The following is a 70468-nucleotide window of genomic DNA, read 5'->3' as shown; positions in this document are numbered from 1 at the left end:
CTTCCTGGCCTGGATGAGCAGGCTCCTGTGCTCCAGATGGGTGGCAATGTTAGGTTAATGAGGCACAAACTAATAATTTTCATTCTTTTGGAGCCGTTCCAGCCACCTATCAACCCAAACAGCTCTCAGTGGAAGAGGAGTTGTAGTTCACTGAGCTGGCTGAAAGCTTTTGGGAAAGGACCCTGTAAAAACCCCAGCTCGCAGTCACCCAGAAGAGCCCAAATATGCCTGAGCACTGCACACGGGATGGTGGCAGTAGTGTCCACAGAGGCACAGGCCCTGCCTGTGTTTTGAGGCTGGTACAGGGATGCTCTCAGCAACAAGCTACAGCCTTCCCTTCACACGGGCTGACGCCGTGGACTTTCCGGTTGAACTTCTTGCCACCTAGAGAAGGTAAATACTTAATAACGGTGATAATAAAGTTGAGTGGTAAATTACTTCATTAAGCCTGGAGTAATAATTAGTTTAATCAGCTGAAGCGCAGCTCAATGAAGCATACTTCAGAGCTGAGTAAGCTCCAGCATGCCGTGCTGGGGGCAAGGGAGGATGCTGGCAGCAGGAGAGCTCTGCAGACCTGTGCTGTGGTGCTTCCCAGGTGTGGAGGGACCTGGTATTGGTGGGGGCAGTGTCAAAAGGATGCCCTCGGGGCGAGTTTCCTGACCCTGCAGCTTGCCCAGGTGCAGCTCGGGGACAGAACTAAGTGCAAGGCAGCTCTTGAAGTAGGGGAACTAAACCTACTAGCCTTGAGGCATGCCTGTGGCTTCGCCCTGGGCATCCATACGTCAGCTCCACCAGACGGCAGCGGTAACTTGGCCTTTCCCCTGTGGGCTTTTCCCAGAGCCTCCCCAGGCATTTCTCTGTTCTTCTTTAGCTGTTCAAGCTAATGGTTTGGTCTCCAAAACCGTAGCTGATGACTGCTTTTTTTTTTTTCTCTCTTCAGTTTTTGAAATATCTGGCAATTCCCTCTTTTTTCTGAGCTGCTGGGAAAGTCACAGCAGACCTGCAGTTCAACCTCCTGGAAAATGTTCTATTCCCCCACCGAGTGCAAGTGGTTTTTGTACACGATTGTTTTAATGTCACACAGTGTCTTCAAGCATGATACCACTTGCAGAGGTTGGATCTTCTGCACTGCCAAGTTTTGTTAGCTTCCTCTGCCACCTTCATCTTTCTAGTTTCATGATGTCAGTTGATTGCTGGCATAGCCCGGCCCTTAGATACAAGAAATGAGCTTGCCTGTGTTGAGACTAAAGACTGCATTTTTTTGTTTTCAACACAGGACTTCCGCAGTGTGAAATCCTGCTTACCACCAAGGACTTGTATCATAGTACCAGCCAGTGGGGACCACAACTCCTCCCTTAACGAGCCGCTCTGTGAATAGTGGAATTGAGACGTGCTGCAACATGCAGGACCAACCAATGCCTCAGTGCCACAGGCTCAAAACAGAGGAAAGGATGCTGAAGCTCTTTACCTTGCCTGGGTATTGGGAACCGACCTCTTCCTCCCTGCTCTCCCAGCAGTGCCTTGGCGTCAGAAATGCAAAAGCCCACCAGAGAGGGTTTGGGGAAGAAGAGGACGGCTGTGTAGGAGGACTCCTGTGTAGCACCACAGCTTCAGTGGTCCTCATGCTGAGCCCTGAAGAGCCCTTGGCAATGATAATTACTCAAGATTGCGGAGGCTACAGCAATCAGAGTGATGCTAAGCTTGGAGGAGCCTACTTCAGTTTGAAGTACATTAGCATGCCCAGTACTGGAGCACAGAAACCAGCGTGATAAACCCTAATGTTGTGAAGTGAGAAAAAAATCCTGCTGTTTGAGATGGCTACCGGGATGAGGTGGCCTTCCATCTACTTCCTCAGCCTGAATTCATTTCCTTTTCCTCTGGAGAGAGTAGGATGTGATGGTCCTTGCCCATGGGGCTCAGAAAGAAGGAAACAAAAGGGATTTGCTTGCAAGACAGAATGCACATTGCCAAGGCAGGACCAACCCATCATCTCTCTGCTGGCAAACAAAACATCAAGCAGAGAAAAACCCTCCTGGAGCTCCAACATCCACTGTGTCCACCCTCTACCCATTGCTCCAAAGCTGAGTTAATGTTTTTAAATTGTTTCCCTGTGCAGGAATGCCTGCCCTGCAACCTGCTGGTGGAGAAGCTCAAGGGGCCAGAGCTTCACACTGCCTTTGCTTCTCGAAGCAACATCCTGCCATGACATGACTTTTTTGAGACTTCCTCTAGATGTGCCAGTGGGCTGGTTAATGGAGTCGGGGGAGAGAGAAACTGGGCCAAAAGAAGTGGCCAGGAGATCCAAGTAATGAAGTGCAATGTCAGCAATGTCCCTGCCTCCTAGCAGAGGTCCTTCAACCAGACATACTCGTGGGTGAGAAAGGAGGTGTGGATGTGACAGTTGCTGAAACCTTCAACAGATGTTGCATATGAACAGATTACTTGTGCTGAAAGGTGAGCACCTGAACAATCAGATCAGCCATTTACAGTTCCCTCAGCAAGTTTAGTCTTCCATCCCTGTAAAGCCACGCCATGAACCAAATGAGGCAGAGATCCCAGGAGGAAAAAAAGGTGTCAGGTACCATACACACTAGAGGAGGCTGCGCTGCATTGCAGCACCAACTGCGATGCTGTGTCCTCCCTTCCAGCTCCAACACAAACAGTATTCTTCTCATGTATAGAAAAAAAAAATAATCCCAGCAGCTTTTCAAAAAGAAAAGCCAAATTTATTAAATTGCACATTCCTTCACCCTGGCTTTCCAAGGTGAGTTTTGATCCAGATGCCCCCGGGGCACTAGAGCTCTCCAAGCACACAGCCCCACAGGCAGATGCAGGGCCAGCGGGTCTCCCCACAGGTGCCCATCTCCCATTACCCATTTTCTACATAAGCCTCACGGTGGAGGTGGCCAAGGCGAGGGGATCCTCAGGTGGAGCGGGAACGTCCCGGTTGCACCTCCCCGCTGCTCCTGCCATTTGAGCTGCCATGCTGGTCTGTGAGACCACAGGTTGGTAGACTCCATTCCCCTCCCCTCCAGAGGATCATGAATGTCAAAGAAGAAGGTTTTCCAGAACTCAGTCCAACATGCACAAAAATAATCGCATCGCCAATGGCAAGAGTTTTCTGTGCTGCACCTCATGGCTCACTGGGACACTGGGAAGGCTGCTGCTTCTCCAGTAAGTGAATCAGACACCTGAGACCTGCACTCCTCTGCCCTACAGGCACGGGTAATTCTTTAAACAGTTCAAGCACAAACTGGGCACTGATTATCTAGACTTGAAAGTGGGACAAGAATGAAAAGAAACTCCTCAAAAAATATATTTTTTTTAGGAAGACAGAGGAGTGTAAGGAGGGATTTGTATGCCGTGCTTGACAACCTGACTGGTATGGGGGAGAGCGAAAGTGATGAAGTGGGAAAGAGGCAGCCGTGCCAGGGGGGAGATTTCTCCCCACAAAGCAAGCAAGGCAAGCTCTCTGTCTCCCCAACATCAGGTCACCTCCCTGTGTTTCCACTGAGCTTCGGGTAGCAGCAGGCACTGAAGGCTTTTCTCTTTGCCTAATCCGTAACTACTGCTCTGAGAGGTATTTCAGCACCATCGTACTTTTGCATTCCCAAAGCAGGTCTAAGCACCACCCGTGGGTCAGAAACCTAATACGAGACAACAGAAAGCTTGACATTAATTCAGGGGGTTTTAGGTACTGTCTAAATAATGTGACTTCAATGGGATGTGTGCATGCAAGAAAAGCACAGCGTGCACTTCTCTTCCCCTTCTTCCTCATCACTTCTTCTTTAGACTTACAGGCTTAAAGAAACTTTTTCCTTGATATCTACTGTAGGTTAAATGTACCCTTGCCTGCATGTGTCCAAAGCAAAGAAAAACCACCCAAAGCAGGACATTGGTATCAGCAGGGCCGAGCCATTGCCACACCCCAGCTTGCACTTCTCCAGGTAGCAGGGCAGGAACACAAAGCAGAGGTCTGGCTTTCAGTGGGGAGGGATGCCAAAGTTTGCAAGCAACTTCTGCAATGCCGAGACATTGCATGGCAAAACCCATCAAGGTTGTGTGAAGACGTGACTTGTCAGCAGGGGCTGCTGGGTTTCCTGCAGCAGGCAGGACGTGTTTTGGTACCCCTCTGCCTGTGCCAGAAGCCCATTTGCAGTTTCAGCAGTTGCTGTATCAGCTTTACAGCCACAGCCCAGATTTCTGCTGCCAGAAATACTAGGCTGTGAGCAGCTGGGTGCCGTCTTTATGGCCGTGGGCATTAATGTGCCTGTAACTCACTCATCCTTTTTCGAAGGAAGGGTTTGCACCAGAGATCCTGGAGAGATCATTGGTGGCCTCATTGCATTTTTTTAGCTGATAAAATTCTCTCGCCAGGGAAAGCCAGCACCCTGTGACCCTGCAATTTAAATTACGTATTCAGGCTGGTTTTTTTAGGGAGCAGTCACAAGCACAGGCCTCTTGCAGCACCTTTTATTCAAAGGTAGATAGTCAGAAGACTCTTCCCACTTTGCAGATGTGCTGTTGCATTTAGTGATAGGAAGCATCATTATAATCACCTTAGTGATACTTCTGTTGAGGCTTAGAAAATTTATGGTCTCTTGCTGTCTTCCCCTTCACCTGAATCTGCTTCCCCCTGCTCTCACCAACACAAACACCTTCTGCCTCTTTGCTGAACAAATGCAACGTGAAAGAGAGGATAAACTCTTCAGGAGTGTTTTTTCCTGCACCAAGCAGAAAAACCTGGGTGTGGTTTTCCATGGGTCTGCAAACAGTGGTCAGAACAAACTGGAAAATTGGGTGTGTCTCCCATCGCAAGGGCCAAGGCACTGGTGGCTGCTGTTCAGCCTGCCTGGCCTCCCAGAGCAGGGAGGGGAAACCACAGGGATGCAGGGGGTGGCATATGCAGCTGGGAATTAGGAAATATAGTACTAGTTCCTGTAATATGACAAAGGAAGTGTATCTCGTTCATGGATGCTGCTGCCACCCCAGCTACATGCTGGGCTCTTGTTGGATTGAAAATTACCCTTTTTGTTATCTAGGAGGAGACAACAGGATGCTGGTGGATGTATCGGTGATATGTTTATGTGCCTGTGCTGGTTTTAAGATGTTTAAAGCTCACCAGGGCTATGTTATTTGATGTGGTTGAATCAGGGTAGCTCCCAAAGTCCCCAGGCCTTCCCAGAGCGAGTCACTGCTCAGATCCACTGCTTGCAAGGATTGGACCCGTTTAGCATTAGTGGCAGTGGCGGGGCGGGGAGGCTTTCCATGGTTGTTTTGACTCAGCAAATTAGAACGAGAAAGCTTTGAGAGGAGTTTTCAGCAGGCATTACATCAAATGCTGCAGTGGATGGATTTAGCTCCACTCATCTGCTGCAGTGTGCTCCTGCTATTTGGCCAGGTGACCTGAGCGTTAGAGCTGTGACAGTGAGGTGTACGAGAGAGATACAACATTTCCATGCTCAGGAGCCAAGACGAACATGGAAGAAATATCTGAAAAGAAATTTTGTACAACCTGAGCTACCCATTTTTAAGGTAGCGATGGGCTGATATTGCTGGGTAGCTGAGCACTTGCCAACTTCCAGGCAAGCCATTTCTGTAAGTGAATATGAGGACAGCAAAGGCAGGCACTATCGTTATGAATGGGCAAGAAACCCAAGGATCTGCGGGATCTTTGTACTCGTGTCTGAGTGACAGCTTGGCACTACTCCAGGAAATTTTGCATGGAAACACATCACAGAGGCTCCATATTTACTCAATCAACAGGAATCTGCTCTTCAGTTTGAATTTTACTATCTATTAAAAGAGGCTTATGGAGTACTGGACTGCATGCCTGACAGTTTGTGAACATGGGTTTTGTCCACAAAACTTGCTCCCCTCATGCAGCCAGGTGTAAAGGCCGTCAGGAAAGGACCAGCTGTGCTGACTCTGCTGGCTGTGCAGGTCCTCGGTGGCCATGGAGCCTGTCCTCCACCCCTCTGCACTTTCACTAGGCCAAGCACTCATCCTTTGGGTGATGGGAATACATTTTATTCAGCTTTTTCTAAATGCTGGAGCAGCCACAAGAGGCTTTTCATTCTACAGTTTTTCAGTCATTATATATAGAAAAAAAAAAATCCTAAATCATATCTTGCAAATGGTTTCAGGACTACTTACTGGTGTGGTTTCCACCTCACATAAGAAGGAAAATGTGTGCATCTGGGGTTTTCTCCCCGTCTCTGAAAAAGTGAGTTATATTACAGTTGTCACTGCTGTTTTGTGAACAAGTTTTGGGCAAACAGCCTGGGAACTGCTGAACGTGCCAGAGACCCAAGGCCCCGACTCAGTTGTTCATCTTGCTTTATAAAATAATTTAATATAAAATAATTTAAGCATGGACTTAAACGCATTGCTGAATTGGGACGTTGGGGCAAAACCTGCTGGATTCTGTCAATCTTAAGCAGATATTTATCAGGGCTTGGGCAAAGCCACTGATGCTCTGCTTACAGTATTTCATAAAAATCCTGTTGGTAATAACTTGGACACCAGCACACAGGCATTTTGGGAAACAAATGAGGATCAACCAGCTTTGTGCTGGATAAGTCATATGGAAGAGGGGGAAAATTGGCTGATTTTGCTGTTTTTAAGGCAGCTGGCCATGCCAATGTGAGCAGCAAATGGAGGAGAGCCAGGCGAGAGCCAGCCATGGAGACGACCATGATGGTCAGCTATTCATTTTGGAGGAAAATTGGCAGTAAAAGGGATCTGGTCAGCATTAAGCTCTGGCAGCATTTATTCTAATTTTGTTGAGCTGACTCCTTAATTAAATGGTCGCTTTAAGGGGAGTAGAAGTGTCGGCTGTGCGGTAGCAAAAGGTGGAGGCTGCCACCCAATTCACCTCTTTTTTCTGAATGCCAAGAAAACATTTTCACCTCTGAGAGGCTCTTCTCCCAAAATCTACCTATCCTTCCCTGGCTGTTCACGGCAGGAAGAGGGAGGGTCTCCCTCCTCCTGCTGTGGCTGCCCACCACTGTACCCTAGCCATGGAGGATAATTTTGCCTCTAGTTTTCAAACAGCACCCAAGCATTTGCCTTTTCCTAGGGGACAACTTAATAGCTTTCCTGGACTTATTTTGGGCTATAACATGGCTATATTTCAATGCCTTTTGTTAACCCTTTATCAAAAGCAAGCATAGTAAAGATGTGGAAAAAGACCTACAGTTTGCTTTTTTTCCTAGCTGAAGGTCTTGTTTCCTTCTCCTCCTGCCCAGGGCTTGCTTTGTGTCTCAACTCAGCAGCCCCTCCAACTCACAGCGCTCTTCCAAAAAGACTGATATAAACTTCAGACATATGAGAAATACAGTAGTTTTTATCTTTGCACCACTAAGATGCGACGCTGAGGCAACATAACTTAAAAGCAACATTTTGGAAAGTTGGCAGTAAAAATATGACTGACAGGGCAGGACTGGGGTTGCCTCTATGGATGGGGCTACCAGGGAAAAAGGTCAGCTGGAATACCTTGAAGCTGACCTCCTTAATGTCATACAGGAAACTCAGAGTCACCGCTGGCAGTGCAGAGGGCAGGGATGGTTTCCCAGACAGTTTGGAATTTGTGGGTCCATCGTGCTCTGTTTTCTTCAGCTCATGTGGGGCAGTGATGGTAACCTGAGGTTTCTAATGCAAGTGGCTCCTCACTGGGGAAAAGCATCTGTGTCCAGGTGAAACTTCAGGCAATAGCTGTGTGCATTTGCCTGCACGCATGTGATGCATGTGCAGGCAGCGAATTCAGCAGTTTGCCCCCTTGCCATCAATGATGCAATCGCTGATGTGCGTGACCAGCGCCTCTCGCTAACATCTGGATGACAGGCAGTGAAGGAAAACCAGATTTGCAAGAAGGTCTGTAGCAGATCCAGTGAGTGCTGGAGCCGGCAGCAATGTGTCAGTATGCAGGCAGCACTTGGAGCTATTCTGGATCTCACATTTGGCTTCTGTCTTAAGATAAATTAAATATCTTTTCATCACAAATGGCACTCTGCCAGTTTCCTGGGACGAGCTCTGCGCCTTGTACATGGCTTGTTTTGTTCAACAAACCCTAGGCAGGGAAAGAAAAATTGCCCAAGCCTGGAAGAACGGGACCTGTTCTTTCTAAGGTTCCTGAGCTAAAGCATCATCTGCCCTCGGCAGAGTTATTCAGGCTCAGCAGAAGAGATTAATTGCTTTAAAACAGGATTTCCTCAGCCCTAGGCTCCATGTTGCCGCGTTACTCTCTGCCAAAACAGCCGATGTATTATGTGATGGATACCACATCCAGGAAGACAAATAAAATATCATCTCTTCATTTGCTATTGACCCCTGCGCTGCTGGCTTGGATTTTTTGTGAGTTTGGAGAGACTTCTGTCCAGCCAGTACCTACGGCCAATCTGCAATGGGGTGACTGGCTTCAAGCAACCCAAATGCCGTCAGTTTCTTCCCTGCAAGCCACCGCCTTGCTGTTTAAGACTAGCGCTACCAGACCGTTACCCCATACATGGCACTGTCTGGCTTAATGGGATTATAACACCATCTGCTGAGGATGGACTTTTATTTTGTCTTGCAGGTTTATAAAGGGCCGTGGACTCTGGTCTCGAGCTGTTGGGGCAAGTCAAGGAAAACAAAACCTCCTCACATCCCTCCCTGGGCTAGCCATAGCTGTGGCACCACCGCTTTAGCGTGTTGTATTTTGTGTTGCTTTTAGGTGGCGTGGTTGGTAATAACTGCTATAGCGACTTTGTTTCAGGGGGTGACTTTATTGAGATGCTTAATCCTCAGCAGGTACCGCGCAATATGACACACAGTTATATATTGGAGGTAATAATGCTGCATTGATGTTTTACTATGCTGTTAACCCTCGGCGCAATGAGGTATTACGAACCTGATTTATCTTCAGCTCTCTTACTGATAACTTGCTCTCTTGCTTGGAGCCGTCTTGCCAAAGCAATGGCTGATATGATGCAGGAAGCAGCTCGCTTCTCATGGCCGACATGTTTTATGCCACTCTTATTTTCCACACTTGTGCTTCTGCCTATGTTCCAACTCCATGGGGTCTCACACCATAAATGGAGGCTCTGGCTGCAGAACACAGCCTGGCCTTGCTTTACAGTCATGCCTTGCTGCTGCATAGATTTCGTAGAGTTTCTTATTTTCATAGCTGCTCCTGCCTCTTTTCTTTATTAGGCTTAAGGCAGAAAAATGATAACAAGGATTAAGGCTTTCTGTAAGGGTTTACATTTATATTCCACGAAATACTGACATAGTTCCTGAAAAGCAGGATAGAGACACATTTGGATCAATCTGTGAGACATTCCCCATGTTGCAGGTTACGATGCATGTTGCATCTCATTGGTTCTTCCCTGGCCAGCGAAATCAGTGGAGCTTTGACTATATTTCAGCGGAGGACCAGGAACAGGATCATGTGCATTTGGGTAATGACTCGTATGTGCATGGAATATTTTCCTGATTATGGCTTTGGATAATTGGGAAAATTTTCACAGGAATTAGAAGCCACTACAGGGACGTGATTCTGTTCTATGTAGTAAATTCTGATTGACTGAAGTATGGAAAATAAACACTGATGAAAACAGCCAAAAATTTAGGGTACCACCTTTATACTGATTATGTCATTACAACACCCAAAGCTTTGTAGCTTATAAATCTAGAGATCCTCCGGTTCCCTCCTGCCCGTCCCACTTTCCTGGCAGCCTCGAGGCTGGATCACCATCTCTGAGGAGGAACGTATGGATATTTGGATGGCAACCAATTGCAAAATAGGCACTAGCATCACCTATTCTTAAGGGGCTGCTGACTTTACAAACTGCTGCGCTGTTCATCATTGTGTTTCTTCTAAGCTGTGGCTATCCCTAAGATTTCCTGGCTGTAGCTGTCTGTCTTCCCTGGCACCGCCGCAGCACATGCCCAAAGGGAGCCCCAGAAATCTCCCATAGAGGGTCTGGACCCATGCCTTCCCAAAAGCAATGGGGATTTCCTAAAAAACCTCCTGAAAAATCTGGCTTTCAAACATTTTCCTGTGCTGCTGCACTTCTTCCCAAGGCTATCTCCCCCCCTCCCAGCCCCGGCCACAGGATGTGCACTGGGGGAACTCGGCAGGGCAGAGAGGGGTGAATTGGGGGGTTCACAGCTGCAAAACGGCTTCCTTCACCCCCTCCCAGAATGGAGAGAGCAGGTCATACCCGATTAGTATTAGTGACCTGTTGCACGTAGGTGTTTTCCAGCCTGTTTGTGTGGCATGTGGTGGGTTTTTATCTGATCCCCCTGCCTAATCATGAGCAAACTAGAAAACAGATGGCAATTATCTGCAGTGCTAAGGGAGGCTTGGGTGGGAAGGCACTGTGCCTTTCCTTCCCGACACCTCAAGTGTGGAAAAAAAAGTAGTGAATCCTTGGTTAGTGGGCAAGGTAAAGCTCACAGCTGGCAAGGGCACCCTGATCCCTGGCTTGTGGCTGAGGGAAGCAGCTGCCCAGAAATAAGTCTGAAAAGGTGGTGCCAGGTTCCAAGCTTCAAGCTTCAATCTTGATGATGTTGCCTTTCAGTAAGTCCCAGTTAAGATACGTAGCACTGGAAGGTGTTTATTCTGCCTGTAAGGCTGGGCTTGTGTTGCAGGGATGCGATGCTGCACCAGGGCTAACACTGTGCTGCTGGCCCTTGTGAGCCACGGCATCCCTTGCACCACGGCACCTTGTGGGAGGCCACGAGGGCTGATACCCACTTATACCACCCCATCCAGCCTTTGGATAACCTTCAGTAGTTTCAGGGCTTTGCCACTTTCACCATTAAAAATGGGTTTGTGAATGGAAAGGACTGTTCCGGCAGTATCCACTGTGTGGCAGAGACAGTGTTTGCAAAAGGCCCTCAGTCCTGCTGGGAGCAGCTGCCAGAAAGCACCATGCGCAGAACACTGACCAAGCAGAAATGCAATGAGCGTCGTGCATCTGTCTTGCATTAAGAAATTATTAATGCACTAAAGATACAATATTATGGTATTTGTCCCTTTTTAATCTATGAGGGGAAGTGATGTGGGTTATTTTATGCTGTAATGTCCAAGAGCTGAATTACAGAGCTGTCAGCTGCGGGACAATGAAATGACAGCCCTTTAAAGTGCTGTCAGGCTCTTGTTTGACCTTGTATCAAAATGCTCATTTTAGCCTCAGGAAGACAAATCCACTGCGTCTTCCCTTTCTGGGGAGATCCTTAATTTAAAGTACTGCTTTTCAGTAGGGGGATACAGAACAAAATAGCTTTTTTGAAGTTGTCTGCGCTGTAGGTAAAATCTCTTCCCCTCCCAGTGGCCAGAGTCACACCAACGCCACACCCAGGGGCTTTAAGCAGGGTTCCCAAGACACAGAGGCCTTTTGCAGGCCCTGTGCCCTCCACAAAAAGCTGATCTTGGGGGATCTGTGTGTGATGCTCTGCGATTTCCTGGCGCTTGTGAGACCTGCTTGGGTCTGCATCTCCCTCCTGTCAGCTAAAGTCCACTGCTTCCCACGCCATGCCCGCTCCGGCGCCAAACAGCCTTAGGCAGCAGTGAGATCTTCTGGGGTCTGGCAATGTGCTGGCCTGGAACACTCACTAATTACTCCCTGGAGTGGTAAGGAAAGAGGGGTTACCATCCCCGGTACCACCAGCGCTGAGCTGGACTGGGAAGAGCCTCGCTAGCTCCTCTCCAGACATGGACACCAATGCTTAGCCTCTTCTTGTGCCCACTCCTCCTTCACGTGGCTGCAACCGGAGGTTGAGCCATGCTCCCATCATGGCACCGGTGAAGAACCGGCGGTGTTTTGCGGGGCAGGAAAATGGGACAGGGAGGTGGCCGGGGTGTCCTGTGCACTTAAGACATCTGATGGGTGCAACAAGTGCAAATGAGCTGCCTAATCTTGCCAGCTCCTCTCCACTGGAAAAGCCCAGCTGCTTGCCAGATGGAGGAGGTTTGGCGCAGTGTGGCAGTGCTGAGGCAGAGCTTCCCCTGCACCTGCCCATGACTATTAAGTCTCCATTACAGGAACACTGAATTCACTCTGCAAATGAAAGATAATGTCTCCTGAGAAAAATAAATTAAAAGGGGGGAGAGGGGGAGGGAAAGCAGCAAATGAAAAGAACCCTTCGCACGGCAATAGCACTTGCAATTAAGAACAAAACAGGGCAGAAAGCTCTGAAGCCTGACTTTGGGTAGGAAGGCCCTCTCCGAGAGCCCTGGGTTTCTATAGGCACAGCGTGGCGGCTGCTGTCTTCGCTTTACGTCAGAGCATTAATGCTGTTGTTTCGCCCCTGGTATCAACAGAGCTCGCCTGGTGGGTGGGTGGGGTATTGGGATTTATATTGTAGAGAAATTCAGGAAGGCTTCAGTCTTTTTTTTTTTTTCTTCCTATAAGGCTTTTGAAAGTCCACTGGGGACCCCTAATGTTCAGCTGCTGCTGAAGCACACACTTCAAAGCCAGAGCTGCACAGCTTCTTTAGCCATCTAAGGGTTTGATCGTTTTGATGGGCTTTTATTACAGGCAATAATGCTTCCTTCCCCCTGCCAAAAGTCATCTTTCTGGGAAGCTCTGAGACATCCTCAAAATGTTTGGTAAAACGTTTCTACAATCAGAAAACATGCCAGCCACATCAAACAGGGATGCCCCTGGAGATGCTTTGGGAGGCAGAAACCTTCATGCTTCCCATGTAGCATATAGGACCCCTTCCTCTCCGAGCCATGGTAGCAGAGATGTTTAACACACCCAAGAGAAAAGTTTGCGGAAGAAAAGCAGTCTGAAGTCATTGTTGTGAAAGGCATTGGGAGGAACAACCCTGTGAGGTTTTTTTAAGGATGTTGGTGGCAGATTGGCAGGTGCTCAGCCCTCTACAAAATCTTACTGCCTAGTCCGTATTCCCACACACCTCCCCGTGGCTGTCTCACTTTCCCCTGACAAAAAGTCTCCATTGCCCATCTTATAAGGCCCACACCAAGCTGGATGGTCCCCACAACCAAAACCTACAGTCCTCCCATTGTGCTCAGCCAAGGCAGACAGGAATTGTTGTTTTCATGGAGTTTTTGCCCCAGTTTCCCAGTACTTCCACTGGTATGGCACACAGACCTCTTCGCCAGAGCTTGTTTTAGGAGATTTCTATTCCAGACCCCCAGGGTTAGCTTTCTTCTCTCTTATCCCTGAAGTGTACCATCTTTTCCAGACCAGCTTCGTTATCATTATAATTTTCCCCCTGCAGCCAAAGGCAACAGCATGTCAAGTTACTTGGAGGAGGCAGCCACACCAAACACACCCAAAGGTTTGGGCAGAAAAATGTTAGAAACACAGTTGGAGTAAGTTGCCCTCCTCTCTTTCATGCCTCTGTCCCCATACCCAAGTAAATCAGAAAAATCTGTGCTTTCTAAGTGGTTTCTAACATAATGAAAGTCAATTAGAGTGATGAAAATGGAGCTGATAACTGCAGGTTTTCATCACTGACTCCGTGCTAAATGTCTGTTATGTGTGGTTTGCGAGGAAGTAAGGGTGCGTGGAGAGGAAAGGATGGGTGTTTTTTAAAGCAGTTAAATTGCCTCTAATTAGCAACACCACTGTAGTCAAAACATAATGTGAGGATAATAAATTGATATTTGCATAATGGAAATGCTACCAAAATGTACTTCAAATAAGCTGAATTAGATTATAATTAGAGCTGTGTTTTGGGAAAGAAAATCCTTCTAATTGCCTGTATACAGGCAGTGCCAAGGAGGAGAGGGCTGTCAGCTGCTGGGGAGGTCCAGCCAGCAACATGCAGGACAAGCGCCCCTTGACCGGGAGATATTCCCCAGTGGGAACAAGGTGCCCGCACCCACTGGGAGCCAGCGCAGCCTCGGCGCGGCAGGCTGCTGGAGAAAGAAAGGAAAAAGGTAGGAGGAATGTGAATGTGCGCACCCTCGGCCATCAACTGCCAAACCATATTTCGTGGGAATGGACTGAAAGAAAATCCAGGGGGAAACTGTACAAGCAGCAATTAGGGTGGGAGACACTTTTGTCTCAGGGGAGGTGGTGCAAGGGTAGAAATGCAAGTGCTAATTTTGCAAATTGCATTAAACCATTGAACATCTTTTCCTGGTGAAGTCTTGATGCCGCAATGAGTTGCAACAGCCTTCTACAGCTGCTGTTTCATAACTGGCTTTGTTAAACCTGCAGGTTTTTTTTTCTTTTGAAATGTATACAACGTTGCTTGTGATTTATTTTCCAGTTCTTACTACTCCTTATTTAAAAAGAGGCCACCTGAAAAGCATTGGATGATAAGCCACTTGCCTATTGTAGGAGACCATGTGTACCAGTAAGGAAACTACAGCTGCAATAAAGGAAAAATGTCATATTCCAAAACAGCTTTTTTGAGAAAGCAAACAAAATAACTGGCAAATTAGTAATGTGCTGATATTACACCTTGCCACTTAAGCAAAGGCAGCATGAACCTCAAGGCTGACTTGTTGCCCAGTAGCTGCAGAGTCTCACGGTTGGTGTTAATGCCCATTTTGGTGCTGGACAATGACACGGTTCAAGTGGGAAAATTGATCGGTGCACAAAAACCTGCTTGCTTGGTTTCACTGGGGGGCAGAAAAAGGTGATTTCTTAAGTCCTGTGAAACACAATGACCCAGCCTGCCAGGCCTTTGGCATATTTGCTATTCAACTACCCAAGTTAGTATGCCTGGTGCTCACCAAGGTGGTGCCATACGCTGAACCTGGGCAGCTAACAGCATCATCCCAGGCCCAGTGGCAATAGGAAAGGGGTGTGAATTCAGCCATCACCAGTTGGCAGAGGCATACAGCAGGGCATGGCTCTCCCTGACCATGCTTGGATGTCCCTCTGACATTGGTTGCTGTGGTTAGGGAGGATGTAGAAAACAAGGAGGATGACCTCAGGGCTTCTCAGAGTCAGCTCTGCATCTTACTCTGGGTTTCAGAGAGCTTTTGACACAGCCTTTCATGCCATTTGCCTGGTGGATGTTGGTTTGTGGGGACAAATATGAGCTTTCTTGCTCACAGACACAAAAAGGAGGGTGCCACAGGCCTGAAAAAGGATGCCCACTGCACTTAACTGGTGCATCTCTATATATACAAGACATATAGCATAGGTCTAGTTTCTAAATCAGGAGCTACAGTTCATGCGGGTTTACTGTATGAGGAAAAAGAAGTGGGTGTGGGATGATGCAGCACTAGCCTCCTGTCAAGGGAAATATTCCCCTGCCTTCAAAGGGTCCTGGTTTGGGGCCCTGGTCCACAGCCACTGCAGAGGCCATGGAAATAAGCTCCTTTTTGAGCTGGGAAATGCTGTCTTGCTTTTCTGCTTAAGGGGGAGGGAAGAGAGGAACTCGCCTGATGCTATGCTCTGCTGCAGGTTTTGTGGTACCAGATTTAATAAAGGGATGTGTGGGAGGGAGCACAGAAGGGAAAGAGAAAGGAGAAAAGCGGGTGGGGGAAGTAGGCAACTGCACTGCAAACAGAGAGCATTGGTCTGCAGCAGGTGCTGCCAGGGATGAGCTGGGGGAGGCAGAAGGATAGCCAGGTCCCAGTTCTCCTCTGCTCTGTCCTTTCCTCCTGTGAGCAAGATGCAGTGCTGACCCCAAGGAGCCCAGCCTGGGGACTGCCAGGCAGAGCAGAGGCAAAGCCCAGCTGTTCCTCGCTTAACGTGTGGCCACTGGCCCCTGTCGGCCCCTGCTGTGCTGGATGCTAGCATGTTGTGCCTGCGGGATGTCCCCCAGGTGCTGCCAGCATGGCTCTAGAAAGATACTGAGGCTCACACCCAGGAGGGGACAGGGAAACACGAACCTAGGCAAAATCCTTCACGCCTTTGCCTGTGAGTCATGGTGCAAATGCAATTCTTGGAAACCAAAGCCTGGCCTCCACTACGGGCTAGCTGTCCCATTTGCTCCCTCAGCGGCAGCCCCTGGGTCTCAGGCTCACCAGCGTGGCCTCAGGCTCCTGGGGAGTGGGGTGGGTGCAGGACTTCATGTAATGCAACAAGTGAGCTGGATAATCACTGTAGGAAAAAAGGAAGGATGCACACCAACAAAGGCAGCCCTGGGACACAATTTTATTGCTAGCAAAATGCTGTGGAACTTTGTTTAGTGAGTGCACTTCCCGTGAAATGCAATTGCTCCCACTGTGGTTTTTAAACCAATGCCACCCTGAAAATGAAGGCAGTTTCCATTAAATTGAATTACTTTCCCTGGAACTGGCATGGCAACGGTAAGGCTGATAAGGAATTGTAGCTATTAAGTGAAGGCATTATTTATATTTTCTATTAAATCACTGTCATTTCTATTACAAATGACATCATGCATGCATGTCATGCTGATTTACAGTGATAAAGCCACAGTCATGATCATTTATTGTAATGCATAAACAGAGCATGAAATACATATGGCACAAATGCACAAGAAACACCACATCAAGCCCAGATCAATATTTGGATCTAACTTAGTGATAGTAGATCAGTTGGTGCAACACTAATGATGCTTTTTCAACAACGTTCATATGCCCATCGTCAGTGTAACCCTGAAGGCTATTTGTCTCCTCCACCCCACCTTTACAGTGCTGTTCAGAAGTGATGAGCCAGGAAGCAAAAGGAGGAGCAGCAGCACATCACTGCCATAGATCTGACTGTGGAGATACAGTGCAAAGCAAATATAATGTCCGATGAATGATTCAAATGCCTGAAGACTAGACACCCGGCAAGCAGAAAGCAGGGTTCCTAAGTGCAGAAGAAGGCACAGTTGGGCAAGCATCAGTGTTGCAGTGGTCATTCAGGGAAGGTTTCTGCTCTTGAGGACATTTTCCAGAAGTTGCTCAGCTTCTTGGAGTCCATGGGCTGCTGCCACATTGAGGAGTTTCTCCAATTCCCTGAAGGACATGAAACATTCATCGAGAAAATCCAGGAGGAGGTTTGATTCATTCTTAGCTAAATTTTATTTACCCAGGCTTTTATGAAAGGACCACAGCTACTGGATCTGAAAGCATCTATAAAGTTAACTCTCCACCACTGAGAAAATTATCTGCTTTTCTCTGTGGTCTGAGCATGAATGTTTTGGGTTTGGTGATTTTCTTGTCTTAGTTGAATTGAAGCAGAGATGGATTTGGAGCTCTTGAAATACATATTCCTTTTACCACTCAATACGTGAGTCTGTGTGATCATGCAACCTGCAGTGGAGGATGAAATGAAACATGCTAGCTTCAACTCACAGGGTTTGCCCAAAGATTGCTTTTTTAATTTCAGTTACCTTAAGGCTGCTCTCTCCAATCTCAAGTTTAATTTTCAGACTTGGAGTACAACAAACAACTTGGGAGTAAAACAAAACAACACAAAAGAAAAAGTAAAAAGGAGTGGGTTTAACTGTGATGGGATCTCATCAGTTGTTTTAGCTTCACTTAGCCCAGACAAGCCACCACAGCGAATGTACAAAGCGCAAGGCAAGTTTTCTTTGGCTGTGGGCCTTGCTGGGAATGCTGGTGTGCAGTGCACGCAGGCACGTCGGGGAGAGAAACGTGTCCCGGATGGTTTCAACCCAACCTCTGGGCGGTCAACAGGAAACTTCTCACTGACCTCACTGGAGAGGAAGGGGAGTGAAAAGGGGGCTCCCCCTGAAAGACAGACAGCTCTTTCTTGCAGAAAACTTGCATCTCACTTCAGTAGCTCTTTCTATACCAGTATGGGTCTTGTCCCTTGCCTTGACTGGGAAATCACAAATGGAAATGCATATGCAATCGGACCACAGGCATTTTAGGTACTGTGTCACTTAATTTTTAAAACCTTGTTGGGCTAACAGGGTTCTTAAGTTTTCTTGCCACAGGTAGGGCTGCATTACTGACAATACAAGGAGAGGGCACTAGAAATGCTGGAGTAGCTGCATGCATGGCGTATCTACAGCACTGGGCTCCCTCCCTCTGAAGGAGGAGCTGGGAATGCAGCTGTAAGGGAAAGGAAGAGGAATAGCTCAGGTTACCCTTCTTTGAGTGCCACAGTCATGTTTCTGAGTGCCCCCACTGCCAGGTTGAAGGAGGAGCGGGGATGACCCTGCCCTGCAGCCTGCCTACAGGGGGGAAAAGAGAAGCAAAGAAAGTGGTAAGAGAAAGTACAAAGAAGAAAACCTGAGTTTGAATGTTTTAAAGTGAGGTAAAAGCAAAGAAGGAAAAAGATATGTATAAATCAGTGTCCTGAAACATGACCCCTTTAAAATTTTCAGGCCCTGATTTGGGAACCATCTTTATTCAGAAAGGTGCTAAGGCTTCAGCATTTCTCTAAGTATGGATGTCCTTACAGATACCTTCTTGGTTCACAACCACTGCTGTCACAGGCACAGTTATTTCAGCTCTAAAAATCCTGCAGCTTGATGCTGTTCTATGCCTTGAGCAAACACACCCAATGTGTCCCTGCCCTCCACCCACTTTTTGGGTGGCACAGTAACTTTCCTTGTCCCTCATCCTTCCCATTTCTCAGCAGGAGCGGGAGGGTTTCAGGGGATACAACCCCAGCTCCCACCGTGGGTGTAACCATGGCGGGTACCACAGCAAATGTGCATGCCAGGCACAGCTGCCTCACTTACGTGGCAGAAACGTCTTGCGAGCATGTGCCAAGAGCAATAAATTAATACACTGACATAACTTGATTTTCCATTGCCTCAGCAGCTCCTGACCCTCTCCCCTCCTGTACCTGTGCATTCTTCCCGCTGCCCACCTGCAGCTTGAACGTCTCCAAAAGGCTGTACAGCAGCACTGGCATCCCTCTGCACTCTCACTGTTGAGATACTTGCCTCCCACTGATTTAAAAAATAGCAATAGCAGGTGGGGAAAGCGGAGCAAAGCATCTGACCAACAGCAAGAAGTTGGGAGCTTCTGGTCTCCCTGCTGCTGCCCTGTGCACCTCCCTCCCACTGGTGCAGGATGGCTCAGCACAGCTCTCCCCGCAAAGCACTGCTGGCTGTTTTTCTTCCTCCCATGCCACAGTAGCCCTTCCCCAGGAGACGGGAAGTTGCCATGGCAAGAGTTTGGGGTTTTTTGCACCTCACCTGAACCAGTGCATGGCCATGTCTTCATTTTTTTCCACTCCAGCTCCTGGGCGTGAGACAAGGTAGCAAAATAGAAGTTAGGACATAAAATATGGTGTCCAAAATCCATCAGTGTGGTGGTTCACCACATAGTGTAGGGCCACGTTTTTGTGTTTCTGGCTTATACCTGTACACACTCTGGCAGCAAGTTAACCACAGCTTGGAGAAATATTACCTTGCAAATACCTTTGTCCCACGATGTGCTGGGCATCTGCATACCCCAGGTGAGCATATACGTGAGCCACATGGAAATGGAAGTCCTCGTAGCACAGTGGGATGTACAGCAGGAGGAGGCCAGCGGTGATTGCAGCTGCTGCCTGTAAAGGAGAGGAGCAGTCATGATTCAAGAAGAAAAACAAGCTGAGGACCAGCTACAGGAAATATTTCATCTGAGCTCTGAAGCCTCCCAAAGCTATTCCCAAAAGTGAAACAGGAGGAAGAAAAATAAAAATCATAAGGCAGCATCAGGCTTTTATGAGCAGTTCCTCAAGGGGGTTTGCCAGAACAAGCCTCATTCCCCAGGCAGCCTGGTCTTCGGCCCACCGCTGCCCACTGCCATATAGCCATGAACGCTCCCTTTGTGAGTGTCCCCAGTTCATACATCCTTTCACCCAATGTTACAGTGAGGACACATCGCCAATGTCCACACCTGACAGGAGAATAACCATGGGTCTGAAATCCTTCTTGCATTCAAGGTATAAATCAGTGAAAAGCCTCATGTACTGCACCAGCAGGAAAAAAGATGAGCGACTAGAATTGGGCTGTTTACTTTTTGATGCCAAATTGGATTTTCTTTGTTCAGCGTGCTAGCTATTAGCTTCCAGTGAGAGGAGCTGGCAACTTAAGCAATCACATCTTGGCAGGGTCAGAGATCCCTGGCTGGTGAAAGAGCAGCAGGGTTAGGAAAGGCTGTAGGAGCCCCACACGGAGCCTCCCGCCCGCACAATTTACCAGAAGCCCTTTGCTTCCCCGCAGGGGAAAGCAACGTGTCTTGCCAATGGCACCAGCACTGCAGAAGGTAAAAACCCTTCCCTACTACATGGGGAGATGGAGGCCAGGTACGGTCCTGGATAGAAGATGTGGGTCTTTGAAAAAAACAATGGAAGCAAGCGCTGGTCAGGTTTCTCAGTGCAACCCTGTGCTGAGAGAAACCATGCTGATGGTGCATGATCCAGAGGAGACTAATACCTTGTCCTTCAGCTCTGCAGCTTCAGTGCAAGAAATGCTGGACTCTTGGGTCTGGTTTTCCTGGGGCCATGACAAAGCACCTGCAGGCTCCCTGCATGCCACTGTCCCTCTTGCGAACACAGGAATAAAGCAGATACGAACAGTCCCATTTCAATGGCCAAGTCAGAAACAGGTCCTAGGGCTCGTCTGGGTGACCCCAGCTGCCACAGAACAAGCACGCTTCTTTACCTGTGCATAATTTATTGCTACAGGTACTTGTGAATAGTGACTGCAGTGTGTATGTGAGTTTGTCACCATGCTGTGCTCAGAATGAGCCAAGGGGACAAGAAGCAGCTGGAAAGGATGACAAGATGCAAGAGCTTTAACACCTATGGGCTCCTCTAGCCACCACAGATGGTTTGATGTGACTGATACAGATGGGTACAAAAACCAACTCCCCCTCATTTTGGGGGGTATGGCACACGAGGTACATGCAGACCATTGCAAAACAAATGACACATTTAGGTCCTGATCTGCTTCTCAGCTGTCTGGAGAGCTTGAGGGCAGATGTGGTATGGGGTCCAGCATTTCCTTGCCATTTTGAAGGGGCTCCTGTGCTCCCACATACCATGATCAGTTGCTGAGACTGCTAGAGGAAGTAGGCTGCCAAGAGCTTGTTATCTCCTAATTGGAACCCAAGTCCCGGTTCAGACCCATCCCTAATTGGGATTAGTGAATGCTGAGGATTAAATGAGCCTAGTTAGCTAATTAGGCTAAGCAGATAAAATAGGTAAGCAATAATGACATGCAAATGCCTCAACATTTGATTTTCTGGTTGATGATTTTAGGGATGGAGGAAATTTTGCTGTCCTATTTGAGACACACCCCACACACACCCACACACACACACCCACACACACCCACACACACACCCCACCACCCCAGTCAGCCCACACAACGCCTTTGCTTGGACAGGGATGATTCCCAGCTGTTTTGACAAAGAAGTTCTCCTTTAATCCACTGGGGAACAGCAGGGCCTGAAAGCACTGATGGGTATGTAAATCCCTGTAAGCCACTACAAAGTCCAAGGGGAACTGCAAGTCATAGATTGATCCAGTTACTGCTGAACACTTTTGTCTTATTTAAGAGGAGGAAATGATACTCCAGAAAAAAATTATGATGGCTAGAAACATGGTAAGAAGTGGTGGAGACACAGCTGATGTTAAGGGTCCAGCTCAGGCAAAGCGGAGCACAGATCTCTAGTGAAGGGAAGGGCAGCATTTCTGAAGAGCACAGGTTGCTGAGCTGGTTTCACACAGTTACCATCTGCCGCCTACCACTGTCACTGTGCTATTTTGTCACTGTTGCAGAGGCTGGAATATGCCAGGGTATGGACTGCAGGAGATAGGGCGTGCAACGCCGCAAGAGGCAGTGGCAGTGCTTTTACAGGTGCAGATCTGGGGGCTGCAGTATGCTAATGACTTGGCTTCTCCTTTAAGCTCCACATGAGGCTGTCTGAAGTCTCGGGAAGGGAGTGGGAAACACAGTGTTTGGGAGGAGCTGTTCCTGTTGCGGTTTTGGTACATCCACCATCCATAAGGGAAAACCAATGACTGACTATTTCTAAGTGAAAGGGGAAAGGACATGGTGGGAAAGGTGCTGCACGTAACAGGGGAAAACCTCTACAGCCAGGCTGTGACCATACACCAGCACCACAGGGGTACATCCCAGCACAAATTCTCTCTGTGGGACACCACCTCTCCGTGGCGATGCCTGTGATGATCAGCCATCCACTGCTGGCAGCTCCCACCCTCACTGCCATGGTGACACTGTGACTGGTGCCTGCCAGGTAGGTGGCCTGGGAACTGCTGGATGTCCACTTTTTGTCCCAGGCTGGTGGTCCACTGGGCACCCCTAATCTGATTTTGGGGTTTGTGGTTTATTTTTTTTCTATTTTCTTTTCCTAAGCCTTCCCAAAGGGCAAGGAAAACCAAGACCTATGCATGGCAAAAGGCAGGCACAGAAAGCGATGGGGTGTACTGATCCCAGCTCTGCGAGACGGCACCACAAACAGTCCTCACTTGGCTGCCCACCAACATCTGAACAGGCATCTAAAAGCAAGGAGCTAGTCCCCCAGCAAGCAGAGACATTAGCACACATTTTCATCATTTGTTAGCAGAAACACTCCTTTGCCTTCTGCTGTGGCTATAGCTATGTCTGTGTTCAGGTAAACATCATGCTGTTTTAAATGTCTCCAAGACCAAAAGAGAGGGGAAACGTAATGATGTTTCTCAAGAAGCAGGTGCTTATGGATGGGGGACCCTGAAGTGAGATCTCCCCACAGGAGGGATAGAGGAGGGAGGCATGAGTCCCCTGGGCTTCCTCCAAGCTGGTTGTCCGCAGCCCCTTGCCCTCATGGCTGGCACCAAGGACTGAAGGTGCTATGTTACTGGTGATCCCTGAAACCAAGAGCTCCTCGGAGACCCCAGCCCCCACAAATGCAGGAATGTGGGAAGCTTGTTGCATTGCACCATGCAGAGGTAAGAAACAGACCATTGGCCTGAAACCACCTTCATAGTCTTGGGGGAGGTCTCAGTTTCTCACCCCCATGCTTTTCTTCCATGGTGACTCATTTGGAAACTACTTTGCATGTTTCAGACCTTGCATCATTGGGGCTGCTCTAAAGCAAGAGGAAGCCCAGTGGTATCAGTGGGGCTATGCTGGAGAACTGGGCGGTGAGGGACACAAACCAGGCTGTGCATGCATATTTAAGCAACCCTGTTGCTTCTGCAGCCTTGGCCATCTCACCTGCACCATCACCCATGTGCCAAAGCCAGGTAAGCAGGATCAAAAAGGTGATCAAGCAGAACACCTAAAAATCCCACCCATAATGACTGTGCTGGAAGATGCCACGTTACTGTGCCCCATCAAACTCTGTGTTGCAACAACTATCAGCGAGTCCTGCATTACATTCCCTGTGCCGGCGAGCAGGAAGCTCCAGGGACTCTGCAAAGGCTTCGGTGACATTGCAGTCAGGTCTGGGAAAGGCCATGGCACCGAGAAAGGCATTGCAAGACCCACATTTAAGAGGCTGTTGCGTGCAAGCGGCTCCCTGTGGATTCAACCTACCCTGGCACCAGTGGCTTTCAGGAGCTGGCATCACTTCCCAGCATGCCCAGCCAGCTGTGGGGTCCAGGGCGTCACATAATGCCCCAAGGCCAGTGCTCCCATCCCGACCCCAGCCCCACACTTACCTCCCACCTGCTCCATGCTGAGCCGGGGGGTTTCCCACATGCAGGAGAAAGCTTTGCCTGGCAGATATCAGTACTGTTCCTTCCCACCAGTCGCTGCCATGCTATGGGGCTCACGTCCCCCATCTCTCCCTCCTGTGGGAGGTCTGAGCGCTTCTTTTTAACCTGGTCTGCTCCCTGTCTCGCCAGGCACCACCACCACCCTACCATAACTCTCCCCTATCATCATCCCTTAGTTTTGCTCCTGATTTATAGTACCAGTAGCCCAGCTGCTTCACTAAGATAAGAGGGACGGATACACTCTGTGTGCTGAATGCTTCTCTTCCTTCAGACTGCTCCCAGGTGTTGCAGGCCCCCACCAGTAAATCGTTGTATTTGACAAACTTGAAGTTTTTTCTCTTTCTGCTTTTCACGTGAGAAGGAAAATGCTTCATAAGCAGTGATAAGGCTACCCACCGCTGCAAATGTTCAGTATCTTGTTATTTCATTGCATGGCCTCCACGGGCACGTGGGGTCTGACGTGTTAGATTTTGGACAAACGCAAGAACATGCAGGCCCAGCCCCAAGTGAGAAAATTAGAAAAAGTGCAATGATGTATAATCAGGAGATTGTCAGAACATACAAAAACCTCACAAAATTTGGCAGGATGGGATTTTTTTTTTTAAGCTAGAAAAGAGCTTACGTGTGAAAGGCAGTCATTTTATAGTTGTATAATTATGCCTCTATTCATCTGCATTAACTCCGCCTGGTGACTTTCAGACACTAAACTCCATTTTGCCTTCACATCTAAAAAGACATCTCTTTTTAACACAAGATCCCTAATGCATGTTACCTTTCCTGCTCTGAAGTCCTAGCAGAAGCTTTAAACCGGATGGCCTTCAGACAAGGTCCACCTCACAGGAAGTGCTGACCTTGTCTGGTTGCCTGACCGTAAAAAATAAAATATTCATTTTTTCTTTCCTATTTTACAGCAAGATAAGTGTCGTGCTTTTGTTTTAAAGGCACCCTGGCCCTCGAAGAACAAGGATGCCTCTTTGGCAGTGATGACTCAGCCTAAAAACTGTACTCAAGAGGAAAGCTTTCAGGCTTTTGTATTTTATTTCTTATGTTATGCTGCCACCGTTGGGCCAATTTCATTTCCTCAGTCACAGCCCCGTTACGGTTGAAGTGATCCATCCTTATGCCCCTGGTTAAAGCATGAAACCATTTTCACAGTATATCAAATTTAATTGGACATTAATAGTCGTACTGCAGGATCAGACGCTTCCAAGTGCAAACCTCTGTGTTAAGGAAACTGAAATAACTGAAAAAATTTCTAAAACAAGTCCAGAGCAGAAGGACCTTCACTGCAGCAAAGATCAAGGAAGAGATGAAATAATGTGAGGCATCTAATACCCACTTACTCCTTTTTTGGTTGTTGTTTTTTAAGCTACAATTATTAGAATTTAAAGACAGAGAAAAACCGCCTCTCAGGGAGTCAGAACCCAAATTTTGGCCAAAGTGAGCTCCTGAGTCATTCTTATCATTGCTTGTAAAGGCATATCGGTAATAATTATATTCATACTGACACCTCACCTAGCTCCACAAATCGGTACTTTTCTCGGTGTAAAACACACCCTGGGGCTTGCAGTTTTTTCTTGCAGGTGACTAAAAATGAGAACATGTTATTATTAATTACACATTATGCAGTGAGGGCTATGCTGTCTGTGTTACAAGCCAGATGTTGTATAGGGTCTCATTTCAACTGTGAGCTTGAGTTAATTCTCTACAAAAATCAACTTATACCATGAGAAATTAAATTGGGTTGTCGATCTAGAAACAAATGGTGGCTGTAGTAGCTGCCTCCCATCAACAAAGAATTGGATCTCTTCTACCTGCAACAGCTTTGGTTGTTGGAAAGGACAAACCCCCCAGTGAATTTTCTCTCTGCTTTTCGAAGGGGCAGATGGCATTTCTATTTTCCCTTTAATCTTCACAGAACAATTTGTGAAGAACCATTTGCAGCTCCTACAAAGTAACATTTTGATTGAAAACCTGGAACCAGCCACATTCAGGAAAACACAATTTTCCTCCCGTTTCTTTTTCGTATAAAGGATTTCTCTAATCACATGTTTTCTCTTTTCCTCCTTGCTGCATTGGTGTGGTTGGGGCTAGAAGCACTCAGACACTCCACTTCAGTTGAAAGGTGGATGTCAAGTGCTGGAAGAAGAATGGATGGCTGGGACTGTAAAGAGTGAATAGGACGAAGTGGCTGTTTGGGGGAGCTGGTGACTAGACTGAAGTCCCACAGAGAAGAGAAAGGATTTTCTTTTCAAAGGATTGCACTGAAAGCCAGATGTGAAACTGCGTTCATCATTTCTCATTTGGTTTGTAAAGTTTGCTACTCTGTTCCAAATTAACTTAAACCTTTTAGTAAGCAGACCGATTGAAGAAACATACAATTATTGAAAGAATTATATGTTATTGAAAGAATGAACCAAAATAAGGCATGCTCATAGCACACTGCCAGTTCAAACCAAACACATTCACTTCACCACTTCAGATGCAGACTGTTTACAATGTAGGCTCCGTCTAGGACTGACAGTGGATTAAACAGCAGGAAGCAGTTAGCCTGAAAAGGTTTTTCCAGGTCACTTTATTAGGAAAAGAAATGAATATAACCAAATTGCTGCAACCGGTACAAGCATATTTAATTACAATGTCATCTGGGCAATCACAGGGCAAATTAAATCCACCCTGACAGCTCCCCAACTTGAACACAGTTGGAGTAGGTACTTGCATATGGCTTTATAGAACAGCACAAAATATGGCACAAATATTACTTCAGTTACTATACTGGACGGAGCTCAGATATGGGTTACAAGGAGGACCAAGGCACGCAGCAACAGAAGGGGTAGGGGATAAATTTCTGAGTAAGCTGATGGGAGGGATGAGGGTAAGGACTTCTGTCTGGCACTGTCTCTGGCAGGCGTTTCATTTTGCCTAACTAGCTACAGCCTCCCTTCACAGCTGGCTAAACAAGAACAAGATAAAAAAATCTATTCAGACTAGTCATTATGACACTATTAATAGCAGATACAAGAGTGTACAACGAACACCAGCGTAGATATTAGGGCAGTTCAAGTCTCTCTGAAATCAGTATGCAAGTGTTATCTGCAGATCTATTATGGAGACATGTGAAGCTGTTTCCAGATTAATAAATGTATCTGTTAAACCAAACAGTTGCATCCATTCATTACCATGCACAGCACAGGACTGCAACTGGAGAGGATGTGATCTTCCTGAACCCAAATACAGCAGCCAGCAGCGAGAAGCAACCAAGCAGAAGCCTGTTATTTGATCGAGGTCCTGCAAAAGGGCAGCAGGAAAGTCTTCTGCAAGGGGGGAGGACCCCAGGGGCAAATACAAGCCATACTATAATTGATCTCACCACAAAAATAGAGCCTAAATGAATGTAAGTGGTGGTTAGAGACTTAAAAAAAAAAATAACCAACAGACTAAATCTCTCACCTAACATGGAGTTAGGTCAAAGTTAGGCATACTAAAACCTGTATGCTAAAAACTAAGTTGTCTCTGCTTAGCTCTCACCTAAAAAATTAATTCGCCAACTGCCTTCCCCTGTGTGGCTTTGAAGTTCCCCAGATATTCAAATCTGTATCCCAGGAATACTACAGTAGGGCTGAGCACCTAGGCATATATCACCCACATAAACTCATTCAGGATCCAGAAACAGCAAAGTTCCCTAAGGGATGTGATACAAAGAGCTTTCTGGGAGCGCTTCATTCGTTAGTCTACTAATGAAGATGGCCTCCACCACTTTTGCAGAAACTAAAACCCTGCAAGAAACAAATTCAAGAGAGAATCCAAATAATACCGTGGTCATAGCCTAGTCATTAGTGAGGGGTGAGAAGTGATCCTTGCTTTACAGAATGTGTCTGTATTTTGCAGGTGACTGAAAATGAGTGTTAGTCCCCAAGGAAATCATATTAAGTAGTAGACAGAGTAAAAAGGAAAGCTGCACTACACCCCAATTCTCCTAAAATGTGTTGAAAAATGTGCTCTGAGAATGTAGCCAGGCAATTAGATGTCCCTCAGCTACAACTCTGTCTCCAAAGGCAAGGTAATCTTTATCCAGTGGCTCACACGCAAGGTTCACTGCCTCCCAGCGAGGACTTGCACAAAACCTGCTAAGGCAGGGCACAGCACTCGGTTGGAGCCAGCAGCGTTCCACTGGCAAAGCTGTCCAGCTTCATGGGGTAGGTGCGAAGCGTCTGTGGTCCAGCATACCATAGCAGTGGCCTGTCTCTTGGACTGCATGTAACATACTACAACAAAAGGAGGTCACCTCAGGGTACCTTACTGAACACAGACAGGGGTTTAGTACAAGTACAATGTCTTATAATGAGAAACATCAGAAAAACTTAACACAAATAAAGCAGTGGCACAAGGGCTGGGTAACTGATGCAAAGCTTTTCATCGCTGGCCTTCAGAGGTGATAAAAAGGTACCCCAGCACACCAGTCACTGAGACCACAGGGCGCGAATACCATTACACAAGCCCAACTATCAACAATTCCATTTCTAGACCCACTGCATGACTGCACCTTTCCTCACCACATTCCCCATGGCCTTTCCTTCTAGAGGGATTTTTCACCTTCTTAAAGGGACCTATTAATGTTAATTGGACCAGTAAAAGCCAATTACTCTGCTCTGCCCTTGTTGAAGGATATCTTCCTTCTCCCCCATGAAGTGGTTACATTATAAAAACTGGATAAGGCACTCAGGAGGTAGGCTTGGGGTACTACTTTCGTTAGGAAGATGGAGGTGGTAAGGGCTCCTTTTGTGTATGCAGGATTGAGGTTGAGTTATTTGTGCTCACAACTGGGTCTGAAGTTGCTTTGGGGTTGCTCCTAGTGTACCTAAGTAAGTTTAATTCTTCAAATATTGGGGGGGGGAGTTCAGTTTGTGCTTCTCAGAGAGGCTTGTTAGCTAGCATAGGGTGACCTGAGGCTAGTTTCATGTACTCTACCTGACACATCCCTAACCTGATCTGTTTAGTAAATATACACCCTCGTGCTAGCTTAACCTTCCATGTTAGGCTGCCTTGCCTGCATAAGGAGCTACTGTAAGGAGCCCTGAGCGGCTGAAAGTGTGCAGCCGAAATGAGCCATTGGGGAAGCTCACGTGGGAAGCAGGAAACGTCTGTGGCAGAGATTATCTCCATCTGGTAGAAGGCCTTTTTGTTCCGCTTCCTAGCAATTCTGTGGACAGAAACCAGGGAGAAAAATCAATTTTTCTCCTCTTACATCTTGAATGCTTTTCCCAGAGGGTCTTAAGGCCTGCAACTTCGCTTCTTTTCCCTGTATGGAAAAGGGCAAATGGCTCCTGGCTGTAGGCACTTTGGACAGAAATAATTTTTAAAATAGCAAGTTGAATGAAATCTTAACTTCTGCAGGCTTCTGTAAAATCTTGAGGTTTGTTTTCAAACTTTAAAAAAACCCAAATCCTCTTATCTTCTTGCTTGCCGACGGAAAGCATAAACAACGAATTCTTCAAATAGACAGAGGCACCAGACAGTTACATAAAAACAAACCACCAGATTCCTGCATGTAGGAGTGTCTGCTCTCAATTCGGTCCTGCCTCTCTGTGCATGTGCCTGGAAGTAGGTCTCCCTTCCCTGAAGCAGGAGCAGCTAGCACAAAATGTCTGAACTAAAACTCCGGTGTTGAAGGCATTGACCACATGGCCTTAGGCTGTCTGGAGGCTTGAGCAAAGTGTCCTTTGTAACCAGGGGACCAAGTATTTGGGGTCAGCCATAGGAGCAGAAAAGCCTCAAAGTTTTAAATCTTTACTATTTCGGTAAACACTGAAAAAGCCTTGAAGAGGAGCTCTAGGGATCACCATGTACCCTCTTATCTTAAAGCTCTATTTTGCTTGTTGTAGACCTGAAGAAAGTGGAAAAGTTATGGTGAGGAGAGTATCCTCACAACAACATTATGCTCAGCTCTATCTTCCATTAAACCTCTGTCTGTAAGAGCACTCATCATGCTTTGGACCATTCAATATCAAGGTAAAAGAAATACATACACTGACACCTACTAAAGTGGTAGCTTTGTGATTAGACTGGTAAAGCACGTGACAGATTGAGCTAGTCTTCCCTCTAAAGAACGATTCAGCCACTGAAGGGTCAGTGTTTCTCCCTGACCTTGTTGCATACTCACAGATAATTTGGGTGTCTCGCAGATAACCAAGATCTATGGTGTTCTGGAATAGCACAATGAATTGGGGTGGGGTTTTTTTTTTGAGTCAAAAGAGGGAGATTAACTGAGAACATCTCTGACTGAGCTCTGAGGTTAAACAGCTAGCCTGCTTTTTTTTCTGAAGTAGAAAGAATGATGCTGTACTGAAAATGGCACCTAAAAAAAAAATGGGGCTAAGGCTTCATTTCAGGGAAATATGGGCAGGGATTTGAAGTGCCCAGGCTGAGGATATCTGCACTGCACTACTGCACTAATTAAACATCACACACAGAATCAAATTCATGATGAGCAGTTTTTAACTGGTTTGTAAGATACACACTGAGAGTGATGGGTCCGAGGCAGGGTTGCCCTTGGTCATCATTCATCTCTTGGGTAAGACAGAGGTAAAAATAAAAACCAGTGGAGGTGTATGGAGTTGCTGGCCACGCTGGCACTTCCCTGCCCCCAGCATCATGAAGAGTAGATGTGACTTCATCCCTGTTCAAATGGCACCAGACGGCCTCGTGTCTTCCGTAACGCTGTGTATTAGCTCTTCATCCCGAGCCTGGGATGTTATCTCCTTCAGGCTGCTTCTGAGGTGCTTTGTACACTAAGGCAACTAACGCTATGGGAGAAGGCTTCAACCGGTAGTGTGGCGGATCTGAAACAGCTCCAGTGAAAGGCAAGGCAGGGCAGGGCAAGGCTCGGTACGGGAACGGGGCCTGGCAATAAACAACCCTCAATAAATGACCTGGGGCGCTGGGTGACTTCTGGCAGCCACCTCTCGCTCGGGTGATCCCGCCGAGCCCCGACACCCCATCCCCGGCCGCCGCTGAGCTTCCCTGAGGCGCCAGCGGGTCCCCCCTCCAGAGGCCCCGGGAGGGAGCGCGGGACCCGGCCCTCACGCCCCGCTTTGCGGGTAGGCGGGGGGCGGCTGCGCGCCCTCGGGGCCGGGCGGCTGAGGGAGGGCGGGCAGGGCGGCCCGCAGGTACGCGCCCTCGGGCCGGGACGTGCGGGGATGGCATTTCCGTCCCCCTCAGGTAACGGCGGACGGCGGGAGTGGGGGGGGCCGGGCCGGGCCGGGCCGGACTGCACTAGTGCTGGGGCAGGCCACGGCCGCCACGGCCACCACAGCCGGAGCCTCCCGCGCTGGGGAGCTGGGGGCCACCGTCCCGGGATTCGGCCCCGCACTACCCTCCCGAGCCGTCACAATCCCCCCCCCACCCCCCATAGGCGCCTGTCCCTTTAAATAGGGGTGTGACCTCCCCCGCACTCCGCATCGTGAGGCCAGCCCCGCCCCGCCCCGCCATTGGTTGTCGCTGGGGGAGAGCGGCCCGCCCCCGCCCGCAGCCATTGGCTAGGGGCGAGGCTAGGGTTCCCGGATGCAGGCACGTTCGGCGGTTATAAAGGGCCGGGGGAAGGCGGGAGCGGACGCAGTTTGAATCGCGGCGGGTCGGGGTAGGTCGGTGCTGCCGCCCGGGCTCCCTGTGTGCGGGACGCTCTCTGCCTCTTTCCGCCCCTGCGGTCCGGTTCGCGATGGTGAGGAGCCGCGGGGGTCGATCGGGGGCGGGTGTGCAGCCGGGGGGTGGTGGTGGCGGGGATCAGAGTGATGCGGCTGTTGGGGTGAGGCGGAAGCGCGGGAGGAGGGGAGGGGGAGACCGCAGGTGGCGCGTGCGTTACCTGCCGGTAGGCGGCGGGGCGGGGGGGGTCGCACGCGCTAGCGGGGAGAGGGAGCAGCGGTCGCGCATGCGCGCGGGGAGTGGCTCATGCCGCTAGGTGTTAGCGGGCGGCGCGCAGGCGTGGTGGCGGCGCGCGTGGCTTCCCGCGGGAGGGGAGGGCGGGGGTGGGGGGAGAAGAGGAGCGCATGCGCGGTTAAGCCCTGGCGGGATCCGCGCCAATTCCCGGGCACCTCTCGTCTCCCCTAGGCTGGCGGTAAGGCCGGGAAGGACTCTGGGAAGACCAAGACCAAAGCAGTGTCCCGTTCTCAGCGGGCTGGATTGCAGGTGAGCGGGGACTGGGGAGTGGGTGAATGAAAGTCCGGCTACCCTTCCATCTCTCAGTTGGCTACACCTTGTGAAACCTGCACAGTCTGCCGTCTGTTTCTTGTCTGGAATGGTGTAAGGATCTGTTCAGTTCTTGAACGTGTTCATGTCTGGCTCGAGTATTTTTAGACTTTTTGTATATATGTGCATGAGGGAAGAGAATTGCCTTGTGGCTATTGCTACTGCTTGTGGTTAAAATTGTGAAGTTGCTGATGGGAACTTGGCATAGAGTGTCCTTAACTGCATTCTCAAGTGTTGAAATACAGCCTGTACTTCTGCCACTGGGGTTCTGTTGCCCAGCATGTGGTTTAGAGTAGTGCCTTTCTGTCTCTGTCATCACAGCCTATTCATACTTCTGTTATTTTCCAGTTCCCTGTTGGCCGCATCCACAGGCACCTGAAGTCTAGGACTACTAGCCATGGGCGTGTAGGAGCCACAGCTGCTGTCTATAGTGCTGCAATCCTGGAGTACTTAACAGCTGAGGTAAAGCTCCTGCAAGGGGTGCAAGCAAGTTGGTTAACTCCAAAATGGCATAATGACCAAAGCCTACTGTATATTGCCAGTTTGGACCAGGCTAAGAACTCTTTACTTGCTTTGAGCCAGTTTTAAGTGCATGCATTGTCAGGAGACCATGAACTGTGCGTGGGACCTTTTGCTCTGCATTTTGTGCAGATCAAATCACCATGGCTTATAGAAAAGATGGGAGAGTGAAGTATTTTATAAAATAAGTGTCATTACAACATGTTGTATTTGCCATAAAGCACTTAGTCTCTTCCTGAGGAAGACTAAACACAGAGCTCCAAAGGAAGAGCCCTTTCACAAGTGGCATTGTTTGCTGTTATTAATAGCATGTCTGGCATAGAGAATAAAATAGCAAGGGCTGTGCAGTTGGTCTCATTTGATTTGTGTAACTGGTTTTAAAATGGTCCTGTCCTCAGGTTCTTGAGCTGGCAGGAAATGCATCCAAAGACTTGAAGGTGAAACGTATCACTCCCCGTCACTTGCAGCTTGCAATTAGAGGAGATGAAGAATTGGACTCTCTCATTAAGGCAACAATTGCTGGTGGTGGTATGTAAATTGCTTGCTAACTGTGATTAGTTGGGTGGCCGGAACCCTAACAGACCAGAGTTTGCTTAATGGTCTCATTTTATTTGAAGTGCAAAGTTCAGGGAGACTGTCAAAGAGAAATAACACTGTCTTTAATTGTTGGTCTTTCTTAGGTGTAATACCACATATCCACAAGTCTCTCATTGGAAAGAAAGGACAACAGAAAACTGTCTAAAGGATACCAGGATTCCTTGTTATCTCAGGACTCTAAGTACTTAATTGTTCAGTGTTGGTGATTCCAGTGGACTGTATCTGTGAAACACGATTTTGCCTTTTTGTAACTGAGAAGCTAAAGCTCCCTCGAGCTTTCTAACAAACCAAATTTCTGCATTGAAGTCTTAACCGTATTTAAGTGTTACCATGGCTTCAAAGAAGCTATTGTATTTGTAGTGGGTTTCGATTGAGCTGACTGTTTTTAGATTGGTGAAAGGAAATGTTTGGTTTTGTACAGACTTTTCATCCACTAGAGTGGAAATATTCAATAAATGTTATATCAAGACTATTGTCTCTTGTCTGCTAACTGAAAAAGTCTCAACTACACAGCTCTCAAAGCTCTCTGACAATCCTACCAGCTGTGCTTGGGCTTTCTGGAAACGGCCCTAGAACACCACCTATTAAGTGCCATCAGGTGAAATGGCACATGGGTTTTATCCTGCAAGGTTAGATTCTTGCTGTGTGAGCCTGCTGTGGAGTGCCAGCTGCCTTCAGTGGGGCAGGTGTAAGGCTGGTGCTATTTAAGGCCAGTTTCACTTGATGTCAGCCTCTGTAGAGGGAATGGACCCCTCGTGGAGGAGGATGGTAAGCTAAATGGATGTTGAAAATCCACAATTTCAGTTGATTTTCTTTATGGTAGATCAGGGAGAGACACCCATGGAAGCAGGGGCTGTACTGCAGCAGCCTCCACTGGTTTGCAGGGTTATCACATTTGAGGAAGAGTGAAACCTGCTTCCAAGGCAGCGTACAGCTCTGTCTTGGTGTGGCTTTGTCACAGGTGGGCTTTGCCTTTGCTGCCTGCAGGGGTCTGAATGGGAAGGCACTTTTTCCCTGTTTAGTCTGAAGCCCTCTAGCAATGAGTGTCCAAAATATGCAATTTGAGTTCAAGGATGGAGTGGTAGGGTTTTAACTTCTGTGACACAGTAACACCCTTGGTAGTAAGCAGGTTAAAGGGGGTTCTGGTCATGCCTCGTTTAGCTGTGCTTCTTCAGCTCTGCCAGTTTGTTTTTTCCTGAGAAGGTGTGCCTGTCGCTGGGGTGTGGGTAAACCTCTGCCTCTTGGTGAGGCAAAGGGTGCTGCTGTGGCTGGGGACAGTGAGCTCCAGCCCTTCCAGAACTGCTCCTGCAGCAGCAAGGTACTGCAAATGAAGCTGCTCCTGCAGTGAAAGGAACCACAGGCCCCATAAGCTCTTTCGGGTAATGATCTCTGCTGCAGCACTGTGGCTGGGAGGCGCTGACCTAGATGGTAAATGTTGCTGAGACCTACATTGGCTGTACCCGTCCCGGGAAGCTGCGGTGCTTCCCTACTCCGGTGCAGCACCTGGGCGCTTTCCCCCTAGAGATGCCGCTCTTGGCATGATGTAATTGATGTCGCTAAATTTAGTGAGTGGTTACGAAGCGCTATCAAGTACTTTAAGCCACCGTTAATGCACCGTAAATGTTAACGCGTGGGCTCCCCTCCCTGGCCGGGGCTCTGGACAGGCCCGCCCGGGCCGGCGCGGCGCTTCCCGGGCCGCAGTGCAGCACCGCCGCCCGCACGGTGCTTTGCCATGGCAGCGGCGGGGCCGGCCGGGAGAAGGCCGGGGCGGCCGCCGGAGCCCCGGGGCGGGCGGCGGGGGGACCCCCGGCCCTGGCCGGTGGCGCATGCGCGGCGGCGGGCCGGGCTGGCGGCCGTGGCCGGGGCCGCGCTGGGGCTGCGGTACCGGCGGCGCGGCGCGATGAGCCCTGCGGAGTGAGGGGAGCCTCCTCCCGCTCCCCTCCTCTCTCCGCCCCTCCGCCCCGCCCGGCTCTGCTCTGGCTTCAGGTCCCGGCTCTCCGCGCTGCGGCGGGCGGAGGCAGCAGAAGGAGAAGCCCATGGAGGGGAACCGGGACGAGGCCGAGAAGTGCATCGGGATCGCGCGGGAGGCGCTGGAGGCCGGTAATCGCGATCGCGCCCTCCGCTTCCTCGGCAAAGCCCAGAAGCTCTACCCGACCGAGACGGCCCGAGGTGAAGCCCGGCGCCCCCTCGTCCCTGCCGCTGCGGCGTCCCCCTCCCCTCTCCCGCCGCCCCGCTCCGTCGGTTCGCGGGGGTCCCCTCCCGCCGGGGCGGCCCTCAGCTCCCCCGGCGGGCTCTGCGGGGCGACGCTGCCCCGAAACCCGGCCGGGCCCGGGGGCCTTGGCCCCGTGCGGGGTTCGGCTGGGGGAAAGGCCGCAGCGATGGTGGAAGTGCCGGGAGGAGCGCCCGGGGCCGGATTGCCACCGTCAGTGTGTGCCGGCGGCGGGGAGCGGGTCTGCCGCCCTCCGCGCCGAGGGGGTTCGCTCTGGGCCGGCCCGGCCCCTCGCCTGCATCTCCCCCCCTCCCTTCAGCCGTCGGTATCAGCGTCGCCACGCAGACTAGGCTTAGACCCGGTTAACAGCAGGACACCTCAGGCCCCAGGCCGAGGCAGGCTGGGCTGGCTTCTCTTCTGTCACTGTGAATTAGTCCTTGCTAACAGCATGCAGTAGGAGCTGCTGCTCCACGCTGGGCCGTGTCTTCATCCTCCAGCTTACCGCTGGCTTCGGTTTTCTCGGTTTCATTTCCCCGTTAGTTGTGCAGTAACTATGTGGGAATTGCACACATAGCTCGGATTTAACTTCCCGAGAGAAAACGGGATAGGTGGCTCCCCCTATGCCTTAGTTGGCTCTTCAGACACTTTTGTGCTAAGACTTGAAAAATAATTAGCATCTCTCTAGCAAAAGGTGTTCAGAAATTATTTTTTAGGAAGGACAATAGTAAGGTTTCAGTGTACGCAGAGCTGTTAGCTGTCTTGGAGTCTTTCTGTCACACAGGGCCAGGAGTCGGCTTGAAATACCTTTGAACGCAGCAGTGACTTGTTGCGTTCCTCTGGTTCTTGCTTACAATGTTTATGCCATGGAAGGAATAAGAAAGACTTCAGTGCTCTGTACTGACCTAAAGGCCTCAGCATTTACCGTTTTTGGAAGATGACTTTGGGGTGAAATCCTAACTGGAAGTGTTCTGTGCTGTATTTTATTCTTAATGAAGCCTTTAAGTCAGGTGAGCAGATTCAGTGAATGGTTTTCTGTCCTGTCTTACCTCCTGACTGCTTTTTGTATGCAAACAATAAGCAAAGGTCTTGTTAGCACTGTTCTTTTTTTAAAGTATATAGTTTTTTTGGGAATGAGGTAGTTTTTTTTTTTTCCTGCAAGACAGGATGGATGTTGCTGCTAAATCATCTGTAAGAAGGTAACTGTTGCTTTGGATCAGGAATGTGGCCCTGTTTATACTCTTGCCACATTAGATACCTCTCTGAAATAAAAACAAGGAGAAGTTTGCCATATTCCCTTAAATTTCTGTGACTTAAGAAGATGACATGCATGAAAATACTTTCAGCTTTTTGGAAGTTGTGTTGGTCAATAGGCAGGAAGGCTGAGGGTTTCGATTCAGCTTCTTTCCACCAAAGAGAGCAAATACCTTTGCTTCATAGAGCTTATTACTGTCTCATACCTTCAAGGTAAGAGTTACAATAGCACTCAGAGAAAGCGAAAAAGAAAAAAAAGTGGTATTTCCATCTGATTGATGTTTTCAGTGTTTGGGTTTTTTTCCTTTTAAGTAGGACTGCTACTACATAACCACCGTTGGAAAGTATTCAGTGCAAGAAATAGATGTCTAATTAGGCTATTGTCTGTAGGACACTTGTTTTATTCGCTGTGGAAATTAGCAAAGTATGTCACCAATGAGCTACAGATCTGGTGAAAAGAAGACAGTCTTGTGGTTACGGTAGTGGACTGTAATTTGGGGAATTGTGTACTGAAACTAAATGCTTCACAGAAGTTCTCTGTGGTGTTTAAATAAGTCACTTCACTCGGTTTCTGCTAGTGATGGCTAATTGTTTGTGCTTCATTTTTCAGGTATTCAGCTTGAAACAAGGGCCTGATTTGTGGAACTAGTGGGCAGTTAAAGCTCCATCTGAAGCTAATGAGAATTGCAGATGCCCTAATACCACTGAAAAAAAAATCAGGCCCTAGGCCTGATTTGAACTAGGTACTTAGAAATTAGGGGACTCTTTAAACTTGCAATATTTCTGTACTTCAGTTTTCTAGCTGTGGAAGTTGGTAATTCTTTTCAAATCATCCCATTTCCTCCCAAAACAACACCAACTAATTGAATTTTTTTTAAGTTTGAGACAGTTAAATAGCCCTGTTGAAAGAGCAGTAAGCTGCAAGGACTCAGAACGTCTTGTTTTCAGGACAGGAACTGGAAGGTGTTCAATAAATTAGAACTGGAATTTTACACTGTTAAAGAACAAATGAAATTACTGCTTCCTTATCTCATTGTCATCTTTTAGATAAATTAAGCGGGGGTCCACTTGGAAAAAAAAAAACCAGTAATTCATTAGGTAATTAAAAATGTGTCATAGCACATAGCTAAGAGAAGGAAATGGTTATGGTTTTGTGAGCTTTCTTAGTTCTAATATAAATTCTTAATTTACAGTCATAATGCATTGGGTTTATATGGTGATAGGACAACATGGTGCAGCTCCAGTTGTCATTGTGCTTGCATATTTTCTCTTCGGGGTACGGAGTAGAAGGTAGTTCATACCAATTTGTCACTGAAGTCGTGGATGCTTCGTAGGTTGTATCTTTTGTATCATTTTGGGAACAGTTGCCCACCATTTCACAAATGATGTTTGTTGCATAAAAGCAATGAGAACAGTAGTGCTGAATCTTTTACTGATGGGAGCTTCCTCCTCCCGATGTTACAGCGGATTATAAAAGGACAGAGAGCAGGTTTGAACTATTGTCTCTAAAACAATACTACATGTGGTTTGATTTGGGCGACATCTACATTTAAAGTGCGTTCAGCGCTAGTTCAGTTATCAGTGAAGTTTAGTTTTGTGAAACAAAGCTTCTGCCTGAAATACGCTGACTGCAGCACTGCTATTTTAGGGCTTTACTAGTGTGAAATGTAAGGTCAGTGCTTATTTAATGATACTTAGCTAATGACTTGATAGTAGCAGTGTTCATGTTGACGTCACTCTTGGCTAGAAAATTGGTTTACGATTCAGCTGTTCAAAATATTGTTTGATTATGATTTTTGCTAATGTTTCATCTTACAACTGAATGGAAACTAATTTCTGGTCTGGAAAAGATTTGTAAGAGTGGATTTAAAGATAACAAAGGACACAAGGTCTCCTATTCAAATTTAGGTGCCATTCTTTTTTGGAGATGAAGGCAGAAAATGGCATTAAGGACATTTCAGTGCTTCTTAAGATATTCTTGCACTATTCCTGATGCTGCCTGTGAAAACAAACTTCTCTCTTCACGAGTATGTGAGCTTAGTTTTTTAGGGTGTTGCGTTAGTATGAATTCTGAATTCAACAGTTTTTCCATAAGTGAAAGTGGGGGTCATGTTCAATGCATAATGGAATCCAATGCAGTGCAAGGATCTTTCATTCAGCAGCGGGTAACAGTACACACAAGAGAGCCTTCAGACACGTTCGGAGATAAGAATTGTTTTCTTACCTGCTAACAAAATAAGTCCTTGCTTCCTTGTGTGTCCTATTTTAAAAGACCGAGATGCACAGTGAAAGTTTTCTTTAATATGCTGTTAGTACTGCAGTTCTAACAGCTGGTTTTACCACAAGCAGTTCATGGAAGAGTCAAAGTTGTTTCTGAATATCTGAACTGTATCGTTTGTTTGAAGAATCCAGTGGCCCCAGACTCTTTGTATGGTTTTCTTTTTCAGCGTAGAACAATAGCATGTTTGTATATGCTGTGTCCTTCTATCTTAAGATGTTAACACTTAGGGATTTGACCTTTTTTCTTTTTGCAAGCGTCCTGCACTGTCTTCTCAGCAGTGCAGTGGGGATGGGAGGTCTGAGAAGGTGATTAGAGAAGTAGTAATGTTAAAAGTATAGTGCAGCCAAACCAATTCATGAAAAGATTTACCAGCTAAGCTTGCTGTGAAGGAGACATTGGACATCAAAAATGGAAACTGTTGTCTATATCTGTGTTTTTACCATTATTGCTACTACTGATTTTGCACAAGCGTTAGCGCAGGGTTGGGGAATTTCTAGAGCAGTACCAATATAAAGACAGGATTTGCAAAATGTTGAGTAAGCATTATTTCTAGAGGGTAAGTCAGGGTCACATGTTTGATAGGATCCCACATGATACCATTATTAAATATCTAATGTCACAGAACAGCAAATGAATAATTTTGTTTTCTGTTATCACTTGTCTGGAGCACACTTGGACTGAAAATGCTTTGTTCTGAGGGCGCTGTTTGTTCAAATCTGTGTTCTTAATTATTTCTTAGCCTGCAGTCACAGTCACCTTGTTGCAGTTGTTACTATTTCATTTACCTCAGAACTTCAAATGCCATAACGGATGATACTAGAATAAACTGTTGCAAATATTTGGATATGTGCTTCAGTTATAATCCATAATGCAACTATAGCTCTCTTGTTTTCAAGAACTCAATTTCATTTGTAGTGAAAACATCCTCTCAGTATGCAACTCAGCATCTAAATGTTAGCCTTTTCTGTATTTCTGCAGAAAAAGCCTGAAATGATCAACTAATGAATCTTGCTGAGGCAGGCACGAGCACAGGACCAGCACTGAAGTCAGCTGACTTTCTTGTTCAGGTCGAGTGTAGCTATTCATCTGCAGTACTTCAGAGTGCTGTGGCCAGTGAATAAGTAGTGAATTAATAAGTAAAAGCAAATACCAGGGAGTTTTAAGAAGCACATCTTGGGGAAGTGGTTCTTACCGTTTTAAAAAAAAAAAAGCTAAAAAGCTTTGCTTTCTTGTCTCTCCTGTGCTTCTCTGAGTTACAGGCTATGACGTGTAGGATTGCAGTTTTTTCCTGCTCTCAGAGAGACCATGCTAGTCAGAGGAGAAATTTTTTTAATTAGATTGAGGAGAAAATCCTTCAGTTGCCTACTCACTAGCTTCTGGAAGAAAATGTTTCTAACAGTAAAGCTATGACATGCTTTCACAGTGAGTGGGACATTCTTCTTTGAGAGTTTTTATCAGGGCATTTTTTAATGCAGATAGTAACTCCTAGTTACTATGTAGTCTATGTAGTTTGCTATCTTGGTCTGAAAGGATCTCTTTTCAGAAAAGATGGGCCATTTAATAATCTTTGATCCACATTATGCTTCATGTGCAGTCCTTTAAGTTAGGATGGTACTATTTCTGATTTATTGGTAAGACAGGTACCCCCAAAATACAAGCTTATATCCAGAAAGAAAAAGAAAACTTCGTGTCTGACAATTTATTAAAACTGCTAAATTTGAAACATGTCGGAACATGGAAGGAAAGAGGATTTCAAGATCTAGCAAAAGCATGCTGGTTTTCAAGATCCAGGTCTCAAGAGCTGCGTGTAGTTGGCTTGTCCTGTATAGTGTGTGGCACTTAACAGTAGTTTGAATTTCAGCTGGTGTTGCCTGGAAGGGGTAAGAGCATCAGCTTGTGGCCACTAAAGGCTCAAGATACAAATAGCTATGTACTGTAGCAACTGAAATGTGCTGGAGATGGTCTTGGTGTCTGTATGGAATATTTTGCAGGCTCTTTAGAGTGTTACGTTAGTTGTTCTTTTCTATTTACAGTTGCTTATGCAGGTATTCTGATGTTTTCACGCCAAAGGATGGGTTCAGTGTCTCTAAAAACCATCTAGAAATGAAGGACCTGGACAAATTCTCTCCAGTATTAAATTACCTTGGCAGAGGTGGAGGGGAGTCCAGCCACTAATTTTGAAACATTTTTCCATAGTTTTGCCACAAAAAGGAGTTGCTAGACTAGCTTCAGAAACATTTGTGGTACAAAGCGGTGATCAGTAAGGAAGGAGGATGTAGCAGCTAGTCTTCACAATGTGGTGCTCCCATTTAAAGGTACTTGAGAGACCCAACTTCATCGCTGATGCCTATAATGGTCCTATGATATACTGTTGTTTTATAGTTTTGTTGGAAGCCATTATGAAGAATGGAAGTACTGCTGGGGGAGACACTTACTGCCGAAAACCTGCCAGTAGTAATGATCAAAGTAAGCCCAATAGCACGAAGGAGAGCAACGCATCTGCTACAGGTGAAAGTGGAAAAGGCTACACCAAAGACCAAGTGGAAGGAGTATTCAGGTATGGCCTTGCTTAAATACATCACTGCTTTTCATTCTAGGTATTATGTACTTATGCTTTCAGCTCTAGCACCTGAAGAAGCAACATAAAATTCAAGGTTAGCTGAGAGGGGTTAGCTGAGAGTTTTTCTGTGTTTAAACACAGCGTGAGATGCTGTCACTTTCTGTAAGAAGGATTTTACTCATCTTTTTATATAAAGGAACCTTGATGGTTTAAAAAGAAAATAGTCAAAATAGTCAAAATAGTTATTAAGTAGATCTCATGTTAAATGGAAGAAGTGATTAAAATTTTATAGTACAACTTGCAGGACAGTGTTTCTATTCTTAAATATTCTTATACTCATGATATCTAAGTTGATATTGCATGCTCACTCCTAAAGGTTATTTTCAAGCTAATCTTGCTGTACAGGCTGGTCTTAGACCACTGTTAAAACTATTTTGCTCTGGAAGTACAGGTATCTGAGAAGCACTGAAGCACATAGTCTAAGTTGCATTATAAACTCTGTCTGGACTGCATGCAGCATGGTAGTATTAAGATGGGGTGATATCAGGAAAGAAAGATGTGCAAAAAGAAACAAACATCAATAAAAATGTCCTTTTGAGGCGAGTAACTCCTATGTTATCATTGCATACTTTTTGGCTGCATAAGTGAGAAAAATATTGTTTGATTTGTGCTCTGATTTCCGCTAAAGAAATATGGATACAGCCACTCTAAAACTGCACATCTCAGAACCCACCTGTGTTTTCAGATAAGCGTCGCCCAAATATTTTCAAGGGAGCTCAAACAAGGGACATCAAGAGGTCCTCATCTCCTAGTTTATGTAGATTGGATGAACTGTTGTGCAAAACAGAAATTTGTGAATTTTTGTGTGTGAAATATATGTTGCTGTTGATATTACCTTGGGATCTTTTCCTGAAGTTCAATAATCTGTTCAGCTATGCTAACTATGAGGAAAGGGTAGCTTTTCCTTGTTGATACAGCAGCTTTGCATTCAGGCAGGTAGACAGCAGCATCTCTGGCATGGTTATCCTCTTGGTCTTGCTATTTAGTAGAGACTTTCATTTACCGTCATGTCTGCTTAACTAATGCTATTGCCCTTCACGATACATCTAAAGTAAAACCTGAATAAGCTTGTACATTTTTGGAATAATGTATACACCTTGAAATATTAGCTGTTAAAATCAACGCAAAATGTGTGTGTGCACGCATGCATGTTGAGACAAAATATCCAGAAAGAAATCATGTGTAAAATGAGGGTTAGATCAAATTGAGACATGTAACACATTCTCAGAAAGCTGCTACAGGGAAGGCTGTATTGCGGCCAGTGTTCACTCACCCGGGACGTACCATTCTGAGCTGCCCTCTCTTTTGACATTAGATTCCCTGCAAGTTCTTTTGTTTGTTTTACCAGAAAGTAACGTTGCCTACTTTTTCTTGAGTAAAATGGTGTTGTCGAGACAGCTTTTCTCCATGGTATGATTTAATGGTATTGGGTATTGCTTCCTTGAAGGGATTCACTAGATACCAGATAAAATTAATCAAGTTTGTTGAGATCAGAACCAGAGTTAGAGGTATTCACCTAAGTTGCACATTGAGGATAATCTTGATGCAATGTTGCTTCTTAGTACCTATTTCATCAATCTGCTTTGTGAACATAAAATCTGGGGTTTTAAAACATACCTGGATTTTTGCAATTAAGCAATTGCAATAGCTTGCAGAACAACCCATGTTTGTTTTTATTTTACAGACCACTTAGAAAATTAGCTGTTAAAACAATGTCTTGACCTTAGCTTGAGTGATGCCACCATCCTTCAGTTATAGCAGTTTATAAACCTTTGGAGAGAGACTGAATTTTGGTTTAGATGTGTGGTAATCAACAGAGCAAGTCCCCAGTTCTTGTTGGAAGTTTTCAAAAGTTTGTCATGTTGTCGGTTAGTGACATCAACGCACCACTGAGAAAATTTGTGGTTAAGAATTAAAAAAACATGCACACCTTGCCAAGTAGAACAGGATTAAATACAAACATTGGGCTAAAACTTAATGGAAAAATATAACACGTTCAGTGATGATAGCTGAGAGAAAGTTCATGTTTAAACTGCAGTGAGAATGAGTTTTCTAGTTGGAAACATGACAGGCTGCATATGTTATGGCTTCAGTCAGGCCCCAGACTTTTCTAGTGAAATGAAATGTGCCCCTCTGGTGAGGGTATTCTTCAGAGAGTACACCTTGTCACCACCATATTTCTTTCATTCTGCCATACCACAGTGGAATGGTTTTCGGACTTTTGAATTGGTTAAAGAAATGCTGCGTGAAAAGAGGTGGTTTAAAATAGTGTTCCATGTCTGATTTTTATTTTTTTTTCCTAGCTAGCAAGGTAGGAAAATCTTCAGTTTTTAATAGATTCTGAATCTTACCATGAATTTGATTCTTGTCAAACGAAGTTGTTTTGTATGCTTATGATTTGAAAGGCGGTCATTATCCTCAAGTATTCTTCTCTCTAGGAGGTTTTTGGTTCTGTATTAGTAATTGAATATAGACTGAGAGAAAGAATTCCTGATTTAACTACACATGCTATTTCTAACCCTTTTTCATAAGCTCTAGCAAGCAGTTGGACGGGGGGACTGACTCTGAGCTCTCTGACTTGGATCACTGATTAGCAATCCTGAAGTTGTCCAACTATCTTGAATTTGCTTCTGACAATAGATTTAAGAAGCATAGCGAAGACACACTTGTAGCAGTATGACTAATTCATCCAGGTTACTCTAGTAATGTGGGTAGGTATGAGCACAAACAAGCACCTCTGGGCTGTTTTTATTTTTCCCATGTACACAGGGGACACTGATCACTAGCAAGCTACCGTAACACTTCTGTAGAGCATTACACGAGCTTGCAAACAAGTTGCTTGACAGGGAGAAACATAAGATGCAATATCTTTCCACTGATTGCATAAGTGCTGGGGGATGCTCTGTTCTTTGTGGGAACTGTGCTTGCTGTTTCAGTGTGACAGTTTGAAGCTTGAGATATCCAAAAGCACTTTGTTACTTTTGAATTGAAATGCTTTGAAAATGCCATCTGTAGTACATGCATCTTTTTCTTAATGATGCTTATCTTGTCACCGAGGGCTGGATCAAGTTGCTTTAACACTTTAGGTGACCTGCATATCAGAGACATTGACAGGAGACTACCAGAAATTAGTGAGGACCCACAGTAGACTTATGTCTGTTTGGAGCAAGTGCCCTAGAAGTCTCTAGGCAATTGAAAGCTGTCTGAGCAATGTCAACTTAAGATAAGTGCATGAGAATCATGTGCATGACAAAAAGGGGAGAAGTTGCTTTTGGATTCTGTGGTCTTTGCTTTAAAGCAATTCCTTTACTGTTTCATGTAGGTTATTGGTATTTTTTTTCTGAGATAAAGAAATTAAACATTTGTGTAAGAAAGGAAATTTAAACATTTTTTTCTTCTAGTTCACTTAAAACAACCGAAGAAGTAGTGCTGATCAGAATTACAGTTATCAGAGTTCTTAATTACTTTCAAACAAATTCTCTTCATCATATCTGCCTACCCATACCAAGTGTTCCGATCCTCTGGAAAGGTTTTGTGGACTAGCATGAAATTAAAAAAAAAAAAAAAAGAGATCATTTGCCTGTTGTGTATTGAACTTTCCCATTTCTTTTCATCCTGTGAAGTGTGTATTATCTGTTGTCTACTACATGACATAAAAAAAAGTTTTGGAGATATAGACAGGTTGTATGTTTTATACACACTCCCTTCTCCCTTTAAATGATCTTAAAATTCATACCATGTCTGATGTCTCTTTTTTAGTAAATAAGTCGTAACATGTATTCCATATTACCTTCTTGACATCTGAAAGATAACTGCCATGATTAGTAGTATGCTAAAGTTGGATTGCTGTCTTCTGAAAACTGGGGTGGAATACTGCTTTTCCTGCCGTGCCTGCCCCTCAGAAGAGAGCACAGGAATGAAATTTTGTGTTTGGATCTTTGAACTAGAACCGAAACAAACCAATAGAGACATGAGTTCTGTAGGAACCTTGCAAGGCAGGATTAAAGCAGGGAGGGTGGACAAGATGATCTCCAGAGGTCCCTTCCAACCCCTGCCATTCTGTGATTCTATGTGAAATGTCATCCAGTAGGGGTCGAGAATAATCAGCAACTTGATTTGAATTCACGGAGTAAACAAAAAAATTGCCTCTAGACATTTCATGGATCCAACTAGAAGGAATGTAAGTTGTGTGACTGACTTTTTCCAGTCCTTCTGCTAAGACTTCTGCAAATGCAGCAAAAACAGATATAGCATTACTTTTTTTAACATAGGGTCAAGAAGATAATTAACTGAAAGTGGAATAATAAGAGCAATCAACATGGGCTAAAATGGGGGGAGAGGATAAAACACAAAGCAAATAAATCAGGGCATGGCTTTAATTAGGCTGCTAGAACCACTGTGAATTGTTGAAACGTCCGGTTGAATGGGTGAGAAAGTCAGGGTGGAAATAAGTCATAGAACCTGTCATGGAGAAGTGGCACAGAAGATATGGTGGGCTTTCCCAGAAAGCTCCTGTCTTTAATTGACTCATTTTATAGCTAAAACAAAAGCTTAAACAAAATCTGGAGAAAAGAATGCTGATGTAAACACAGCCTTGACTATTTCATGTAATATACACAGGAGAAAAAACTGACCAGGTACATCCAAGAGCAAGATACTGAGACTAGCACCCTAATATATTGTTGAATCTATCAGTAAAACAGATATCTGAAACTTCTGGTGCATTCATTTCAGAAACAAGGGGTATACTGGTACCAGCTCAGGTTCCTCGACAACACTGTGACCTTCTCTTTCCAATATACAGCACTTTTTGCAGACCACGCTTACATCATCCAAACTGTGACTGGCACATTCCCAATTCAGCTGCAAGATGCCATTTGCATCAGGCTCTCTGGCATCACTGGAAACCTGACCTATGTAGAAGTTGGTCTGCTTTTTACTGTGGTTTTCTGCTCCACTCTGGGATCAGAAGTCAGCGTAGCTTTCTCTTGCTCAGTTCTTTGTCACTAACATTCATGTTGCTGCTCAGTTCACATTACTATTGGGAGAAATAATTGTGGCTCCCGTTGCAAGCTTTTTGAGATTGCGGTTGAAGTATTTCTTTTTTGGGCTGTCCGTATGCGTGTAGACAGAGGCTTTGGAAGGCCCTTTGAAATACCTAGTCATACTCAAAACTTCATGGCTATGGATCGCTGCAGGTATTTGATACAGAAATGCAAGCATCTCTGACAGGCTTTGTTAATCTGATAAAAGCTGTTGATGCTGACCTAATCTGAATTGTAAATTTGAAAAGTGAAAGAAGCGCCACAGCAGTAGGATCGCATAATTTTGTAGTCACAGGAGAACCCATGGTGGTAGCCCCAGAATTTCTGCAGGCGAGAGCAGACATTTCAGGACCTGAAGGGCTTCCTCTGCCTTCAGCTGTCAGAGCATGGAGAGGAGCCCAGTGTCAGGCAGAATTGGCTCTTGCTGCAGTTTGAATCTGGCTGATCAGTTCTACTGCAGGTGGCTTGTCAACTGCAAGCTCAGATAGTGGAGCTTTGCGAGTCATGATGAGATACCTCTCAACAGATTGTGGATGAATGTAGGCCATTGCTCGCCCTCATGCTGTTTGAGAAATCTATTCTCTAAAAGTCAGATATTATTTCAGGAACACCCAGCAATGTGCCCTCCTAAAACAGCCAGCAAATCTGTTAACCAGAAGGACAGTGTCAAAGCGCTGGCAGGGACTAACAATTCAGCAAGGACAGAAATTAGCCAAACAACAAATAATTAGATAGCAATTCAGATACAGAAGTGATCCAACCAGGAATGAAAAACACACAAAAAAAGCAATTCACCAAAAAAACAAAACCCCAAACACATCAACAGTGAAAGCACCAAACTTCACATAAGCCAAAAATAAACAGCACAAAAGTCCATTCAGTACAAAAGTGGCTGTCTTAAGCAAGTAATATGTAAATTGCAATTTTAAAAAGAAACAGCCGTGTGGAATTTACATATGCAAGAAGGTTAGCACTAGGGACTGCAGTGCCTTAAGTGCAGCAAAACCAACAAAACAATTTGAAATGCAGCTTTCAGATAGTTACACAGAATGGTATAGGTTGGAAAAGACCTTTACGATCATCAAGTCCAACCATAAACCTAACGCTGCCAGTTCACCACTAAACCATGTCCCTAAGCACCACATCCAAACATCTTTTAAATACCTCCAGGGATGGGGACTCAACCACCAACCTGGGCAGCCTGTTCCAATCCCTGACAACCCTTTCAGTGAAGTAGGATTTCCTGATATCCAATCTAAACCTCCCCTGGCGCAGCTTGAGGCCGTTTCCTCTTGTCCTATCACTTGTTACCTGGGAGAAGAGATGAACACCCACGTCACTACAACCTCCTTTCAGGTAGTTGTAGAGAGTGATAAGGTCTCCCCTCAGCCTCCTCTTCTCCAGGCTAAACAACCCCATTTGTTGAACCCAGCTACCACCATGGGTTCTCCTGTGACTACAAAATTATGCGATCCTACTGCTGTGGCGCTTCTTTCACTTTTCAAATTTACAATTCAGATTAGGTCAGCATCAACAGCTTTTATCAGATTAACAAATCCCTCAGCTGCTCCTCATAAGACTTGTTCTCTAGACCCTTCACCAGCTTCTCTGGACACACTCCAACACCTCAACGTCCTTCTTGTACTGACGGGCCCATAACTGAACACAGAATTTGAGGTGCAGCCTCAAAAACTCTATCCATGATTGCTATACCAAAGATGGCTTCCAACCATCACATCGCCCACAAGTACTCCTCTGTTCATGAACACAGGTCCAACAGGGCGCCTTCCCTAGTTGGCTCCCTGACCAGCTGTGTCAGGAAGTTATCTTCCACACAATCCAGAAACCTCCTAGACTGTTTGGCTGTATTGTATTTCCAGTAGATATGTGACAAGTTGAAGTCCCCCATGAGGACAAGGGCTAGCGATCGTGAGGCTTCTCCCAGCTGCTTGTACCAGAATTCATCTGCCTCTTCATCCTGGTTGGGTGGTCTGCAACAGACTCCCACCATGATATCTGTCTTGTTGGCCTTCCCCCTGATTCTTACCCATAAACACTCAACCCTATCATCACCATCATTAAGCTCTAGACAATCCAAACACCCCCTAACATACAGAACTACCCCACCATCTTTCCTGCCTTGCCTGTCCCTTCTGAAGAGTTTACAGCCATCCATTGCAGCATTCCAGTTGTGTGAGTCATCCCACCATGTTTCCATGATGGCAACTCTATCATAGTTGTCCAGCTGTACAATGGCTTCCACCTCCTCCTATTCATTGCCCATGCTGTGTGCATTTGTGCAGAGGCACTTCAGCTGGGCTGTCGTCCATACCACCTTCTTAGAGGAACACCCCTTAATTCCTTCGAGGTCTTTCACTGGTCTTCCCCTCTTGGTTCCTAGTACCTCAGTAGCCACTAGCTCATCTCTGTACAACTTTATCTCTGCTCCAGTGAACCCAGCGCATCTCAGAGACACAGCCTGAATGCCCTCACTAGCTCCCTGTCCCTCTAGCCTTGGCGTGTCATCCCTCAGCTTGTCTCGGGCAAGCCTGATATTAACCCCCTGCCCCTTCAAGTATAGTTTAAAGCTCTGTCAATGAGCCCTGCAAGCTCATCAGCAACGACCCTCTTTCCCCTTTGGGAAAGGTGAATCCCATCAGACACCCGCAAGCCTGGTGCTGTGTAGGCCATCCCATTTTCCAAAAAACCAAAACTGTGGCAATGACACCAGCCACAGAGCCATGCATTAATAGGCTGGGTGCATCTGTTCCTTCCACGGTTGCTGCCCGCAACTAGAAGGAGAGAAGAGAAAATAACCTGTGCTCCAGAGTCCCTTACTAGCCGTCCCAAGGCCCTGAAATCTCTTCTGATTGCCCTCGGACTGTGTGTTGCAGCTTCATCACCTCTCAAGTGGAAGAGCAGTAATGGGTCATAGTCTGAGGGCCGTATCAGGCTAGGAAGTTTCCTAGCAATGTCCTTAAGCCAGGCCCCAGGGAGGCAGCAGACTCCCCTACGAGAGGAGTCTGTCCAGCATATTGGGCCCTCTGTTCCCCTCAAAGGGAGTCACCTACAACTATAACCCATCTTCTCTTCCTCATGGAGGCAGTTTTTGTATGAGGGATAGGCCTTTCTGTCCCTGGCAACACTGCTAGTGTAGATGGACTGTTATTGACACCTTCCGTTGACTTGTCTTCCACCTGCAGAGCCTCTTACTGTTGTACAGAGGCACGCAGGAAGGTGCGGTGGGCAAGGAGGGTCCACGCCTGCTGCCCTGAGCGTGGACTTGCCCCCATTCACTCTTTTCCTTTGAGCTACTGCCTTCAGCTTGCTGGGGGAGGGGTACAGGAACCCCTTGATTTTGGTTTTTTTCTGGTGGCTGCTCCTGTGTCTGTTTCAGGGAGGGCAGAGCGTGGCACCACCAATCTATCTCTTTTTCAGCCTCTCTCGTTCTCTTACTCTTTCTACCTCCTTGGGTAGCTCTGCCACTATGCTGGGCAAGTTGTCCACCTGGTCACCCCTCACACAGCTGTTCTCATGACTGCCATCCATTACCTCTGTCAGTCCTTGCAGCCTGAGACCTGGACAGCGGCATGTTTTCGTGGGAGCTCTTTCTGGGTTGCCACATCCATTCTCATGAGTGCAGAGGATATAGCTCTCTGCCAGGTGGATACCACAGCTAAATTCCTACTGAAAGGATGATGACTACCTAATGAACTCACCTCTTGTGCTGGTAGGGGTGACTACACCCTTCCTGCACTCACGTCCACATGAACTGCCACACCACGCTCTGTTGGCGGCAGTCCTGGTCTCTGGTGCTCCCCTGGCTGCTTTTTATGGGGGTGGGTGGGGCTACCATTGCTTTGGTGATGCCCTCGCCTGCCAGCTCCTGGCAGGTCTCTCTGCTGCCCTGGTGCTTCCCTGCCTCAGGAAAACCCTGTTTGTGCTGAGAGCACTGTAGGACAGGGGTTTCAGATGCAGTTAAAAGACATAATTAATATCAGTAATGAGTCTTTTCCAAAACCTCCACTGGTTTTACTCAGTTTTTTTCCCTGCCTCTGCTGGCCAGTGTTGTGTGGCCTGCAATAGGAGGTAAGTGGGAAGGGCATGGTTCCTTCCATCCATCTGCCCTCCCATGACAAATCCCCAAAGGAGAGTTCAGTGCTCCAGGTGGGGGAATCTGGCAGAATGAGAATGGTCAGACAGCAGTCTACCTGAGACAAGGGGTAAGGAGTATGTCCAAAAAGGCCTGCTTCTGCTGAGGGACAAGGATCAGGTTGGACATGGCTTCCAACAGCTCCCAGCAGCTGGAGAGAAATTTCTCATCAGGACAGTGGTAGTTGGGAGGAAGAAGACTTAAGTCTTGGACAATCTCTGTGCAAAGCCCTCGATCCCTGTCTCTTTAAGGTGGAGGAGGGCTGCAGTGTGTGATCCAACAGTGTTTGAGAAGCTTGGTGACTGCACAGTATATGTATGACCCGAGGATCTGGTGGGTTGCCCTGGTGATCCTGTAGTTTGTCCTGCTATAAACTGACTTACCAGGCTGAGTTTGTGATGCATTGAAATTTTGCCCCTCAGGAGTGCACCACAAACAGATATTTTGTTTAATTGGAAAGCACCTTCTCATCATCTTCGCTTGTCCCATCATCCCTGGTACAAAGCTGCTGCAGTACAAGTTTTGGTATGAAAATCACATGGGCTTTGCTGAGGGGGGAAAAACTGAGCCATTACTCTGTAATGATTGCCCTGAATTGTGCTCAGTAAGGGACCTCCTGGGAAGTCACGAACTGCCCCCACTAGGAAACTTTGCATTAACTAGATGCTAGCTACTTACAGTCCAGATGCTTTTTGCCTTGAAGTGGCAAAGCAATTGTATAAAACTGCTATCTAATGGCAGGGTGTAGCAAGGGCTTCACAGCACAAGGTCATTGCTGAGAATTCCAGACTTAGGTATGGTTTTTGCCCCCTGTGCATATGTACAATCATTTAATGTATTTTAGCTTTAAAGCTTGATCTGCCTAATCCAACGTCTTGCTGAACTCTTCAGAATTGCCATATGTATATGCATATTCCACATGATTCACCATGAAGTCACATGCAGCAGTGCTCATCAGGCTATCCACCAGAGTACTTGCATTTTATGTTGGCTGCTGAAGTTTGTAAGAGCCAGTCCTGAGTTGAGAACTGATAATGGGATAAAGAGTGAACAGTGGTTATGTATCTCAGCATTGATCCTGTGCAATAGAAAGGAGGGCAATGTAAATGATCTGGAGGATTGGTTACAGGTCTGTTGCAGGCAGTGTTGCTGTGAGCCTGCCTGTCCTGACGAGAACACACAAGGGAGAATAGAAGTCAGGGGTGGCTGTCACAGATTCACAAAGGCTTCTTTGAATCTGGCCATTTAGCCTAGGGTAGCAGGTCAGGGTATGAGGGTGATTTGCTATGAGATGTGCTTGAAATATTAAATCATAGCTTCATACAAATTCAGGAATGTTGGAATAGAGATGCTTGTGTATTTGTAGAATTTTTTGTTTAACAAAGTAATCACTAGCAAAGACTTGCTAAGAGAAAGGAGAAACGGGTTATACCTCAGCTGAACTCTTGTTTCTTGATAAATAACAATAGCTCATTTGTGGACCAGGTTCAGAACAGTTGTTGCATGGAGGGTGGTTGCATGCAGCCCTTTGGAGGGCAAGTACTATATGACCCACAAGGCACGATTTCTCCCAGTACTGTCTTATCAGGAGGTAGCTCTGTTTTGATGCACTGGCTCTAAGCAGATCGTGGTGTCGGAAGCTGGTGGGTCATGTGCTGATTTGTCCGTTTCTGACTGATACCCACCGTTCCTGCTTTTCCCATGAGGGTTTCCCACTGCGGGATTTTCACTGGTTGTGAATGGGAAAAAACTCTGGCTGAGTTTCTGAGGGTTAGAAGAAGAGGTTGGCATTTTGTGGGTTGTTCTTTTTTTTCTTCCATTTTTCTCCTCTCTGCATCCTAGAGTTGTGAAATAAATGCATGACAGATCTGCAAAGAAGTAAACTTTTGTGGTTGGTTTTTTTTCATGTTTGTTACTTTCATGAGAAATGACCATATGCAGTTGGGGAAAAAAGTTGTTGAGGATGCATGGTGCTTAAAAACACTTGAACAAACGTTTAACACTGTGGTTTTAATGCTAATGAAATAACAACTTTGCTAAACATTGATGACTCACTACCTAATTTTGTATCAGTCAAAGTTCTGAAGAGTCTGGTCCACAAGCAGATAATTCAGATACTGAATTACTGAAGAGAGGACCTTAGATTGGATGCTGAGATAGCAATTTCTTGAAATAAAAGCTTAATTTGGTACTGTTACACTTTTAAATAAAGCTATCTGTTCTTGATACAATTCATAATTAACCCAGGTCTTGAGGATGAAGGGATCTGTACACTAACAACATTTTTTTTCTCATTGTACAAATTAACAAACAAAAGTTTCCAGTGTTCAGAGTAAAATTTAATGTATTTTCTTTCCATTCTTTCTTGATGATGGATTCACTGTGTTGTTTTTAGTTAGCTATCTCAGCTTCCTAACGGGAGCTTATTAAATGTTACTTCAATATAATGAGCTATATTTATTGCACAGGGTGTTCATCTTTGCAGCTGCCTACATACATTCAGTTCAGTGCTCGTGAGCTTTACACTGAGACTTCCATAAGAGCTCATGTTATTGGACACAGGAAAAGGGATCCCTCAAATGAAACTCAATTTGATTAATCTGTGAACTATAAAGGACCACACATGATGGTGTGGTTGTACTTCTGAAACATTCCCTTAATTACAGGGTACCCATTCTTCTTTCATTAAAATGCCGAAGGCTCGCCTACCCCCTTTTTTTCCATTTGGCTGCCCTGTGCATAGTCTTTGTAACACTAAACCCATATTTACATAGAAATCTGTGCATTGAGGAGAATGTGGACACAGTTGCAGCCATGTGAAGAGACTCGCACAAAGCTTTTAAAGTATTTATGGAGGTAATTTCTATTTTTTGCACAGACCAGCACTTTTCTTTTGGTATGTACCAAATGTCAGTGTGCCTCATTTCTGTAATGCAAGTTTGTCATTCGGCCTTATTTTTCTAAGTTTCTGAATTCTTACCCAAGTAACTTGGTTTGATTTTAAGCTGTATTTATTGGTTTGGTCAGTTCTTCCTGCCCACATAAAATTAATGTTCTCTCTGTCCCCTATAACTGCTCTTTCTCTCTTCTGAGTATTGTAAAGCATACCAAATCATTACATCATTTCCAGATTTTGCTTTTCCTGTCTGGGTGAGACTGCCTCCATGAAGAATATTTCTGAGTTTTCAGAGTTTCAAAAAAATGCTACATTGAACATCTGAGATGAGCTGGAGGTGTTATTGTTTCTTTGAATTTATATAAACACAGAAAGTTTCTTAAAATCCAGGTGCATTCCCAGCAGCGGAGGTATTCTCACATGCCTCATTTCCCTGAAAAGTGAATGATGGAATGCTGCTATGATTGACTTTTATTTAGAGAAAGGGACGTGTTGTTTGTTTTGTTTTATGCCACGCATGCCAAAGTGCATTTGCTGTTGACAGTCAAAACAGGCCTTCCTACCCACTAGCTTTGCGCTGTAAATTTAGAATCTTCATTTTATGCATTATTAACAGCAACATTCATATAATTGGGGATGAGGAAATGCTACAAAAATTGCAAACTGAAACCTTTTCTTACATCTCTAGTAGTTCTACAATAGAAGTAGTAAAATAAATGTATGTAGGAAGCAATTTTGAGTACAAACGTTTATTGTGCTCAATAGTGAGTTTATTATGAAAAATGTCATTCTTTGTTTCTAAAGTGGATTTTTTTTGGTATTTTTTATTGAAAGTGAGAGATGTAATGTGCTGCATCAGTGCAATGTGTTATCTCATTTGCAGTTGTGTTCTAACATGCAACTTTTACATCTTTCTTTTTACAACATTTTACTCTTTTTTTTTTTGCAGTATAAAGAAATGTAAAAATTACTACAAAGTCCTTGGGGTGTCAAAGGATGCAGGTGATGAAGACCTAAAGAAGGCTTATAGAAAACTTGCTTTGAAATTCCACCCAGACAAAAACCATGCACCTGGAGCAACAGAAGCTTTCAAAAGTAAAATACCATTTTTACTTAAAATTTATTTTATGATTAAACTTTGTCAGATTAAAAGAAATGCATATGCATTGGTCACATGTCTTTTTACAAGATTGTGAATATGGTGTTGTGTAGCTAATACTAAACTGACATTTTTATGCCAGAAAATGTTGGACCTTTATTATACATAGATACAGAATTCTATAGGTTGGAAAAGACCTTTAAGATCATTGAGTCCAACCATAAACCTAACGCTGCCAGTTCACCACTAAACCGTGTCCCTAAGCACCACATCCAAACATCTTTTAAATACCTCCAGGGATGGGGACTCAACCACCAACCTGGGCAGCCTGTTCCAATCCCTGACAACCCTTTCAGTGAAGTAGGATTTCCTGATATCCAATCTAAACCTCCCCTGGCGCAGCTTGAGGCCGTTTCCTCTTGTCCTATCACTTGTTACCTGGGAGAAGAGATGAACACCCACGTCACTACAACCTCCTTTCAGGTAGTTGTAGAGAGTGGTAAGGTCTCCCCTCAGCCTCCTCTTCTCCAGGCTAAACAACCCCAGCTCCCTCAGCTGCTCCTCATAAGACTTGTGCTCTAGACCCTTCACCAGCTTCATTGCCCTTCTCTGGACACACTCCAACACCTCAATGTCCTTCTTGTATGGAGGGATCTAAAACTGAACACAGAATTTGAGGTGCAGCCTCACCAGTGCTGAGTACAGGAGCACGATCACTTCCTTAGTCCTGCTAGCCACACTATTCCTGATACAAGCCAGGATGCTGTTGACCTTCTTGGCCACCTGGGCACACTGCTGGCTCATGTTCAGCCAGCTATGGACCAACACCCCCAGGTTTTTCTCTACCAGGCAGCTTTCCAGCCTTTCTTCCCCAAGTCGTAGTGTTGTGTGGCGTTCCTGTGACTCAAGTGCAGGACCCAACACTTGGCCTTGTTGAACCCCATACAGTTGGCCTTAGCCCATTGATCCAGCCTGTCGAAGTCCCCCTGTAGAGTCTTCCTTCCCTTGAGCAGTTCAACACTCCACACAATTTGGTGTCATCTGCAAATTTACTGAGGGTGCACTCGATCCCCTCATCCAGATCATTGATAAAGATATTAAACAGAACTGGCCCCAACATGGAGCACTGTTCAACACACTTGTGGCTGGCCACCAACTGAATTTAACTCCATTCACTGCATCTCTTTGATCATGGCCATCCAGCCAGTGTTTTACCCAATGAAGTGTACACCTGTCCAAGCCATGAACAGCCAGTTTTTTGAGGAGAATGCTGTGGGAAACAGTGTCAAAGGCTTTACTCAAGTCTAGGTAGGCAACATCCACAGGCTTTCCCTCATCTACTAAATGAGTCACCTTGTCTCAGAAGGAGGTCAGGTTAGTCAAGCAGGACCTGCCATTCCTAAACCCATGCTGACTGGGCCTGACCACTTGGGTATCCTATATGTGCCACATGATGGCATTCAAGATGATCTGCTCCATAACCTTCTGTGGCATTGAGGTCAGACTGACAGGTCTGTAGTTCCCCAGATCCTCCTTCCATCCCTCTTGTAGTTGGGTGTCACTTTTGCTACTGTCCAGTCAACTGGGACCTCCCCAGTTAACCAGGACTGCTGCTAAAAGATGGACAGTGACTTGGTGAGCACTTCTGCCAGTTCCCTCAGTACCCTTGGGTGGATCCCATCCAGGCCCATAGTCTTGTGTGTGTCCAGGTGGTGTAGCAGGTTGCTAACCATTTCCCCTTGGATTATGGGGTCTTCAGTCTTCTCCCTGTCCCTGTCTTCCAGCTCAGGGGGCTGGGTACCCAGAGAACAACTGGTCTTCCTATTAAAGACTGAGGCAAAGAAGGCATTAAGTACCTCAGGCTTTTCCTCATCCTTTGTCACTATGTTTCCTCCCACATTGAGTAAAGGCTGGAGATTCTCCTTAGCCCTCCTTTTGCTGCTCTTGTATTTATAGAAGTACTTTTTATTGTCTTTTATTCATTAGCCAGATTAAGCTCTAGTTGGGCTTTGGCCCTTCTGATTTTCTCCCTACATAACCTCACTACACCTTTGTACTCCTCCTAACTTCCCTGCCCCTTCTTCCAAAGGTCATAAACTCTCCTTTTTTTCTGAGTTCCAGCCAAAGCGCTCAGTTCAGCCAGGCTGGTTGTCTTCTGCACCAGCTGGTCTTTCGGGAGATGGGGATGGCCTGCTTTTGCACCTTTAAGACTTCCTCCTTGAAGAATGTCCAGCCTTCCTGGACTCCTTTGCCCTTCAAGACTGTCTCCTGAGGGACCCTGTCAATCCATCTCCTAAACAGGCCAAAGACTGCCAACCAGAAGTCCAAGGGGGCAGATCTGCTGACCTCCCTCCTTACTTCTCCAAGAATCAAAAAATCTATCACTTCATAATTGCTATGCCAAAGACGACATTTGTGCAGAGGCACTTCAGCTGGGCTGTTGTCCATATCACCTTAGAGGAACACCCCTTAATTCCTTTGAGGTCTTTCACTGGTCTTCCCCTCTTGGTTCCTAGTACCTCAGTAGCCACTAGCTCATCTCGGTACAACTTTATCTCTGCTCCAGTGAACCCAGCGCATCTCAGAGACACAGCCTGAATGCCCTCACTAGCTCCCTGTCTCTCTAGCCTTGGCGTGTCATCCCTCAGCTTGTCTCGGGCAAGCCTGATATTAACCGCGGGAAGGTGCGGTGGGCAAGGAGGGTCCACACCTGCTGCCCTGAGCGTGGACTTGCCCCCATTCACTCTTTTCCTTTGAGCTACTGCCTTCAGCTTGCTGGGGGAGTGATACAGGAACCCCTTGATCTTGGGTTTTTTCTGGTGGCTGCTCCTGTGTCTGCTTCTTTTTCTTAATATATACCTAGATGTATAGATAAGTAATGCAGACTTTTGCAGTAGGGTTCAGTTTCAGACGGCTGACTGTCATTTTCAGGTACAGGGAACGAATACTTGATCTGTGAAACCCAATTGCACTTTTTACTGTTGTTGTCTTAATGTAGTCAATTGAATGGAGAGGACAAGGGGGAATAGACACAAATTGCTCTTGGGGAGATTCCAATTGGACATCAGAGGAAAATTTTTCACATTGAGGACAGTCAACCATTGGAATAATCTCCCCAGGGAAGTGGTTGACTCGGCCACGTTGGACACCAAGATTCGGCTGGACAGGGTGCTGGGCCGTCTTGCCTAGACTGCACTCTTCCCAGAAAGGTTGGACTAGATGATCCCTGAGGTCCCTTCCAACCTGTGATTCTGTGATTCTGTGAACCTTACTATCTTGAATCTTTGCTATACTTGAGCTTGAAAAATAAAGGTAATACTTGATAGCAAAATGCAGTTTTTACCAAATTACATGCCACACTAAGTTACCTTTTCCTTAGAATTCCTTGTATGTATGTAGTTTTACTACTTTTTTCCACACAAAAACACTTGGGTTCAAACATGGCCTTATTAATAATTGCCTTTGGCCATTTCATAGGTAAAATTTACAATGTGACTTTACCTGATCTAAGTCTGCCAAGCTTAGCCCTTGCACCAGGCAAATTGTTGAGGAAAAGCTTTTTAAAGAAAACTACACCTTTATCTCAGACACACATGAAGAAAAATGTGAACCTGTAAGAAATGCACACATAAACAATCTGATTGTGGTACATCTTTTTTTATTTTTTTCCTGTGTGAGATTTACATGCAGACATTTGAAAAAATCAATCAGATAAAACTCTAAATTGGGGAAGGGGAAAAAAAGAGAAAAAAAGTCCTGAGCAAGACTTCTGATACAGACTTCAAGGGGTAATTATAATAATATATTAACAATTCCAGATGAAAAGTAGATAGAGCATAGCAGGAAAGTTGATTGCTAATGATTATTTTATTACAGCTATATGATGGCTTTATCTAAAAAAGATATTATTCTTATAAAATTGTCTGCAGCCTTATGAATAAAATAATTCTTCCTTGTTAATAGCATTTTAAGTAATCTTTAAAATGTAAGAAATCTGTTTCTTGTTATTTAACCTTTCATTTAACACTAGCACTTTGTATAAGTTTGATTTCTTCAGCTTAATTTCACTTTCTGGTTCTTAACTTGATAAGTAAATGAACAGAAAATTTTGTAGGGGAATCCAGTTGACCACAAATTATTTAATGAAACCTAGCATTTTTTCTTGCAGTGAAATTATTGTAATCTTTTATATGGCTGAGTAAATTTATGACTAAGTTTGCCTTTAGAGGTGTCTGAGGAGTTTCTAACATCCAGCTGAGAAAAGGAGTTTCATAATAATAGCTCTTATTTCATAATAATGCTTTATTTTAAGGAAAGGTTGCATTAGAAGACAGAATTGAGTTTGATGTTAGGCAAGGTACTTAGATTTTGAGCTACCTAGTACTACTTTTCTGTTGTATTAAGCAGTCTCCCTGAGGTTATATTTTAGATTAAAAAGTTTGTGCAAATATAATTGCTTTCAATCTTTTGGAATCTCTTTTACCAATTTAATCAAAAATCTTTCATTTGAAACTTTTGAGCAGTTCTTTTCATTTTTTATGTCTTTATTTAAAGAAAATTATATTTGAAGCAAATCTGTGGTGAATTAGCATCGAATAATCAAAAGCAAATAAGAAATAGATAGAAAAGATTGCTGATGTTACCATGACAGTATGATGTCTTCACTTTATGTGCAGTCACCTGATTTATGTCCCCCTTAATTCTTAGTTGTTGGGAAAATCTAAATTTTTGCTACCAATTTTATCCCTATGCTGAGTAAGAGAGGAACCTTGTAGCAATATCTGGTGTCCGTATGCTCTCAGTGCAAATTATCAGGCTTCATTTCTTTGGGTTTTGCCCCCCACTTAAAGGATTGCTAGTGATTATTTCTAAGGGCATCTTAAAAGACACATAGCTAAGACTGACTAACTTTTTTTTTAGATTGCATAATGTTGAAAACATAATTTATGCAGAGCCATAGTGTTATTTGCTTGTGTTGACGTTACAGTGTTGCACCTTTCACATACTTCTGATGACTGATGGCTTTTCATACAATCATAGAATGGTTTGGGTTGGAAGGGACCTTAAAGATCATCTAGTTCCAACCCCCCAGCCATGGGCAGGGACACCTTCCATTAGACCAGGTTGCTCAAAGCCCCATCCAGCCTGGCCTTGAGCACTCCCAGGGACGGGGCAGCCACAGCTTCTCTGGGCAACCTGTTCCAGTCCCACACCTAGTGAAGAATTTCTTCCTTCTGCCTAATCTAAATCTACCCCCTTTCAGTTTAAAGCCTTACTCCTTGTCCTATCGCTACATGCCCTTGTAAAAAGTCCTTCTCCAGCTTTCCTGCAGGCCCCCTTCAGGTACTGGAAGGCTGCTGTAAGGTCTCCCCAGAGCCTTCTCTTCTCCAGACTGAACAACCCCAACTCTCTCAGCCTGTCTTCGTAGGAGATATGCCCCCAGTCCTCTGACCATCTTTGTGGCCCTCCTCTGGACTCGCTCCAACAGGTCTATGTCCTTCTTATGTTCAGGGCCCCAGAGTCAGATGCAGCACTCCAGGTGGGGTCTCATGAGAGCGGAGTAGAGGGGCAGAATCACTTCTCTTGACCTGCTGGTCATAACAGCACTCGACACTGAAAACCATAAACCCTGTGCCTTGTGTTGGCTGGCTGCAAAAGAAGCCTTTTGTTGGAGAGGCCTGGAGGAGAGAGAAAATAGAAAAGCAAAAAGGGTTTAATGAAGATATGACTGACTGAAGGTTGTTCATCAAGTGCCAACAGAAATTTCCCTTCAATCTGCAAGAGCTGTAGATCTGTGCAGAGCAGCTAGGGTCAAAGCTTGTAAAGTCAGTGGAGATTGTGGTCTTTTCACACTGATTCTTTCCATGCTCACCTAACTCAGTCTTTCCATTTCTACTGTCAAAATTGAAGTTGTTCATTTGTGATAATGTAGCATGAACAGGGACAAGCACCCAGGCCGGGCAATCCAAACATTGAGGACATACTGACAACCTTGGGGGAATACATGTGTTCCTGTCACACACACATGTTGTACTCTTCATGTTACATCATGCAGAACTTTTTTTTTATTAATTTAATCTATAAAATATCTTAAGAAGAATATAAAAAAATACATTCGCACTCTGGTAGACAATAAAGTTGATGCACTTGAAGAAGGCCCCACTTACTAAATGAAACCAAAGAAAACTTACTAAGTCTGTGATGTTTTTAAGCTAGGCTGCTAGAACAAACTGAACTTCGCAATTACCCCACATCAAAGTTTTCATTGTAATGCTTGATGCTTTTTTTTTTTTGTAATTGCAGTGAGAGAGAACTTTTCCACAGGTGTAGGTGTTGCCCTAGAAAAAGGATCAAAGCTCTCCTGCTTTCTGCCCAGTCAACAGGATAAAAGGCCTTTGAATAGCATTGGTGGGAAACTTTGTGGAAGCTATGCTAAGGAAAGTAGAGATGTTTCTGGACCTTGTTGTGCTACAGTTGATTTGTAACATAGAGGGCATAATTCACTGCCTATTCTTGACTTTGAAATTGCAATTTTGATGCTAGAATAGCTCTTATCATTCATTTATGGGAGCTGTTTTTTATTCTTGCTTCAGAAATCGGAAATGCGTATGCTGTGCTGAGTAATCCAGAAAAACGAAAGCAATATGACCTTACAGGCAGTGAAGAGCAAACATGCAATCACCCTAGCAACGGTAGATTCAACTTCCATAGAGGTTGTGAGGCAGATATTACTCCAGAGGATCTATTCAACATGTTTTTTGGAGGGGCCTTTCCAACAGGTATTTGTGTATATCAGTATAATCATGGGGACACAGTGGTACTGCCCGGAGAGGCATTGGAGTTTGTGACATTACAAACCAGTAGAATTACTTCAACATGCCTTGGACCTCAACTCTTTAATTTGCATCACAGTTGATTTTTCCCCCTAAGTGTTGCTAAATCCCAAAAATATGAGTTCAGTTCTTTGGGGTTACTATGGTGATTCTACGGTATATGAAATAACAAATCAGTTGTCTTAGAGCTTAAAATATTTATTTTTAAAAACTTTGAAATTTTAAGATATCTTTTATGTGTCATTGTGCAGTAATATTAAAAGCCTTATGTTGTTGCTGCTGTATTGACCTCTAAATAGGGGGTTTTTTACATTATTTGTATGCGGCTATTTCTTTCCTTAGGTAGTGTACATTCATTTTCTAATGGTCGTGCTGGCTACAGTCATCCTAATCAGCACCGTCAGAGTGGACATGAGAGGGAGGAAGAGAGGGGTGATGTATGTTTAAGCACCATTAACATTAATCTGTGGATTGTGAAGTTTGCTGGTAGTTGCTTTCAGTGAAGTGACTGCACAGGAGCTCCGTACAGTAGAGGAGGATTTTTACTTGCCAGTTACATATTTTAAAACTTTGACAGGTGGTATTCTTACTGTTTGGTAAGTAGACGTGCAAATTTGAGAGGATAATAGGCTGGTTTTGTAAATCTATTTTCTATGCTGTTATCTTACTGGTGACTGCTAGTATTAGCCTAAATATGCTGGTCACTGATCCTTGTCTACATTTAAAAATTTATTTGGGCTAAGTTAAGAATTGTACTTAAGGCTCAATATTCATCTATATGAATTATATATAGTCCTCTATAATTACATATCACACAGATCCACAAAATTGTATAGATTGGAAAAGACGTTTACGATCATCAAGTCGAACCATAAACCTAACGCTGCCAGTTCACCACTAAACCGTGTCCCTAAGCACCACATCCAAACATCTTTTAAATACCTCCAGGGATGGGGACTCAACCACCAACCTGGGCAGCCTGTTCCAATCCCTGACAACCCTTTCAGTGAAGTAGGATTTCCTAATATCCAATCTAAACCTCCCCTGGCGCAGCTTGAGGCCGTTTCCTCTTGTCCTATCACTTGTTACTTGGGAGAAGAGATGAACACCCACCTCACTACAACCTCCTTTCAGGTAGTTGTAGAGAGTGATAAGGTCTCCCTCAGCCTCCTCTTCTCCAGACTAAACAACCCCAGCTCCCTCAGCTGCTCCTCATAAGACTTGTGCTCTAGACCCTTCACCAGCTTCGTTGTCCTATTTCCAGCCACTCTTCCCCAAGCCTGTAGCATTGTGTGGGGTTCTTGTGATCCAAGTGCAGAACCCGACACTTGGTCTTGTTTAACCTCATACAATTGGCCTCAGCCCATTGATCGAGCCTGTCGCAATCCCTCTGTAGAGCTTTCCTACTCTAAAGCAGATCAACACTCTGCCCAGGTTGGTGTCATCTGCAAATTTACTGAGGGTGCACTCGATCCCCACATCCAGATCATTGATTACATATCACTGTATAGATGAGACCAAATCATGGCATACAATGTAACTGAGTCCAGCTATTCATTTGGTAATTGCTTGTGGCTACGTGCTAACCCATGAAGTCCTGCAGCTTGAGCGCTCTATGAATATTGTGCATGCCTTGGAAAGTTAACACCACAGTGTTTGCAGTTATAGTTTTCCTAGCATCTCTTGATGCTTAAAGCAGAAAGTCACACTTGGCATTAAATCTTGTCAAATTTACCTGTTTACTTGATGCTGTTTTATGAAATACATGAATCTGTTTTGTTCCTTAGGGAGGTTTCTCTATGTTCATTCAGCTGATGCCTATTATTGTGTTGATCCTTGTCTCTTTGTTGAGCCAGCTGATGGTATCTAACCCTCCTTACGCCTTATACCCAAGATCGTAAGTAATACTTGATTACATTAGCTTAAAACAGGGGAGGATGTTGTAATCACCCTCTCCCACTTAGAGGCATTTTTGAGTCTTCCATCAGTTGGTCCTTGATTTCCCACAGTGAGGAAAGGGAGGGAAGGTATAGACAATACAGAACAAAACTTGAAAGTTAGTGATTCTAATTCTAACTAACTAACTAATTCTAACTAACTTCTTGAAGTCAGTGATAGTAAAGTACGTGCTGTGAGAATGTAATGGAGAAAAGAGGTCAGCAATACCTGGAGTTTAGGAAGTCTTCTAACACAAGGCAGTGGGTCCATGCAATGTAGCATCCTGCAAAGGTGTTTGCATCTCCAGCATATTTAATTGAACCCTGAAACCTGCTAAGGCTCATTATTCTTTTAGGGGGTAATCTGTGCTTGTAGCAAGTGAAGTACTTGATAGCAACTTTCTCATCCTTATTTAAGTTTTGAACTAGAGGAGGACTGGGGCAATTGTCTAGTCTTTGCGTCATTCTAGGTGATGGTAAAATAGTTTATCTTCATTTTCTTGCAAAGAATTCTACTAGTGAAACTTAACCTGTTTTTTACAGTGGGATATATAAACCTTTTTTCCTTGAGAGAAATAAATAACTTTAATCAAGCATGCAACTGGCTAGTAGACTTAGCCCACTCGCCACAACTGTTTTAAATGGTCCTTAGTTTCTTGCACTGCTTTCAGCCCCACAACAGAAAGGTTTCTTTTCTCCTCTTTTATTTTTCAGAGTTCTTTATTTCTGGAGTGTGATGTTTTTCCCTCTGCAACTAAGCTGTTGTGATGCTTATAAACACTTCTCTGCCAAAATGTTTGTGCACAATCTTTGATTTTTAATCCACAGAATGCCAGCAGGAAAATGGATTTGTCAGGGCTGGCAGAAAACACTTTAGAATGGAGGTGCCTGCACTGGGTTGCTACAGAATAGTGACCTGTTTTTCTTTCTGTTGAGTTTGAATGTAATTTTCTATTGCCAAAGCTTATATTTGACTAAAGGGGTATGAAATACGTGTCTTACTAAAGTGGCTTTTTTTCAAGATCATGGGTTTAAGCAGCAGAAGTTTAATGTTCAGGTAAATGTATTAATTTTATTCTCCATCAGAGTATACAGCCGTTCATTTCATTACTTGTCTTGAAACGGCAAATTCAGTATGTGCTGTTCTTCTGTAATCACAATATTTTTTAAAAGTGTATTTGTGTTGTTAAAAAATAAAATATCTAGTCTCTTTCTCCCCCTCCCTCCTTTTTTGCAGAAGTACAGGGCAGACCATAAAAATGCAGACAGAAAACTTGGGTGTCGTTTATTATGTCAACAAGGACTTCAGAAATGAATACAAAGGAGTGTCATTACAGAAAGTGGAAAAGAATGTGGAAGAAGATTATGTGTCCAACATTCGTAATAACTGTTGGAAGGAGAGGCAACAAAGTAAGTTTGGTTATATGTGTAGTTTCATGAAAGCATTCATCACTATAAAAAAAAAAGATTGCCTCAGGCAAGAATGAAGTGCTTGTATTATTAAAATATCTGAATGAGAAAGCAAGTGTAAGGTTCCCTACTGTTTCTCACTTCTAAAAGTGCCCCCAGTGTCACTTAATTTCTGTGTTTTACTCAGTGACCGAACAACCATCTGCAAATCATCAGCAATTTTAACCTGCTACTGTGTTACCTGTGACCGTTTCTCAGAAAAATTAAAACCTAGAGTGAATTGATAGTGAGAAAGAAATTGCTCTAAGTTAAGGATGAAAGCTAAGAATTCTAATCTCTTCCACATTATTTTATCATGGCAGTACCTCGTTTCCCTAGGTGCTTTAATATAAATAAATAAACAAATAAAACAAAAGCTTACATAGGTGTTTCTGGAGAAGGAAAAAAACAATCTGCCTTGGACCACAGTACATATAAACACTGCTTTTCCAGGTGACCGAGGACACACAGCACATCCTGTAAAACATCATAGGCTGTAAATCAGTGCTTAATCATTTGACAATGATGAATAATTTTTCTCCCTGGACTTGGTACCTTGGCTATATCAGACCTTAAAAATGGGATTTTTTTCTTTAGTTTACCATCTATTTTTCCAATCTAATTTCATATTATACAAGAACCTATTTTCTTTCGCAAACCTAGAATTCAGTATTAAAGCATAAGAATACTGAATAGCATCAGCCACCTCCATCATCAGTTTTAACCTATTATTCTGTTTTCTGTGACCATTTTGTGAGCCCTTCATGCTCTGTGAGAACAGTGCTGCTAAATGACAACAGTGTTGAAACCAGATGGTTTCTACTTTTCAGCTGGTAAACTTCAGTAGTAGCTTGCTGGATAAATAATTCATTCATGAACTGTCAGTAAACTGAGCAGAAGCAAACAGAATGCTCTCCTCTGAGTGGAATCGTGTGTTCCTGCACAACTTTATGCTCTGCAGCCCAGTGATGCCAAACCGTTCAGCTGAGATGGCCCCCTCATCTTCTCCCAGCTGTAAAAGACAGCCCAGCATCACAGCTAGTCAAATGCCCGAACAGGACTGCACGCCTTCATTACAGTTGGCCTGTACATATACAAATACAAACTGCGTTGCCCACACGTAGCAGGCGCAATGCTTCCTGGAGGCTTTATGCTCCTTACTCGTGAGTGCACATAGCTTATGCGTAAGTAAATCTCTACAGTTTTACAAATTGCCCACAGGAAAGGACTGTGGTCAGAAAACTGTGCTGATGGGTCTCATGTGTGCAAGAGAAACACCAGTACTTTGGGGGAAAAGTTTCAGATTATCGTCCAGAGTACTAGATTTGATCAGGATAATTTTTCCCAGATTTTTCAAATAGAGAAAAGTATCAGAGAATTTTTGGGTATAATTTATAAGCAAAAAAACCCCAAAAACCAACCCTTGCATTTTTCCAGCTATGTTGTCTTTTGATCATCTTGAAATGTTTAAATATGTTCACTTTTCATGAAACGAATACCTAATCTTTCATCTACAAGTGGTTGCTAGATGAATGATTGGTAATCTTATAATAACATAATTTACAAAAATTATTGTCATTGCTAACAAAAAATTAAAGACAAGATATAATCCAGGACATACTATTTGTACATTTTTTCAGCAGACTGTAGATCTGGGAGGACAGTTTTCTTTCATTGGCCTAGTCGTTACACTTAGATTTACTGGCATGTTATATTTGTGTCTCGTGTAATATATTTAAGGTCTAAATATCTTTGAAAAGGTTTAGTTGATAGGCAATTTCTGCCTGGGGAGGGCAAGAGGACAAAGAATATCTTTTCCATTTTTCAGCATCTGTTCTTGACATGCTTACTTTTTAAAGCATGAACAGAGTAGTCCTGGACAATGCAGAGGCCCACGGTTCCTTATGTACATATTTACTGGAAAAAATGTGGTGACTTGAGAAACATCTGACCCTAGTATAAAGAAGAAAAATAACCTGAAGGTGGTGGCTGTCATGTTGTTTTCTATTTACAATTTATCAGTTTGTGAGAACTACCTGATCTGATTTTGAGAAAACGGCCCCTAATAGATATTCTTTATTTATAGAAATAGCTGATTTTGTGGTTTTAAGGATTTAAAATACCTGTTGTGTGTTGGATCTCCTTGACAGTTAAAATCTTTCCAGCATTGACTGACATTTAAGAATGCCTTGCTAATCCATTTTGAGTTGAAGGGCTGAAAAAGATTTTATAGAATTAAAATGCTTAGCAATGTCAAACTATTGAACACGAGAATAATACAGAGAGCACTGAACACTGGCAGTCTGAAGCAGCATCAGTTGAAGTAATGGGCTTAACATTCAGACTGGATTTTTGGGCACAGAGAAGATGCTAGAGCTGTCAGTAATATGCAAGATCAGTGAGTGTGGCCTATATTTATTTGATTGTTTAATGAGGTCTGGCAGAAGCAGTAGGGTTTTTTTTGTTTGGTTGGTTGGATTTTTTCATCAGGTACTGCTGTATGAAAAGTGAGGGTGCTGGAAAGCTGTTACTACTTTCCCTGCTCAAAAAGATGAAATGCTTGTGAAGGCACAGCAAAGGGAGGCTGTAGCAGTGCTCTTTAGGTGGTGTCTCTGGGTAGTTAGAACATACAGAAGGAAAAAAGGGTGGGGATTAAACCTGAGGTGTCCTGGACAGTTCTGGGAAGGAATGTAACACATGCAAAGTATTCAGTTTTTAACCTGAAAAATCTTTTCTCTTTTTTTCATTAAAGAAACAGACTTAGTTTATGCAGCAAAAGTATATCGAGATGACCGCCTCCGAAAGAAAGCAGACTCCATGTCCATGGATAACTGCAAAGAACTAGAACGGCTGACCAGCCTCTACCGAGGAGGATGAACTACAATTATACACATACATCTCTACGTATGCCGTTATCTCTCTTGTAAATTAAGAAGAGATTTAGTTTCACCATGAATGCTGGAAAAGAGGGGTGGATGTAGAACTCTACTGTGTAGCTGTTTCCAGAAACCTTATGCTGAAATATTATTTAATGGCTTCCTTACCTACTGTGAAATATAGGTAACTTTAATTGTCTAGATTTTACTTCAGAGCTTCTGTGAATTCTTTCAGCAGAGAGAATAGCTCAGAAAGGATGCTATACTTGTAGGGACTTAGTCATAGTGGTTCTCCTCTGACATATTGGCCATGTAAATATCTGTGGAAAGAACACTTTGTGTATATATGAGTTAAATGACTTTCTATTTAAAATCTCAGAAATTTAGTTCCATACAACATTTTGTCTCACTGATGGAATAAATAGTATGATTACATCGCTCCTATTCAGATGTCAAGTGTGTGGAGTTGAAACAAGAATTTTTAATATTTTATCTCTAACTCTATGTAAAATCTTCTAGGCTTACCAGCTTAGAGGAACTTGGTATTTTTAAATATAATGACATATATTCCTAAATATCTGTTGGGGTATATTGATCTGGTGTAGAGTAGCAGTTAGCTGTTGTAGCTTTTTAGCGTTTCTAAGCAATGCTGAGAAAACTGAGAAATACACTAATCTCTTTTCAAAGTAAATATTTGCAGATGCTGTACAGACCATTATAAGCATTGCTTTTAGTACTTGCAACAGTTTACAGCGGCTCTACCATCTGGTATTCCAGTAGTAGTAAGTCCATATGTATGGTTAACATGCATCCATAGCTTCCTTAATTTTCACTGGAAAGGTAGAGGAAAACATGAAATAGGAAAACCTTAAAGCTAAAAAAAAAAAAGACCAACAAAAAGCAACCTAATTTTTTTTCCTGGGAGGCTTCCATTTTCTTACTAGTTTTTTTATTTCAAGGCATGTCTCAACATTAATTCCTCAAAGGGCACCACAAGTGGAACCGGGAAATATTGCTAAGGACAAGCTATGTGCCTTTCAACACTTTTGCCAACTATTTAAATGCTTGGCTAGTCTGCAGTATAGCTCCTATGGTCAGAGCCATATCACTTGTCCCGGGGCGGAAGAGGCAGGGTATACATTCCTCTGAAGCAGAATGTTGCTGGCCTGACTTTCTAGAAATGAGCAAATACACTGTTGGGCTCCCACATACAAGACCATGTAACTCAGAGGTCTGTACGTAGAAACTATATGTAGCCACGCCTGCTGATGCAAAGAGGCGTTTTAAAGTAGCTAAGTACAATGTACTTAAAGTTTATCGGAAGTGGGTTGAAAATGTTTTTAGTTTCAGTAGCTGATGTTTTTACATTTTAACAGTGCTATGCAGGAGAACGTTTCTTGTACTTGAGCATGCCGGGTGGCTCGTAATAAGGGCAGTCTTTTTTGTTTGAGAAAACTGCTATCTTTGAACAATGCTATCAGCTTATGTGGAGCCAAATTCTCCTCCTGAATTGAAAGTTTAAATACTTGACTAAGTTTATTTGAACTCCTCGTGATCTACAGCAGGACTTGACTTTAGGAATACACTATGTGCTATTGCTTTAAGTGACCCAGAAATCATTTTGCATATATACCTTTTCTAAACTGTCCCACTGGAAATGTCCTCTATTGAATTGGTGTGACATGAAAGAGACTAGCTGCAGGCTTTTAACTGAGCAGCTAAACCAGCATTCAAGGTGGGCTTCAAAGCCTGAGGCACAAAGCAGAACTAAAAGCTGCTGAAACAAAACAAAAAAACTGGTTGCTGTACTGGACGTCCTTACTAAGATTATAGGAAAAGCGTGCAGAAGTAATGGAAAGGCACCCAAATGTTTTAAGTTTGCAATAGAAATTTATGGAGAAAACGTGATTCCCTGGGTTTTGTAACTGTCCAGAATGTATTGTAATTATACTAATGAAAACAAACTATCAAAGTACATATTGGTACTCCTGTGTCTTCTTAATAGAAGAAAATTGTTCCAAAGGCTTTAACAAGTACTCGGGCTTTCCCATTCACAAACGAGTCTGAGCTTGCAAGTGATCTTTTACTTAAGGGGGAAAATGGATATATAACGCACTTGTCAATTATCAGAACAGTGAAGTCCGAGAGAAGAGATGTTCTTAGCAAAGCTGGGTTATGTCCGTCCCGCAGTTCCTTCTGCTGCAGCTGAGAAGCAGGTAAATGGACAGCAGCTGAGCTGTGTTAGGTAGGTTAGATTGCTATCAGGATCTCAGCAAACTGGAATAATGCAGTGGCTGTGTCCTATGGCAACGCAGGTGTCCCAGCACTTTAAAAGTGAGACCTAGGCTGCTACATGTCATTGTAATATCTATTGCTATTGCCATTTTCAGAGAAGGAAACAATTAATATGTTTACGCTGGTGGAAAAATGCTACTTAGCATTTAACAGATTAAATAGTTGCGCATTTTGAAATATGCAGCAGTATGCAGAAGGATGCTTTTACTTCCTGTAGCATAAAGATTAACCTGTTCTAAATATGGCCTGCAAATATTCTTTTAATATTCCGAGTGGGAGTTCCCTCGTGATTGTTACTTTTTTCTCAAGTCTGAAGGTTTTTTCTTCAAAAATGTCATTATCTTCCATGGTTTTGTTGAAGGAATCTGCTGGAAAGTTCAAAACGAATTTTTCTTATGAGTAAGATGCTAACTGTAGAGGGTGGAGTACTTGAATCTTTTCAGGTGACCTTTCTTCAGAAGGTGAAGTTCTCATTAAAATAAGATAGTGGAAAGAAAAGGGAAAAACAAAACTGATTTTGAACAGCCCGACTAAAAAAATCCCTCAACTTTTCTAGCTAAGTAGAATTAACTCCTAATTCTTTTTATTTAGTCATTACTT

The 70468-nt window shown here is 44.8% G+C and overlaps 2 protein-coding genes and 1 long non-coding RNA gene across 9 annotated transcripts in view; all 3 read left to right on the top strand.

The window, feature by feature from the left end:
• The window catches only part of LOC135313113 (uncharacterized), an 11324-nt gene extending 2646 nt beyond the window's left edge, over positions 1 to 8678 (top strand). Inside the window, exons 1-2 of the long non-coding RNA XR_010372706.1 lie at positions 1 to 393; positions 1277 to 8678. The exon at positions 1 to 393 is cut by the window's left edge and continues 2646 nt beyond it. This is a non-coding gene — a long non-coding RNA (uncharacterized LOC135313113). The remainder of the gene's footprint in view (positions 394 to 1276) is intronic.
• A 22446-nt stretch (positions 8679 to 31124) lies between these two features.
• LOC104040485 (histone H2A.Z) lies at positions 31125 to 33393 on the top strand. Its single transcript, XM_064450018.1, has 5 exons — positions 31125 to 31284; positions 31671 to 31748; positions 32157 to 32270; positions 32726 to 32855; positions 33008 to 33393. The coding sequence occupies exons 1-5, from the start codon at positions 31282 to 31284 to the stop codon at positions 33067 to 33069; spliced, it is 387 nt and encodes a 128-aa protein (XP_064306088.1). The 5' UTR covers positions 31125 to 31281; the 3' UTR covers positions 33070 to 33393.
• Positions 33394 to 34747: 1354 nt separating this feature from the next.
• On the top strand, positions 34748 to 69550 carry DNAJB14 (DnaJ heat shock protein family (Hsp40) member B14). Of its 7 annotated transcripts, XM_064450005.1 has the most exons (9): positions 34977 to 35093; positions 36995 to 37127; positions 41048 to 41222; positions 54329 to 54474; positions 61072 to 61257; positions 61654 to 61748; positions 63099 to 63208; positions 64486 to 64658; positions 67450 to 69550. In XM_064450005.1, exons 3-9 carry the CDS (start codon positions 41065 to 41067, stop codon positions 67572 to 67574), a joined length of 993 nt encoding a protein of 330 aa, XP_064306075.1. In that variant the 5' UTR covers positions 34977 to 35093; positions 36995 to 37127; positions 41048 to 41064; the 3' UTR covers positions 67575 to 69550. The 7 variants fall into 7 exon arrangements, with proteins under 7 accessions (XP_064306076.1, XP_064306078.1, XP_064306080.1 ...); XM_064450004.1 differs by lacking the exon at positions 36995 to 37127 and having other exon boundaries at positions 34750 to 35093; XM_064450006.1 differs by lacking the exons at positions 36995 to 37127; positions 64486 to 64658; positions 67450 to 69550 and adding an exon at positions 63963 to 64473 and having other exon boundaries at positions 34748 to 35093.
• The last annotated feature ends 918 nt before the right edge of the window (positions 69551 to 70468 follow it).

This window comes from Phalacrocorax carbo, chromosome 4, assembly GCF_963921805.1.
Source record: "Phalacrocorax carbo chromosome 4, bPhaCar2.1, whole genome shotgun sequence".
Taxonomy (NCBI): domain Eukaryota; kingdom Metazoa; phylum Chordata; class Aves; order Suliformes; family Phalacrocoracidae; genus Phalacrocorax; species Phalacrocorax carbo.
The sequence above is the reverse complement of the archived record's forward strand: the minus strand, read 5'-3'. Positions and strand labels throughout refer to the sequence as shown.

What these genes read in the sequence shown, in the direction of transcription:
- LOC104040485 (XM_064450018.1), top strand. An exon ending in TGGAGTACTTAACAGCTGAG is followed by an intron (nt 32,271 to 32,725) that starts GTAAAGCTCCTG and finishes TCCTGTCCTCAG; the next exon opens with GTTCTTGAGCTGGCAGGAAA. An exon ending in GGCAACAATTGCTGGTGGTG is followed by an intron (nt 32,856 to 33,007) that starts GTATGTAAATTG and finishes GGTCTTTCTTAG; the next exon opens with GTGTAATACCACATATCCAC.
- DNAJB14 (XM_064450004.1), top strand. Translation starts at nt 34,961, where the DNA reads ATGGAGGGGAACCGGGACGAGGCCGAGAAGTGCATCGGGATCGCGCGG. An exon ending in AGCAACAGAAGCTTTCAAAA is followed by an intron (nt 54,475 to 61,071) that starts GTAAAATACCAT and finishes TTCTTGCTTCAG; the next exon opens with AAATCGGAAATGCGTATGCT. An exon ending in TTGGAAGGAGAGGCAACAAA is followed by an intron (nt 64,659 to 67,449) that starts GTAAGTTTGGTT and finishes TTTTCATTAAAG; the next exon opens with AAACAGACTTAGTTTATGCA.